Below are 72,089 nucleotides of genomic sequence, written 5' to 3' on the forward strand. Positions count from 1 at the left end.
TAGAATATCTCTTTGTTTGACCATTGGCTGATGGGGAAATGTTCAGGAAACCTGAAAACAGTTGTTTTACCAATTTTGTTTGATAATGACACACTTGAACTTTAACATGGCTAGTCTAAAAATGTATTCGTGTTAAATCAAGTGTTATTCCCCATTTTCACCTGGTGTTAACAACATCTTTGACCACTTGTTAATGAATTTTATTGGTCTGTAGTTGCATTTTATACTTACCACAAACAAGAGTTTGTTCCCTTCTTGAATGCTTATATTAATCAAGCTCCTTTAAAGGGATATTTCTCCCAAAAATGAAAAATCTGTCATTAATTACTCACCCTCATGCCGTTCCAAACCCGTAAGACGTTTGATCATCTTTGGAACACAAATTAAGATATTTTTGATGAAATGTGATAGATTCCTCTCCCTGCATAGACACCGGGGGGGGGATCATTTAATCACTAAACTACTGTTGTTTTGCATTAATAAGTGCAGCTACTAATATTACATGTTCATTTCTTGTTTACAGATTTGCCAGTAAAGCACTAAGCTTGAGTTGGGAAGCATGCAAAAAAAATTTTTATCAATTTTATTAACAACAGTAACATGCAAAATAAAATTTTTATATAGAAAATGTATATATTCTAATCTTATTAAATAACCCATTATTCCTCTATAGTGTTATATGAAACTGACCAACAGCTTCAGTGATGTGTGATTTATTTGCAAACTGAAGAAAAGTTTGTTTTTCAAAGCACTTTATGACTTTTCTTACTTCATACACAAAAAAGTGTAAAACACTGACAAAATCTGATTTCTTGATTATTTTATATTTTATAATATAATTCTAAATTTGAAGCAAAAAATTATAAATGAATGACTAATAAGCCGTAAGTGCTCCTCTCCTGCCATCTACTGGTTATAATTGGGATTTGACATATTTTTTCATTTTACATAAGTGTTTGTTTACCACAGAGTATATTTTGGTCATCCCATTAAAAATTACATTCAGTTTGGATCATTTTAGAGCTTTAAAGTCCTTGAAATTGAATTTCTGTTTTAAAAGGTTGTGCAAACCCTGAAATAAATAATGTAATAACATTAGACTATTTCTGCCACAACATCTTGGTTAAATTGGCGTTACTACTTCCGACTTTCTGACAGCGCTGTTTAACCAAAAACGTTTATAACACCGAATTTTGGGCAGAATTTGAATGATTTTCGCTCTTGCAGCAAGCTTATTCATTCTGCAGCGAATTCAGACGCTTCTTACTGGATCTGGCAGCACTGTGCAGTAACAGTGTCAAGAAATTGCGGTCTGACGCCGGTGTTGTGCCCAGTTCTGACCCCCGCCAGATTACTACCCCCCTAGTGCTGGTAGGTTTAGGGTTAGGTGTGGGGGAGGGGTTAGGATTAGGGGTGGGGTTAGGATTAGGCAATCAGGTAGCGATTTCAACGAGAGGGGGTAATAATTTGGCGGGGGTCGAAAATGGGCACAACACCGGTTTCACACTGAACGCGTAAGCAGGACGTAAGCAGCGCGTGCGCAGCACGTAAGCAGAGCAGAAGCAGCGCGCAGCTATTTTGCTTTCACACCGGCAGCGTTTGCAGCGCGCACCTGAACCGCGTCTTTTGTACAGACTTCGCTATAATGGGTAAATTGGCATTGCTTTATTTCCATGTAATTGAGGTCAAGAAGCTTATTTTATTACTAAATTATTTTTTTAAAACTTAGGTTTCATCTGTGTTTTTGTTGACTTTGTTTTGCATGTAGTGAGAGATGACAGAAGAAAGGCAATCGCGCTATATATGTTATTAAGAAGACTACGAAAAAGGACGCAGACTTTGGGTTCACTCTATGAAAGTTGCACTCTGAAAACTACCCGCCTGTGACACGTGCGTTTGTTTACAAGTGTCATCATGATGTCAGCATGACACCTGTTCTTATGGCAACATGTAGTTGTAATAATAAATATAGGCTATATATATATAGGCTAATATAATAATTACAATTAATCAGTAGGGTCAGAGAAAAAAAACAGTATAAATTAATTAAACTTGTTTTGGAAGTTGGGGAAAAAAATATTTTTTATCTTGTTAATTACATAATACTGTGTTTAACAACACGGTAGATATCATCAATGTACTTTTTGGGGTAAAACTGCTACTTTTTCCTGTGTATTTTGGCCATAATCAATACATTGCCACTGAAAGCGAGCGTAAGCGGCGCAGCAAAAATAGACTTGGGGCCGAAACGATCGCTGCACTGACGCTTCTGCTCTGCTCCTGCTACGCGCTGCCGCGCCGCCACTGCGGGCGGTGTGAATGCTCTCATTTGTTAACATGGGCGCCGAAAAAAATACGCGCTGCTTACGTCCTGCTTAGGCGTGCAGTGTGAAACCGGCGTTACGATGGATTACAGCCACAGTGCATTGTTCTTGATCAAAATTGACCTGATTAACATGAAAAATATCAATTTTAGCATAAAATTATGTAAGTGAGTTTCGTGTTTCACAACCACGGGGCAAAAGAAAAGAATCAATTAATAAACAAATAGGCTGCTGACATTAAAATATGTAACATATTTTAAAATACAGGAACAAAATCATTTTTAAAAAGTGAAGATCCTGAAAGCATTAAAGGAGATCCATTTAATTTAATATAGATTTACAGTAGTAACAAATGATGTTTTTTAAAATTATTTTTTTTTAAGTATGATGGTTTCATTATGAACTTGGTGATTATCTCTGTAATATAATATTATGTATATATGTATGCATTATAATATATAATACATGATATTTACCATCTAAATCTAACCATGTCATGTCAACAAATGGAAAAGTCAGTCATTATTAATTATCTTGTAAATTATTGTGCCTTTTAGCCCCAGTAGCAGGGGCGATTTGAACCCCAAACACTATACTCTTACATATTCTTTACATATATTGAAAAACTGTTGCTTTTATTATTTTAAAATAAATAATAATAATAAGATGTCCTTCGTCTGAAAATGTATTCAATTTATTGCTCAAACTTAAAAGGCCTGTTTACATTATTAAAACTAGAGGCATTTATTAACTTGAAGATTATTTGTTATCTTGTAAACTACCTATGTACAGCATGTTATATGCACGTGTGTGTGGGACAGAGCCGCATCACAGCATGTTGCCTATATCATAAATCAAAGCAAATGACACACAGTCGTCGGAGAACACCTGAAAAGTGTGACCGAATGAACGATACTCGTCTGTATTTGCAGTACACAAGCCGCGGTTCAGCTGCTCGCATGATCTGTGTCACTGCATGTGATGTTATATGGTTGTTATCATTTTAAGGATAAGCTAATAGAAAGATCTGACCGCAGACATATGCACTCTCTGCAGAGAAATCAGAAAAAGCCGCAGTCTGTCAGGATGATCAGGATGGACAAATCACATTTTTATTACAGGCTATGAATTTTATTAAATCCTTTTACAGAAAAGAAAGGGGGGATTTTAATCTGAATGTCAGGTACCAATTAATTCCATACATTATACCTTTCGGAAATAAATGACCCGAGTTGTAATTGCTGTTCAGTGGAGGATGTATTTCTTTATTAATTTATTACTTTAGAAATGTGTAATGCAGACATTGCAATCATTTATTGTAAGTACTGCTTGCTAACAGCACTACTTTTAACTTCAAACTACATAAATAAATAAATAAAATGTCTGCAGAGTCAGACTACCTCTGCAGGTGCTCTTGCTTTCCAAACGGCATGTCTGGAAGAAAAAAAAAGAGCTGAATCTTATAACTGCTGCGGTTTTTACCTCAGGCAATGAAAGCACACCTACCACCTACAAAACAATATAAATCATAAAATAAAAAAGTATATTTTCACATATTCCCTCAGCGTTTGCACATCCCCATACTTAGCCAGACGTACATAAACTAATCATGCATACATTTACTTTGTTTTCAGTGTTGGTCACTTGATGAAGCAATATGTGGCAAAACTCTTCTACAACAAGAATAACGCAATTAATTTCCGGCGGTTCCTCTTCAGAAAATGCATGTGACGTAATGGACAGCGGAGAGTGCAAGTGAGTTGTGCCAGGCTCTATTGAAGATAGATATTAATACCAAGTGTGAATGGAATACAAAAGACAGTTTTGTCAAAGCTGCAGCACCAGATATGAGAGCTAATGATGTAGATCAGTGACCATTTCTTCCAAAAATGTTTTGCTCTAGCAACATCTTATTATGAATGCTTTAAAGAAATCCCATTTGTCATTACACTTCCTGTTTGGCTGATTGCATTTGTAATCAAACACTCAAATGCATCCCTGCATGTGGTCTGTAGATGATACAACCCTTGAGGCCAGTGATTTATTTAATAACCAATTCATCCACCTCCGTAAATTAACATTGTTGTATTGCCTACAAAACCACTAGCGATTCCGAAAACAAACCTTTTGCATTTGTGTCAGACTGGCTTTCTGGTCTCTGTATACAGTCATTACTTTTGAAGGATTTTGTAGGTGTTGATATATGGAAAATAAGAGGGGGAAAAGCACGAAGCTTCATCCTCACACCTCCATACACACCTCTGCTATGCTCGAAAATGACTCATCCGTCTGTTTAGTCTGACTAGCGTTTTGTTCCTGACAAGAGAGATTCACACATGAGGACCACACTGTATCATATTTTCCCTAAAGGCAAAAACACATCCAGCCTTTGCATTAATACATACAAGGTCATTTTAGTCTCAAATTATTTATTTTATACGCTGCATTTTCTTTCGTTTGCATTATTTACATTGTCACTGTCTCACAAGCACATTCTGATCATGAATGAGAAACTCAAAGTATCACAATACCAAGAAAACACTGACATTCTTTATAAACACTTTGCTCTTTCTCTGTCATTTTGTTTTAAATGAAGCAGACATTTCATAGTTTGCTCAGTTGATGAGGGAAACCAAACTAACCTTAAAAACACCATAGCAAAACACAAAGCAAGATTGCAATTAAAAATTTCAAAGGTAAAACGCATATTTAATCTCAGTATTCTTACAGTGTAGGTCATGAAATGAATGCCTGAAAATGACTAGTCACTATGGAAACGTAAAAATGGGGGAAAAAGGACCAGGCTGATACACAATCAAGGGAGGGCAGACACTGACACTGTTCATTTAGAAATTAATGATGCAAACACATGAGGAAAAAAAAAAACCGGCTTGATAGCATGTTAGTATCAACCGAGACCTTGACGGAAAGTGAAAACCGCTTTCATTACGGCCAGTTTGAGTTGATACTCTAAATTGTGGTTTGTAACCCACATGTTAATTTTATTTTCCCTGCACTCCAAAATAGCAACGATTTGCTTGGTCAAGCTTCACCGGCTGCAAAGTAGCATAGAGTGTTATTTGCAAAAACCGATTTCGTTTTTGCTATTTCCAGCTATGCTCTGGAGACTAGACACTTCCTTGGAAAAAGCCATTATGGGAAGCTAATTGTGAACCGTAAATGTCAGGTATGACTAATGCATGACCTGCGCTGAGAGACTGCAAGTGTCCCATGTTGGCTTTCAACGCTCCGGTGGTTGCAGTGGAAATGCATTTGCTAAAGACTGCAACCAAACCAGCAGGTCTTAAGTGTGGGCTATGCATCACAGCCTCTGAAGAAGCAACAGAGGTTTGTGTTTAGCCATGCAGGCATTATTCTTCCCTGTTGTGCATTCTGCTATATACTAGGGTTGAGCGGATAAATGATACCATCCATAGCCGATGGCTGACAGACATCACGATGTTAAGCCAGCATCGTGATTCCTCCCCAGTCCCGCAATCCGCCGAATCTGAATTTGCATTTACGTCACGATTTGGTCAGTTAACTGCATGCGCGGCCATATTGGAGATATTCAGATGTAAACAACAGCATTGATTGTGCGGTTAATGTACTACTGAATACGTTGTTCTGCTAATTTACGCTTTCTAAAACGTGGAAAAAATGTGGAAGCTGCTAAATCATATAGAGAAGGACTTAGTAAGTAGGAAAGGGTGCAATATTTTGACAAACTAAAGTTAATAGATGGTAAAGATATGAATGGTATTAAGTTATTAACCTAGCAGTTCACCTTTCCTGACAGGAAATGATAAGAACAAACATGAATGTTGTCAAGATTCTTGCCTTGGAAATACTGGTTCAGTTTGGCCAACCACAAATGCCTTTTATTCCTCAGACAGTTTTTTTTGCACTCTTCTCCTTGATTTGTTATAACTTTTGGCAGTCTATAGTAGTTCAAATGTTTTTCCAATTAGTGCAGCTCAAAACATGAGCTAAATTTGCGAGTTCTGTTTGGTTCAGTGCTATTCATTTGATGACCCATCTTGAAAATACTCTGTTAATATGTGGGGAATTTAAATGGTTTGAATGCGCGCTTGCTTTTTACTTTCACTTTCAGCATTTGCAATCACACGTGCTCTGTGTATACTACAGAGCGGCTGTTAAAGATTAGATGTATGTCAGTGGTGCTCAGGATCTGCAAATCGTTCACCATCGTCCTATTAGTCACCTCTCCTTACTCTGTGGTAAATGAATTTTTTTTGTACTGTTGTAATGTTGCAACAGCTAGCAAGCTGCAAATCATGTCCCTTTAGTGGCTCCCCACCACCAATGTCATCGTGGTGTGTATGCAAAAACTTTAAAAAGTTCTGATATGACCGGTGTGAGAACTTATTTTATTCTCAGGTGCTTCATAGTGGAGTATTCAGAGCTTCATTTTGGTGCCGTATATTAGGCATTAAGGGTAATTAGTTCTTACGGCACAGATATGAACAGTGAATTAGCTGTAAAATCCTCAACCGTAGCCTCGTTTTTCATTTCTGCTCATTCTTGTCTAATAAAAGCTTGGTGATTCAGTGAATTCATTCTCACCGTCTTTCAGATTACAGCACTGGCCATGAGTAAATCTGTTAACCTTGACAAAAGCACCACACCAAAAGAAACCTGTCCTCCTTTACATTTTTTTCCCCTGATTTGTTGAAAAAAAATGCTTACATTTGTGACTCTGGACCACAAAACCAAAACCTGTACAGTAGGAAATTTACAAAATATCTTCATGGAACATGATCTTTACTTAACTAATGATTTTTGGCATAAAAGAAAAATCAATAATTTTGACCCATACAATGTATTGTTGGCTACTGCTACAAATATACTTGTGATACTTAAGACTGGTTTTATGGTCCAGGGTCACAATTTATTTTACAGGTTACACTTTTTACACATTCATGTAATCCAGTAGTATAATAATAGCAATAATGATACTTAACTCCAGGCAAAAGATACTTAACTCTCATAAAAGAAGTGCAAGTCCAACCTACTTACTGTTGCTCAGTACGTCCCTGTTGTACTTAAACTTTTACATGAAGACTGTAAAGCATGACCTTTACTAGTTTGCACTTTTAACAACGAACGTGATATCAGCCATTATGCTTTTGTGCCTACTCCTGGGGCAGGAAAATCTACTTAAGAAAAAAGCAAAGAAGGTTCTTAAGAAGATGCTCTGTAAGAATTTTCTCAAGAGTATCTGACAGACTTTGAGGATGGAGTTTAGCCTAACTTTAAGAGGTTACTTACAATGATTTTCTTCTAAAGTTGGAATAAAGAAAAAAATTAAAAAATGTTATACTTTGGAATGTTCTGTGAATCCAACCTCACACTGTAATATGTAAACTTGTGTAGAATCAGGGTATTTAATACTAGGATATTTCAAATCACCATGAGAAGCAATTAGGAGGTTACCAGTGTTGACACGCAATTTTCCAATTTTTCCTGATACTGTTAAGTTGCTTTGACATAATCTGTATTGTTGAAGGGGTCATCTGATGCCCATTTTCCACAAGTTGATATGATTCTTTAGGGTCTTAATGAAAAGTCTATAATATACGTTGGATAAAAAATTCTCAGTGGTAGTGTAAAACAACACCCTTTTCACCTTGCCAAATTCAGCTCTGCAAAAATCATCCTGTTCTGGTCGAGGTTGCTTTAAATGTTAATGATCTCTGCTCGCCCCGCCCCTCTCTTCTCTCTGTGGAGTGACGAGCCTGTTTACTTTAGCCACATTTAGCCACATTTAGCAGTTTTCCCTCGGAATTGGGCTACTTTACAACTGTTGCCACAGATTGTTTTTCATATCCGCGGGTTGAAGCGACCTCAAAAACGTGATATTTAGCTCCTGGAATGTGAATTTTACCAGACCCCACTCAAAGCGCAATTGGGTGGGTTTTGTTATGAAAACCTGACAACCCTGGAGGTTGTGTACAGTTGGCTAACTTACTTTAAAATGTGGTACATTTATTTTCTACCAGCTTCCAACTTCTGTACCATAGGAATTCCAGTCAAGCCCAGATTCACTACCTAGCCTCCGGAGAACCCGTAGTTTTCATGTTTTGCAGTTCTTATGCGGATGACTACACCAGAATCAGTCTCCATTGTTGTTGAAATAGACTAGTCGACCTTTAACTCAACATCCTGTGTGTGTTCGTTCTCATGCCTGCGAGCTTGGAGACATCCAATACATTATTAATCGATTCAATCTGAGTCCCTTTCACCTGAAAACAAAACCTGCCTTTTTGTTCAAATATCCATCTTAGGATTTGTGGAAAGCATATTGAACATTTTTGGACCATCTGTTTTGAGCTTTGCCAAGATTTTTCAAATCATAAGAGACATTAAGTGATGCATTTGGGGGTTGAAAGGACACATCGCTATACCATCCACATGTACAGTCGTTTCATTTATATTCAGTTCAGACATCTGGGAGTAAAAGAGAATCTGTTTAAAGTCAAGCAAATCCTTAGAGATATAAAATAAACACTTGTTTTCCTGATTTTCATCCGTGTTTACTTGTTATCTTTTATTTTATACCATCACATAACTCCTGCAGCCTATGATGGGTCAAAATGAAGATTTGCACTTCGGACAAAACAAAAGACAAAGAATTTACAACACAAAGCATAGAGCCCTAAACAAGTGGGAATGCCAGTGGAGCTGAATTTTGTAGTGGTGGACTGCATTGTCTTTGATAGTTATTTCTTGTCCGTTAGATCTGATCATAAGCATTTATGTTTGTGTATGAACTCCACATTCATTTATTATAACATACAAAGCTGTGTGATTTTGGACAACATTCTGTCCTTTATAATGGCGCTCACAGACTGCAGTTGGTATATTCAACAGTGCTGGTTTAATTGGGCCACACGCATATACAGGGTTTAACGGCGTAAGTAAGTAATGAGAGAGAGAAACGGAGAACGGCTTGACTTCTCTTTCAGGTTCAGAACGAAGCACAGTTGGAAAGGGAAAAACAAATCCAAGGGCACTTAGTCCCTTTTGATCCTCACATGTGTCCTTTGGAATATCTTCCCTTTGGGTTTGGTTGATTGGATTGCTTATTTGTCGGTAGTTTATATTCTTCACCTGAACTGCTCTCAGACTTAGTTAAGTTTTATCCAGTGTAGTGTGACACAGGGTGAAGCTTACATTTATATATTATGACTGAGGTGAGAAAGTCCCCAGTTCTCCTGGTTCATCCTCTTCTGGTTCATCCCTTTCTCTGATTTGGGCGGACAGGCAGTCCACGGGGAGGGATGCAAAATGAGACATTTAGAAAAAGACGTTCAGAGGCGGTTGTGTAGTTTGGTGGAGTTCTGTAGTCCTCTCCCGGCTGTGCTAAATGTGGCCTGGTTTGGACAGATACGCGATGAGGGCCACCACCACGCCCACGTAGACCCCCGTCCCAATGGTGATGGAGAGAGCGGCTAGGAACAAGGCTCGTCTAGATGCGATGCTAGCCAATGGGAAGTCTCCCTTGGTCACGGCTTTGCTGGTCTGGAACAAAGAAAGGGAGTGGTGAGAAAGAAGCAAGATCAAAGGATACATTGACCTGTTTTCCATTCAAGGGTAAATTGCATTGAACTATATAGTGCTTCCTTGATGATGCTGAGAGCTAAATGGAATATTATGCATGTTCTTACGTGCAGCGCTGAGACAAACATCATACGCTTTCACGACATTTTTAAAAATCCATTCGGCCCACTTTGAAGGGCAGTGTCACAAAGAAAGTACCTGAATGTATAAAAAATTAAAGCGGCCTTTTAGGAAGCAATGCAAATAGCCAAATTTATGATGGGCTGAATGCATTTAGAACAGAAAATAAAGCAAAATTCTGGACACATTCAGTTGTCCGTGGACCCTTAAAAAGCATTAAAATGTGTTCAATTCACTTTTCAAAAATGTAAGGCTGGGGCTGGATGATTATGAATTGATCAAAACCAAAGTTCAGAACCTCTAACTGACATATTTTCTTCCAAGGTTTTAATCCTGTTAATCACAATAAAACATTAAAAAACATAGATTCACATCTAGAACTACGAGGGCAAAAAAATATATAGCTGCAAGCAGCAATTACCAGGGTTCAAGCACTTATGAAAAATGACATTATTTAGCAAGCTTGTAGCCACCTAAATCAATTATTTAAAAAGCATTGTTGGTAAAACCAGGTCATTTAACATAGAAATATAATATTTCTTAATGGTTATAACTGTTGCAGTGCCAGCTGTGGTCCGATTTCCTTAAAACTTTGCATGCTTGTTTAGAATCATCTGTCACATGTGCTCAGCAGGTTTTGTAAAGTTTTGAGTTTTCCTTTAGACTTTATAGGATTTGGGGTATATTCGGACAGGCCCCTTTTCTAAACAACCCCATTATAGTTTCCCAAAGGGTATTTTTTTTTTTTTTTGATAATTATTGACCTAGATAGTCCAGAGAATTGTAATGCAGTGTTTTTTTCCAGATTGAGCAAAAAAACCTAGGACTAGTTCGCAGGTTTTTTACATCTTCTCCATCATTTAACAAATGATTTGATTGACAGCAGTGGTTCTACAGGCAAAGTTGTCCAGAATGAGGAGCTCTGTTATATGACATGAATATTGTGTGAATGTGCGAAAAATAACAGAGTTCTGTTATATGACATGAATATTGCGTGAATGTGCGAAAAATAGCAAAATGCACAATCGGTTACGACACTGAAAAATGTGCTATCGCCACCCAGTGGCCGATTAATTTCAAATTTCTCATAGACCTTTGGGGCTGTGAGTTAAACAGGCCCACCCAGTTTCATTCCGATCAACCTCCGTTAACCATGTCTAATAGGTGCTCAAAATTCATCGGCTAATGGCGACCATGTATCCTTGTAGACACTTGTGGTACTTTGGACCAAGACTGTGCACACCGATTTTCATGTTGATAGGATAAATGGTTGTGTAGGTATAGCCATTTTTATGTTTTTTTTTTTTGTTTCCACCAAATGGACAAGCTCCATGATTTTTCTTGTGTGACCTCAAATTGACCTCTTACGTATGTGGTCTGAGTTTGGTGAAGGTATCTCATTCCGTTCAGGAGTTATAGGCTTTTTTTTGCTAAAAGTGCCCCTGCCGCTTTCAAACTTTTCAGACTTTTATTTTTTTAATTGTTGATATTTGCTCTCCAGTGAATCTTTCTGCACTGGTTTGGTTCCGATCGGGCAAAAAACGTAGTTTCTAGTTCGCAAAATTAGGTTTTGCAAAACAATCCAAAATACCCCAGAATACCCCCAAATTTTGCTGATCTGTGACCATTCTAACAATTAAAATGTGGTTTCAGTGCTGCACGCTTGAATCCCCCCAAAAAATATTTAGATTGGGGCTGGGTGTTTTTTTTTGTTTGTTTTTTTTAATTATATCATTCGAGTTTAATGTTTTGCCACAATTTTATTTTTTTAGAAATCAAGGAATCACGACTTTAAATAGAATTATTACCAAATGTTAGAATTAGACACTTTGACAATATGCCAATGATAACAGTAAGAGAAAAGAATGATTCAACCTGAAATCTGCTGAAAGCTGCTGTTCACTGTTTTTACAAAACATTTATAGTTAATAATAGTCTACTGGTGTTATACCTTTCGGTTATTTTGAATTTGAATTACCTTGAATTTTGAGATTGTTTTTAAAGCATGTTCCTTGTATGATGTCTTAACATATATTATGCACAGTAAAGCAATCACTGATATTCATTATGGGCGGGAATTTGTGTAAAGACTGATATTGGATACCAGTCATGTCTAAAGTGAATGTAAACAGGTACGCCAAACAATTAGAAATGGTCAAATGATCGGATCTGTATATATATATGTGTGTGTGTGTGTGTGTGTGTGTGTTTTTGTGATAATTGTCATTTGCTTTGTCCCCTGCTTTCACCTTGTAAACTTTCTTTAAAAAACAAACCAGATTTCAGTCATGATGCAACTTCTCGAATTTTTTCTTTTTATAAACATCAGTGTCAGGAGGGATGAGATTCACAGAGATCTGAAGAAAATACAGTTTTGCTCATGATAGAGCTGTTGCAATTCTCTCGATGAATAGCAACACTGTTGCTTTGTAGAGTAAAACGCTAAGTCTTGTACTATTACCCCCTGAGTGTTTTAAAGAAATGACATGTGACTTTAAATGCCAGTGAATGGCCCTATCTAATGTTTGCTGTTTCCATTTAACCCCATGCTGGAAATATGCTGTGCTGAGAACTATTAAGCTCAAAAAGGGAACATCACACTGCCTTAATTTCTTTATTAGCGAGGCCTACAGAGCCCCATGTAATAGTTTAATCAATCCATTTCCCCTTTCAAATGAATAATTAAGCTCTTCTATGATGCTCATTTACCAAGAACATGGCTCAAGGGCTGCATGAATTTAACGGGGTGAATTTTTGTAGAACGTGCAGATAAGTAAACCGACTCTATTATGCACAACGTTGTATTATTTCCCCACAGCATGCTGTCCGCTACTTGTAAGCAAGCAAACATGCTTTGAACAGTTGCTTTGTGTGATTGTGTCATGACGCTTTGGAATCCGCTGTCTATTTTAGTATCCTCACGAGAAAGCAGAAAGAGTTGCCAGTCACACATGTCTGCCGCTGTGGGAGGCGTCTTGCTCTCTTTGTCACTGCATCTGACCCTGTAGTCCAGGGAAAACATTATTGATTTTCACTCCTACGCTTTGTGACAGTCAATAATGGGTTGTTTGGACACACCACTGCTGGTACACCAGCTGAGTTGCCATGTTAACACATTTTTGCACATTTGTTTCCTTCTTTAATTTGAAGATTAATACTTATTTACTCACACAAAGTAACGCTGGGATATATATTACATATTTGCAATGTCTTTGAATTTGCAAGTGTGTGTCATTATACTAGTTTTATGATCTTTCATATGAATTTTTTATATTATTTCTGTTTTTAATAGGGGTGGGTGATATGAACAAAATCTTATATCACGATATGAATTATTCTATTTCATGGCAACGTTTTTTTAAGAATGAGAGACAGTTTTGATACCATTGTAAACAGCCAGCGATTAAATAAGAATGAGAAACTAATTACAATCAATAAGACCAACATCTACAGTAGAACAAATAAATAAGAAATGTTACATGCATTGTATAATCAAACGTATAAAAACATTGCTTATTTTTCACTGTGTAAATACAGTTGAAGTCAAAATTTTATATGCATCTTGCAGAATCTGCTAAATCTTAGCAGAGGGATTATACACAATGCATGTTATTTTTTATTTATTACTGACCTGAATATTATATTTGACATAAGATGTTTACATATAGTCCACAAGTGAAAATAATAGTTGAATTTATAAAATATGACCCCGTTCAAAAATGTTCATACACCTGATTCTTAACTGTGGTGTTACCTGAATGATCCACAGCTGTGATTCTTTTGTTTAGTGATAGCTGTTCTCTTGTTTGTCCTGAACAGTTAAACTGCCCGCTGTTCTTTAGAAAAATCCATCAGGTCTCACAAATTCTGTTTTTTTTTCAGCATTTTTGTGTATTTCAACCCTTTCCAACAATGACTGTATGATTTTGAGATCTATCTTTTCACACTGAGGACAACTGAGGGACTCATATGCAACTATTACAGAAGGTTCAAACACTCACTGATGCTCCAGAAGGAAAAACGATGCATTAAGAGCGGGGGTGTAAACTTTTGAACAGAATGGAGATGTGTACATTTTTCCTGTTTTGCCTAAATATAATTTTGTTTTCATTTAGTAATGCCCTTCAGAAGCTACAGAAGATACTTACATTTCCCGGACGACAAAATAAGTTAAATTTACCCTGATCTTCAAATTCAAAAAGTTTTCACCCCCCCTTAACGCATAGTCTTTCCTTCTGAAGCATCAGTGAGTGTTTGAACCTTCTGTAATAGTTGCATATGAGTCCCTCAGTTGTCCTCAGTGTGAAAAGATGGATCTCCAAAGCATACAGTCGTTGCAAAGGGTTCAAATACACAAACATGCTGAAGAACTGAAGAATTTGTGGGACTGCTTAGGACAAACATGAACTATTATTTTCTCTTGTGGACTATGTAAATGTCTTTTATCTGAAATATTTTATTCAGGTCAGTACTAAATAAAAAATAACATTTTGAATGATCCCTCTTATTTTGGCAAAATAATTAACATTTTCCAGATTCTGCAAGGTGTATATAAATATTTGACATGAACTGTAAAGTGATTTAGTCAAGAGCAGTGGGAGATTTTCTCTCTTTTGTTGTTTGATTAACATGAATGACAGGAAGCATACTGTTACACGTGTTTTCTTTCTCAGCTGTTTGGTTTAACTTAAAACCTAAATTGCTGTGTTTAGGAGGATACTTGCAAAGATAGGCATTTTGACATATACAAGTGTGTGTATTTAGCCATTCAAGTCCAAAAAGCAGTAAATATAACTGTTCAATACTCCCGCGCTCTATGAGCACCGTCTTCACGTGTGCGCACCTCCCTGACAGCCTAGAGGGAAATGAGTTCTCTTTCCCTGTCGATTGCATTTCAATGGCTTAAAATCACTTGTCCTTAAAAATCGCAATGTGTACAAACACTTGCAAACAATACGTTTTCGTGACCAAATAGCACAGCAACGTCATGAGCGTGTAACCGCGATAGAGACGACAGTCCAAAACGTGTACCAATTTTTGTATTTTAACTACACTTTTAGAGTTTCGATATAGGGTATTTCATTATGCTGCTCTATCACTTTGATCTCTGTTCAGTTGTTAAATTGGTGTTTCTAAATTTAAAAAGGTTTAAAAGGTTTAATTTTGATTAAGTTAAGAACAGATGGTTCCTTTTAACTTATAAAATCACTGCTTTCAGCCATTTCAGATTAAATACATAAAGTCTGTGATCAAATGTCCCCCCAAAACTGAAAAATACAGAGAAAAATTCAGTATCACCCAGCCCTACATCCAAGGGCTTCTTGTGAATATAATGATGAACAGCTGTGGCGTGTGTCATGGCCTCTGTAGGACTAATATTGATATCAACATAATCAAAGTCGTTTGCAATTAAAAGTGCTTGATTAGACTAAGCCATTTTCTCAGTCTGTAGGAGTGAGACAGAGGTGGATGCTGAGAGGAAGGAGGAGTTGGAGGCAAATGGTTGGCGACATTCCTCATGAACATTCAACCCTATGCCGCGGGGAAGATGAGAAAATCCGTTCAGGATGTTCTCGGAGGAATATTCCCAGCCAGGAGACAGGACAAAAACATTCACATTTTCACCAGATCTCATTTCCATCCTCCTCACACACACACACGCACAAACTGAAGCTGCATTCTGGAGAACCTTCACTTGAACAACACCACCATCATCATAATTACTCTGGGAGAATTCACTTAGCTCCTGACAAAATAATTCACTCTGGCTGTGTCTGCTGCGGACTAAACTATAGATAAGAATAAAAAGGCTCATTCTGAAATAGAAAAATAGATGTGTTCTGTTCCGAATGAGAAAATGGAGCTGAAAACACAGTGCATCAGAGGGCTAGTCAAACCCATTTGATCAGTGCGTTGATGTTTACACTATTTGTTTTAGAGAAGTGCATGATAATTTTGCAGTCAGTTTGTTCGTATGATGGGTATTATAATGAGGCACCTGTTCTGTATTATTAGACGGAGCTGAAAGAGATCACAAACTCTGTCCTCTCGTGAGACTACAGGCTTGTTTGCGGGGCACAGATGAAAAAGTGTGGAAGAATTCATCTTGTCTGTGTCTTGCGTTATAGCAGATTCTTAGTAGGCTTAATGGTTAGGCTGTGGATTTGGTCGGTGGGTTTTGCACTTACCCCCTGAGAAAAGTAGAAAGCAGCAATGCCCAGAGGCCAGAAGCAACAGAGCATGGAGAAGATAGCGAGGCCCAGGTGATCACGAGGAGGGATGACGATGAAGTTGTCCTCGCTCTCACTGTCGCTGGAACAATCTGTCTATAACGAGAGAGAAGATTCTGTAAGATTTCTTTAGTTTGTTCACAAGTGATGTGTTTACAGTTTGGATTACAGGATCGTTTTGGGTTTAATATAAGTTATTAGGGCTAGGTAAAAAACATTGATTTCTCGATTTGAATCGATTCTCATTTTTATTAAACAATGTTGATTCTTAAATCCCAAGAATCGATTAGTCAAGTCTGTTTTCAGTTAATAAACAGAACATTGTAGCATTGCCTTCCATCCAATAAATCGCAATAAGATTTGTGCTTTGTTACTTTCGATGTTAAGCAAAGTCTCAGACTTTGTGCATAAAATCTATCCATTTTATTATAGTATTCAAGCAATTCATGTCGATTTGATGCTGTTTGATGTGGGGTGACAGATTGCTGCATACGCGCCTCAGTTCCAGAGAAGCGGCAGCACAAAGCTCACATGAACTGATCGTTGTCTGCTCTTTAATAGTTTCTGCATGAAATAAACATGAATGAATGCCTGAAGGTATGTTAAGAGAGAGTATAACTTGACAAAATCCATATCCTGTCTCATGTAATCGCTCAGTCTGTGTTTTAACTGCAGAAAGTTGTCAATATAACAGCTTGTAAGCTGTAAAATTGTCACATTACCTCAGAAAAAACATATTCGGTGACCATAAACTTATTAGTCATCAAGAAAAATGAACTCTGCAGAAAAGCATTTTGCTTAATATATGCACCATACAACATACGTGACCCTGAACCACAAAACCAGTCGCATGGGTATATTTATAGCAATAGGAAAAATTATATTGTATGTGTCAAAATAATTTTTTTACGCCAAAAATCATTAGGATATTAAGTAAAGATCATGTTCCATGAAGATATTTTGACTACTAATATTTTGACTAATTTATGATTAGTAACATGCATTGCTAAGAACTTCATTTGGACAATTTTAAGGCGATTTTATCAATATTTTGATTTTTTTTTCAGATTCCAGATATTCAAATAGTTGTATCTACTGTCATATCCTAACAAACCATACATCAATGGAAAGCTTATTTTATTATTATTTATTTAGCTTTTTATTCAGCTTTCAGATGATGTATAAATCCTGGTTTTGTGGTCCAGGGTCACATATGTTTTATTATTTTATACTCTTCTTTAATGTTTCATTTATGTTTAAATGAACAGTCACTATATAAATATTTCAAAGAATAAACAACAAACTGGGGTAGAAATATAATTATGTAATTGTAATTAAAGCATTTGTATCAGTTCATTTTAACCTTCAAAATTATAGTAATGTAATATCAACTGACTCATGAATATTTTCTATCATTAATTGAGAGATTTTTATTTTCCTTGAGAAAATTTGGCACATACTGTACTTGATATCCAAAATAACTGATGTTGAATCAAATCAAATCAAAAGCTTGTGAATCGAATTGTAAAATTTGTGTCAAAACTCAGCCTTGTTGAAAAGTCAAAAACTATAAAAACAATATTGTTAATGCTCACCAAACTACACTAAAAACAGTAATACTATGAAATATTATTAGAATTTTACATAACTGTTTTCTGTTTAATGTATTTTTACCTGTGATGGCAAAGCTGAATTTTTAGCATCATTACTCCAGTTTTCAGTGTCATATGATCCTTCAGAAATCATTCTAATATACTGATTTGGTGCTCAGGAAATATATCTTACTATCAGTGTTGAAAACATTTATGTGTCTGAATGACTTTTTCTGGAGACAGGATTTATTTGAAAATGTACAAGTCATTACTTTTGATCATTTTAATGCATCCTTGCTGAATAATAATCTAAATTTCTTTTAAAAAATTTCACACTAAACCTTTGAGTGCTAGTGTATATAAAAGTATGAAAAATAAAAAATATATAAAAATTATCTTTTCATTTTGAACACATCTGAAACCCCCTAGTAGTTCGCTGGCCCAGTTTTCACTCAATTTCTTCCTTTCTATTTTTTTTTATTTAGGACAAGTCAAAATTATTTTCTGTGATAATCAATGTTAAGCTACGCACATTGTTTACAGAGCTTGCACTGAATCTGTGCAGCATTTCCACAACATTTTGTGAATTTTTCATTGTTTGTCACTTCTCTCCTTTGATTCTAGTGATTCACTTGAGTAACTAAAAATAACGCGGCCTCGTGAAGAGTGTGCCAAGAGGAAAGCTGTTAGGAAAATATTTCTGTACTGATTCATAGCAATAAGCTGCAATCATCAGTGGTGAAGGATAGCTCTGTCACCGGGGTTTTATCTGTGAAAATAATAGGCCTACCTCTCTATAAAATAACATGAGATGCTAGATTGGATTTCTCTGTAAGGAGGGGGTGAAGTTGCTTGTGCACATGGATATTGTCATGTTTTCTGCTATACGGTCTTGTGTTCGGTTTTCAGAAACTGAGGAAACTGACATCTCCTTGTCATTCACACTAAAGAAATCTGACAAATATCTGTCCATATAACAAGTCGTCACACCTACACTTTTTCTCATAGCTTATAGCTGAACACCTTGATGTTACATAAGAGCATATAAATATTTCATTGGGCATTTGTTAGTTGGTTTGCTGTGTCTTGTGGACGAGCGGTTTAGTTCTTTGAGGTGAAACAATGCGGGGGAACTTGCGAATGAACTGCACCAGTTGATAGCATTGTTTATATGCATAGTTTTAGCATCGGATTCACTTTGCAAGGCTCGTGGCAAAGTGGCGCCCACAAAATCAGTTCTGAAAGCAATTTGTACAATGCAAATCTTTATGTTGTGGGCTGGTTTTGAGAGCTAGGTTTTGGAGGTTGCACCAGATGTGGCATACTGTTCTGAAACTGTCACTAAACTGTCAATAAACAACTGATAGTGACTACAGGGATGTACAATATTTTGGTATCATAACTATTCATTGTCAGGCAATGTTATTCATTGTTGTTTTTTTTAAGTATTAATTGATATTGTGTACACTGCCCTCCAAAAATTTGGAAACACCCCTGACAAAGTGTGGTTTTAGATGATATCAGCATAAATCCTAATCATTTTTTGGTGCAAATACATTAAAGTAACTTGACATTATCATTGAAGACCAGCAATAAGCAGATTCTCTATGGGGTTCAGGTCTGATTAGCCCAGGTAAGACGCCTCTGACATTGTCTGTGGTTCAGGAGTGGCTTAACAAACGGAATACGACAACTGTAGCCAAATTCCTTGACATGTCTATGTGTGGTGGCTCTTGATGCCTTGACCCCAGCCTCAGTCCATTCCTTGTGAAGTTCACCCAAATTCTTGAATCGATTTTGCTTGACAAGCCTCTCAAGGCTGCGGTTCTCTCGGTTAGTTGTGCATCTTTTTTTTCCACACTTTTTCCTTCCACTCAACTTTCTGTTAACATGCTTGGATACAGCACTCTGTGAACAGCCAGCTTCTTTGGCAATGAATGTTTGTGGCTTACCCTCCTTGTGAAGGGTGTCAATGATTGTCTTCTGGACAACTGTCAGATCAGCAGTCTTCCCCATGATTGTGCAGCCTAGTGAACCAAACTGAGAGACCATTTTCAAGGCTCAGGAAACCTTTGCAGGTGTTTTGAGTTGATTAGCGGATTGGCATGTCACCATATTCTAATTTGTTGAGATTTGGTGGGTTTTTGTTAAATGTGAGCCAAAGTCATCACAATGAAAAGAACCAAAGAGTTAAACTACTTCAGTCTGTGTGCACTGAATTTATTTAATACACAAGTTTCACAATTTGATTTGAATTACTGAAATAAATGAACTCTTCTACAAATTAGTTTTAATTAGTAATTAGTTTTAATTGTGGTATCTTACTATTGGTGATAAATTATAGAAAGTTATGCCAGGCAAACATGGTGTGAGGTCTGATAACCAGTGCACTAATTAGAAGCCTATACACTTGATAACCATACAGAAGTGTGTATGACCAGGTGAATCAAATGACATTACAAACTTTATTTTTATTTATTTTTTGGTTTGCTTGTCTCCTACATGCTTAAGAATGTTAAAAACATGTTTAAAAATGACAGGAAATGTCTTTCTGACAGTACTCGCATGGATTCAAATGCCTAATGGATTGAACTATCCAAAAAATGGAATCAAAACAGATAAACCAAAAACAATCTCATCATCTCTGCGTTCAGTTGAAAGGCATGAAATTTGTGCATTATGTTATTACTGATCTAAGCTGAATGTGAGTAATCTGGCAACTGTGTCAAATGGTTAAGCCCCAGAGCCAGAGTCCCACAGCTTGGCCCCCGATAAGCCCACCCTCTACCTCTCAGGTGCCTTTCCTGAAAGCGGGTGGGCGGGGGTTGACGGCAGATGCTGTCACTGCCTGCCAGTTTCCTGACAGGTAATGACAGATTAATGGATGGTTTCATCCTTTCAGGGTGGCAGGAGGCACAGGAAGAAAAGCGTGTAATTTATGTTACCAAAATGCCTCCCCCAGCATGAGCACGATGAGCCCTGTCCTTCTCCCCCTTTCTTTCTGTTCTTTCGCGATCCGTCGCTCAGCTAATAGAACTTCATCTCGTTTTCAAGGTGATCGATGTCAACACTTTCAAACTTATTATGTGTGTGTCATGAGTGAGGGCTCTGGATGAGTGCCCTCCTTTGGCACAGAGGAAATTGAATCCATATACATTTGTAATTAGCTGCTTAATCAAATCTATCCAAATTCCAGTTACTCTGTCCGACATGTTTTCATCGCAATGTAATAGGAGTAAAATTGTTTCATGTCAAAGTGAAATTATCCTCAGATGGCTTGCCCACAGACCTCCCATAGTCTGCTCACTGACCATCTGATGCATACTGCACAGAAAAATGGCAAGCGCTCACTGAAATTCACACTTTTGGTCTGATTGGCTGGGTGTTTTGTTGAGGTATGAATACTATTATAAGGGCCAGTTTTACTAAACAGGGCAAATTAGCATGAGAGTGCAATTCCAAAACAGTGCTAATGGGAGGGGAAATTTCTGCAGGTGATTTACTAACAATGCGCAAATGAAAGAACACAGACGCAACATCTCATTTACACATCGACAAACTAATATACCAGGCTCAGCACAAATTAGCATAGTCGCAAATAAAGAATAAAGAAATAAAGAAGCCACAGGGTTTGCTAGAAGTTTTGATAGACCTGGTATTGAGTGACTCCTAGTTAAGAGTTCCAAGTTGTCTTTTATTTCCTGAAGCAAATTAAAAATAACATTGGCAAACGATATGTTCAGATAATGTGTTCTCCTGGCATTCCAAATAAATTAATACATGTGGGGAAAAAAATCCATGCGTTCTCTGTTCTCTGCGGTGCCTCCTCCTAGCAATAATAACTGCAGCCATTTCAAGCACAAAATAATGCACGACATGCTTTTTTTGGGGTGTTAAATAATGGCGCAAATGCCAGTAAGTTGATGTGCGCAAACATTAGTAAAATGCGTTGCGTGATTCGTTTGAATACTCCCCTTGTTTCTTAAAGGAATAGTCATACCTGTCAACCCTCCCGTTTTCCCCTGTATTTTACCATTCTATCCCACTGTCATCCCCTTTAAATATTTTCCCGTATTTCTCCCTTATTTTTAATCCTTCTATAAAAAAAAATCCAACTGCTTTGTTTACTGCGGTTACCGAGAAAATGTCTATATTCCTGGCGAAAAGCGCCACTTGCTGGCAGAGAATTAATTTGCATTTTTTAATTAATTAATTAATTTTCAAAATTTTCAATAACTTGTTAATGTGAACGGGTGGATCGACAAGAAGATAATGAATTATAAAACTCTAAAGATATAGCCTGCACTAAGATATATTTATATGTTACTAAATTAATATAATTGTTTGATAATAATTGTTTAAATTAATATAATACATTGATATAATAAATAATAATAATATAATAATTTATTATTTTGACTCCCCCCCCCAATTCGGTTTCCCGTATTTTCGAACCCAATTGTTGACAGGTATGGGAATAGTTCACCCAAAAATAAATATGTTATCATCATTTACTCACCCCAGTGTCATTTCAAACCTGTATACGTTTCTTTCTTATGTTAAACACAAAAGAAGATATTCTGCAGAATTTTGAAGAACCAAACTGTTGTTGATTCCCACTGACTTCCATAGTATAGAGTCGATGGGGATTGTCAACTGTTTGATTACCAGCATTCTTCAAAATATCTTCTTTTATGTTCAACATAAGAAAGAAAATCATACAGGTTTGGAACGACATGAGGGTGAGTAAATGATGACAAAGTTTTCAGGGATTTTTTTATTTTTTGGAAAGTTTTTAATATGCTCGCCAAGGGTGCATTAATTTAATTACAACAGCAACAACAACCAGTAAAACTGTAATATTTTGAAATATATTTGCATTTAAAAATAACTGTTTCTATTTTAATATATTTAAAATGTAATTTATTTCTGTGATGGCAAAGCTAAATTTTCCTGCAGCCATTATGTAACACAACAGCATTTATGTGAAATGTCACTTTTAATCAATATAATGCATCCTTGCTGAAAAGTATTACTTCTTTTAAAATAAAATCTTACTCCCCACAAACATTTGAACGGTAGTGTGTTTATTTTTCTTACATTTTATTAAATTGCTAGGGGGCACTATAACTAAAAAAAAAACTCTAAATGTGTGATACCATTACAATTATTTTTAGCATCAGCAACATCTGTTCTTTCAAATTTGCCAATTTAGTTTCTTATCTCCCTTTTTTCTAAAGCACTTGGACATTTGGGGCTGTTGTGTCAGAATGCTGCCCAATTATTATTTTTTTTAATAAGTCCACTTGGAAAGTTGTGTTCAGAAGGTAACAGGTTTATATAACAAGCACTTTTGATAAAGAACTCTTGTATTTGCCAAAGTTTGCAGGGATAAGGCACCAGATTTTTGTTTTTGAGGTTTCAAATTAACTGGATGTCCATGAACAAAACCGTAAATCCTGTTTTGTTTTCTACATTCAAGCAGCATCAGCAACATCTGTTCTTTTAAATTTGGCAATTTAGTTTCTCATCTCTATTTTTCTTAAGCGCCTGGACATGTCAAATTGCTGCCCAATTATTTTTTTAATAAGTCTACCTCAAAACAGGAGGTAGCAGGTGTATATAACAAGCACTTTTGATAAAGAACTCTTGTATTTGGCAAAGTTTGCAAGGTTTCACTCTTAAAAAATATGGGTTCTTTATTGGCATCGAACATTCATGGAACCTTTCAAATGCAGAAAAGTTTCTTTATAGTGGAAAAAAGTTCTTTCGATTTTTAAAATGTTCTTCAAAATGGTTCTTTTAAAAACTGTTCAAAAGATTCTTTGGGGAACCAAACAGGGCTCTTGTGCTCCTAACCTAAAAAAATTTGGGAGCACAGTCAGAATTTCAGGAGCACTTTCTAATCAATAATTTTAAAAAATCTGATCTAAAAATTTGCCTACCCATTAAAGTGATTTACAGGGGAATTTTGTTTATACCTTTGTAATGGGATTTTTCTAACTTTATTAAAAGTATGCAATTAAAACAACAGAATAAGAACAAGTAGAACAAGAATAAGTTACCAATCAAATTAAATCAATATTAACAAAATTAATTTTACTACAGAGGTGGCACAGAAGAACACAAAAGTGGCTTGTAGGTGTATTTTCATATGTTTAATGAGGCTCAGAGATGGCATGAGTGCAATCAAATTCATAAACTCATGTTAAGATTAATGATTTAAATATAACATTTTGAATACTGAATCATTAAATTATTTAATTACTGAAAAAATGCTTTAAAAATTAAACTAAAACTGCCAGTAGGTGGTGGCAAGTCACTGATTTAATTACTGAATCATTCACTTGATTCGTTTGGATGGCTGATTCATTCAGGATTAAAGCAAGTGACTGTCTTTATGAGTGGGAAATTGAATCACTGACTCACTAGATTCTTTTAAAAATGCATGTTCATTCATAAACGAAACACCGCTGTGTTTGAATGGAGATGCGCAGCGGCTCAGTTGTGACTTGTTTGACTATTTTTGATGATGAAATAAAGCAAAATCAGGCAATAGTGTTATAGTCAGACAATATTAACTTCTTGTTTATTTAACTGTTGTATTAAATCAATATCTCATTTACAAACTCCATTACAAATTATTGAAAGCTGTCACTCATCTTAGTTCATCGCGATCTCACAAAGTTCCATTATAATCAATGAAGCTCTCTACACTGCACAATGAATCTCTTATTTACACCCTTTCTATACTTTGTTTATGAAAGGAACTCATTACTCAACTTTGCAAAGACATGCAGAAACCTTTGAAGCTCCCCTCAGCACAAACACAAATATGCTGATCGGGTCAGTCACACATGGTGCTCCTAAATATTTTTCATAGACGCACACAGTAATTTTCAGTCGCAAATGCTAGAGCAATGATCGCATTGTAAAGCCCTGCCAAAAATGGTTCTTCTGTGGAATCACTGCAAACACAGTGTAATGGCACCAAATTTTTGTTTGAGATTTCAAAGTAACTGGATATCCAAGAAACAAAACTCTATATTCTGTTTCGTTTTCTGAATTCAGGCAGTCTCCTCCTGTCCAAACAGATGGTTCTTGGCCAGACTTTTCACCGTGAGACTAAACTGAAATTAGTCCATGCTTGGTCTTTGCCCTTCATAAAGCAAAACTCAACTCGTGCTGTTTTATTCCGAATTGCACAAACATAGAATTTATGAATTCTTTCTATGCCGCAGCCTCCCTTCACATCTGTCTAACTCGGAGCAGTCTGTAGAGATAGCCGCACAAATGGAAATTGATGTTGAGGATGGAAAGTGAATGAGGCGATCTAAACAGCAACCGGTAAACTGATGGAAAGGTGCAGGGGAGGGAAGCAGGATGAGGTGGGTTGTGGAATAAAAGAGCTGTCAGGTGAAAAGCTCTCTGAGGCAATTATATCCCAACAAAGGGGCAAGTAACTGCATCAGCGACGTGGTCGGGAGGTCATTGTCCCGGCAGGTGTCATAGCGTCGCTGAAAACAGCCGCATACATTTTTAATGGGGCGACTCAGAGATTATAAGCAGTTGGCTCGTGGTGGAGAGTAGTTAAGTTGTGTCATGCCAGGTGCTGGCAGCATTTCAGGAGCAGGTCGTGAGGATATAATTCATCAGGGGGGTTTGATTAACATCCAGCGCACGCCAGACAAATAAAAAATACTGACTTAGTGAGCGGTTAATAAGCCAGGCTGATTTATAGACACTTACTTATGGCATGACCTGCGTTCAAGGACCACCGTGGGATTCTCAATCACAGAGCAAATAATCAGGCCGACATGAGGGCATGAAAATGGTGAAAAGAATAATAATTATGTGCCATATTACTCTGTTCCGTTCCAGAATCCAGCGATTTACCTGATGTTTGATGGCTGACTCTTGTTGATAGAGGCTTAAGGAATATTATTTTAAAAAGCTCAAGGCTGTAGTGGTAATTTATGGGTACTTCAGCTTGATACAGAAGCCTGGGATAAACTCTTGTAATTGATATTTGCAACCTTCTAACTGATATACATTAATACTATATTTTGCAATGTTTACTCTTGCTAACCTATCCATCAACAGTTATGATAAATTAATCTTCTGCGGGATACACAGCAAGCTCATTTATCTTCAGTCTGTGTAAATAGCCTTTGATCACCTGGGAACTCGGCGTACCCTCTCGCCCACAATGTAGCAGTAATGAGATTAAGAATGGGTTAGTGTTGACAGAGTTCTGTGGGTCTTAATAATTTAAAGACTAATTAATTGCCTGGTGCCAGAGCTTTTCATTTAGACTACAGAGGAGCGTAAGAGAAACACCATTAGTCGTTCAATGTAACGGTTGCGCTTGATTCTGACGCTGTGGCAACATAAGTACAACCGGATTTTAATGATGATCAGCTTTTTACTTTTTTATTTAATTTTTTTTTGGGGGACTCATACCCAGCTAAGCCTGGAAGTCATTAACTTATATTTACATTATGATGTTTTCAAAATAATACTTTGCCTTTTGATTCAGCTTGCTCCCCGAAGGCTGCTTTATCGCATGTCTTTTGGGAGCTTTATATAAAACCACATAAGCGGCTGATGTTTTGACTTGGCCCTGAAATTCATTCCAAGCCTGGCATCCGGCATGCTGGAAACTGCAGGTGCATCTAAGCTTCAGTGGAATATGATTAGAGATTGAAGAACTTATTCGTCATAAAGGACATATTTGTGAGGCCGTATTCCGACCGTGAGAGTTTGTTTGCGAGGCGGAAAGAGAGAAATTAAGACAGTTTGACAGTATACAACTGTACACAGAAAACCCAATGCAGCCTTTTTCACAGAGCAAAAGTTTTCTGTGCTTAGTAAATTGAATTTAAACATCTCCACAACTGCGACAGAAATGTATTGCTTTTGGTGGTAAACGGCTCTCGGAAGGGAAAAGTTTCAGTTCTGTTTTCTATAAGGGATCGAATTTGACAGTGAAAAGTTTTTTGCATGTTTTATCAGTCGTTTCCTATCATTTTAACAAAGATTGACCTATTAGACACATGTACAATCTCTGAAAACTTTGCTCAAATATAATGACTGCACTAACAACTGAAAGACAATTATTTGTTCGATGGAACAGTAACACAGATGGTGCGCGAAGGCAGATGTTATCAAATGGATGGCAAAAGAAACTAATGATATTATTGACTGGAAAGTTCAGTGCTACAGATTGCCAATCATCAAAGGCACTCCAGCTGTTAGATCATTAGCAAACTAGCTTCAGGGCATCTACAACTGATCATACTGAAAACATATACTTCATGATAGGTTATGATAGGTTGCTAGTATTAGGGCTCATTCTGATTATGGACTGATATTCAGTTTGTTGTTGTTGTTTTTTTAATTTACTTATTGGTTGATGTTGGGTTAATATCATACATTTTAATTTTTAATCTGACATATTAATTTTACTGTTATCTAACACTAACTTAAAGTTAAAAACTCTCAAATCAAATATCCATTATGTTCTGATGCCTATATTCGCTTGTAGAAATGAAAATGCTTAATTTACTTTTTAGTGTAATTTATCAGTCATCATTCATAAAATTATAATGAGCGTATCACACAGGCCCGGCTCCAGAATCAAATTGCTGGGAGTGCTTCTTAAATTAGTGAAGGTGCTCCAACCTTATTAACCCTAGGAATTATCTCCATATAATGGACTTGAATGGTGCCCCCAAGTTTGAACTTCCAAAATGCAGTTTAAATGCAGCTACAAATGGCTCTAAATTATCCTAGCCAAGGAAGAAGGGTCTTATCTAGCAAAATGATTGAAAAAATTTGTACAATTTATATACTTTTTAACCTCTACATCGCTGCAGAAGTGCCGACCCAGTGTTTACATGAAGATCAAACGCCCTTTACAAAAAAGGGTAAAACAGCGATTTAGGACGATTTTCATGTTGAAGAAGAAAACGAGGCATGAGTTTTTCGACACACCCTAACTGTATTGACCCGTATTACAAAGACTACGCATGCGCATCGCAGAGACGAGACAGATGAGCATTCGGGTATAAGTATATAAAGTATATAAATTGTCAATTTGTTTAGAAAATGACCGATCGCTTAGCTATATAAGACCCTTCTTCCTCGGCTCGTTTAGAGCCATTTGAAGCTGCATTTAAACTGCATTTTGGAAGTTCAAACTTGGGGGCATTATTGAAGTCCACTAAATGATGTTTTATTAACAAGGTTCGGGAGGAGCGCGTCAGATACCTAGCCTAATTACCACAAGAGGAGTTCACTCAAGTTAATCAACGCTACAATTTAAGTACAGCTGAACTTGCCTCTATCCATCTGATGGTTTATCAGCATCCCACCACCACCCCATCTCCTCACTCCTCACACGAGTTCTCACTACACCTAGGGGGGTTCTCTGGGTTCGGGCCATTCCCGAGCTCGGAGCCCTTCCCCGGACAGCACGCCAAATATGCATTACTATACTCCGGCTAATTATATGTAAGCGTGAACTCGTGAAATAGAGATAATGTTTTCCTCAAGAAACAATTTCTTACGACTGAAGAAAGAAAGACATGAATATCTTGCATGACAAGGGGGTGAGTAAATTATCTGTAAATTTTTGTTCTGAAAGTGAACTTCTTTAATGCATTTTTCCATTTTGCTATAAAGGTTTTTTTCATTAGTTTCATTACTTATTTTCTCATTTTTAGTTTAGTTTTTATTTTGTGAACACATTTCTATTTTATTTTATACTTGAATATATATTTAAACCTCTAGCGACACAAAATTAAAGCATGGTGAGATTATAAAAGCATGATCAGATGATAAAAGTATGCAAATATGGTAGGTAAATTTCCCTCTCAATCTCCCATGCATAGATCGTCCCTAATTCCTGATTATACCTTTCACAGTGCACTCAGGTGGTTGCGCCGGGATGAGAATGTAATGATTATGAAAACGATTATTTATTTTTGATGATTATTATTTTATTTCAGTTAGGTTTTCCTAACTATTGTTAGTTTAGTTTTAGTTTTTTAGTTTTTTTATTTCATTTCAATTTTTTACATTTCATATTGATTTTCTTTCTTTCTGTGCCTAATTGCCTATATTAATCTATTCAATGAAGTTCCCTGCACAACAATTGTTATAATCTGTTAGATTTATGACATTTTGCTGAACACAACACCTGTTTCGCTGTTACGTTCAAGAAATCAAAAAATATCTGTGGCATTGCTCAACGCTGCAAATACATGCTGAAATAGAAACCGATCTCCAGAGCACGAACCATAACGCACTGGATAGTTTGCCAAATCTGCAATTAAATGCTATTATTACAACTAAGGGTGCTATTGATTTTGTTTGAGGCTACTTAGCACCCCTATAGAACCGGGCCTGGTATCACAGCTCTCCATTAGTCACAACATGTGGCATAGTCTATGCAATTAATGTAACTAGGGATGCACCAATATTAAAGTGCCCCTATTATGTCATTTTTAAGGTTCCTGATATTGTTTTGGGAGTATCTACAACAGGTTTCCATGCATGCAAGGTCAAAAACATGCTTTTAATATCACTGCATTTTCCAACAATTCTCAAGTGATTCGTTCGAAGCAGTTCTAAGGTTCAATCTCTCTAAAAACCTCCTTTCCATGGGCCTATTCTCCTCTGATTAGTCAGATGGTCCAGTCTGTTGTGACTGGTCTACCACGTATAGCACGTGTCTGACAAACAATACACCCATTGCCATAGTTCTGTATTTTGAACGCTCGATAGAAAACACAAATATTTATTATTTATAATACTTACAGGTTGTGATTCATTGCAGCCAGCTGGTCCATATAAACTGGGTACTGAGCCATCTTTCAAGAACAAGCGTTTTGTGAATCACACGTTGAACTCCCTGAGATTAAAGACTCGATTAGGCTGTACGGAGTCGATTCTTTATTTTGGGAGACACTAACATTAACCTTTACAACTTTGCAGATAGTTTACATTCACATACAGCTACATTACACACTGCATGAAAGGCGATATTGTAAACGGCATAATAGAGGCATTTTAAAATTGGCTTGACACTGATAAGCGGATAATTATTTTCATGTTAAGGCCAATAATCTGTAAATGGTGGATATTAAAATTCTATATTGCTTTGTCTAAATAAAAAGCTAACTATTTACATTCAAGTGAATTTTGGCATCCTAACATTATAATGTACAGTATGAAAAATAGATATCCATTTTGAGATTTGCAAAATATTGCATATAGATTCCTGTACCATTTAAGTACATCTTATCAAAAGCAACATGCATAATGTGCATAAACATTCTATCAAAATCATCATCATCTTTTCATTTAAATGAGGCTCATTGAGAATTCTTAAGTTAATACGCCCTTATGAGAATCTTTTTTTAAAAATTGCAGTTTAGCCATTTCAACACTTCCCTATTCAAGGCGATGTGACAATTTGTTATTTAACACTTACTGGATAATTTGTCCTCCGTGAATTTTTTTTAAGAGGTGATTAAATCTCAGGAGAAGGAACTAAATTGGCTTTAAAGGCCTTAAATTGGGGTTTGAGAAGATAGAGTACTGATTTCATAACATTCTGTTACTTCTAAGCAACAATACTAGGACCATTAGTGGCTCTTTTTCACTAGAGGAGATCTTCCAAACAAGTTCTGCCGTCAATCCCCCCTCAAACAAGAAACTCTGACAGATGTGTGTGTGTGTATTTTCCAAGAGCGAGGAGGCACAGTTCACACTTTTCTGTTACACACAAGATATATTTCACAACACTCAGAATAAAGAACACGAATGGGAACAACAGAGGTGTCTCTAGAGGCAAACTCCCGAGTTCACTTTATCATTGCCACAGAGGAAGAACAGAGGGTTCTTAAAGCTATAGAATACAAATGAAGAAACACAAGCCTCAATGTCACAGGGATGTTACTAATGCACTGTAGAATTATCTCTCAAAGGATGCTCATGAATATCCTATTATGAGATGTAAAGACACCTTGTGAACCTTATGAATCATTAGCCATTCAGATGAATCGTTCTGATCTCACACTTGCTCACTGTAATGACTTTTATTTGACATAACTCAGCCCCAGATGGAATCTGGAGACTTGTTTATTCACATTTAAATCTGAGACATGAGAAATGTCACCCACCATATAATAAAAATACTAATACACTGATGTTAAAATTCTGTCTGATACTGGGTAATATTTATTTGAATTTTTATGGAAGATAACTGATAAAATAAACTAAAAATTAAACATTTAATTGCTGCAAGAGAATTTGGGATGCCTAAATTGACTTTTTAGTTTTTAGTATTGATTTTTTGTTTGTTTTTAATTGCTCAGTTTGGTTCTGTTAAAGGGTTAGTTCACCCAAAAATGAAAATTCTGTCATTAATTACTCACCTTCATGTCGTTCCAAACCCGTAAGACCTTCGTTCATCTTTGGAACACAAATTAGGATATTTTTGATGAAATCCAAGAGCTTTCTGACCCTACATAGACAGCAACACGTTCAAGGCCAAAAAAATTATTTAAATAATTCATGTGACATCAGTGGTTCAAATGTAATAATATGAAGCTACTTTTTGTGCACAAAGAAAATAAGAATAACTATATTCAACAATTTCTTGGCATGTATTTATTGCTGCTGATGTAGGAACCGGCATTCTAATGTAGAACGTCCATCCCTATTAGGTCATCGTCTGCATATTCTGGTTCAAATAAGTGAGGCTGGGCAAAAAATCTTCGGTAAGGCTGTCGAAATCTTCAGACATGTTACATATACAAAGTCTGTTTTATGTACAGCATGCGTCGTCTTCCGTTTGTTCAGGAGTCATACTCTCCTGAACCCATAGCGTAAACTGACACGGAAGAAAATAAATTGTTAAATAAAGTCATTATTTTTGTTTTCTTTGCGCACAAAAAGCATTTTCATAGCTTTATAACATTACAGTTGAACCACTGATGTCACATGGACTATTTTATGTCCTTACTACCTTTCTGTGCCTTGAAGTATGTGGTAGTTGCTTTCTCTGCAGGATTGCATCAAAAATATCTTAATTTGTGTTCTGAAGATGAACGGAGGTCTTACGGGTTTGGAACAACATAAGAAACTAAAGACAGAATTTTCATTTTTGGGTGCATTGTCCCTTTAATATTATATGCTCAAATTGTTTACATTTTAGGGAGGTAAATTCATTTTAATATTTTGTAATGTACTGTAACCCACAGCACATATCATGAAGATATACCACACCGAATGGGCCGCAGAGGTCCAGATGCCCACATGCAGAGAATGTCTTTAATATCATCTGACAACCGCAGTGCGCGCCGGTGCTGCTCAGCATGGAGCTACATCCATTGTGAGACGCTGAAAGGCCCAGAAACCTGGACATGATCTGAATACATATTCCTCTCACTGAGCTTCAAGGGTGACGGACCCCCATCCAGCACTATTACATCCCATCAGCGGCACTGAACGTTGCCCAGCCCCTCTCATTAGCTCTTGCCTATCTGTGAGAAATTGAAGTGGTAGTTGTCACAGATGATCCAACAGAGCCAGCAGATGTTGCTAGAGCATAAAGTGATGTTTTACAGCAATTTCAAACCCCAAATAGAAAATTAAACCTTTGGAGGACAGGCTTCTAAAATGTGAAGCCTTTCCAAATAGACTCTTATATTGTAGAGCAGGCTATAACTAGAAGCTGGTGTTCCCTGGGAGAATTGAGCTGCGATGCTTTAAGGCCACCTGTCAAGGACCTGATGGATTAATCCAGCCATACAAAACAAAACAAGTTCAGGCTCAGCATCTTCAAAGAAACCTTACCTCATATTCAACGTATTCCTCTTCCTCCACCTCGTAAGACACCGTCTGGATTTTCACCTCGTTTTCGTCCAGCAGTTTAGCCTGTGGGTCCTCCGTACTGGGGGTCTCCACCGCTACGTCCTTGTCTTTCTTCTCCATGAAGGTGGTCTCGCAGCACTCGCTTTTGTAATCCTTGCCCTTGCCGCTCACGTCGTCCTTGTAAAGGATGAAGTTAGGCTTGTAAAAGGCCTCCACCGCCAAGTGAAGTGAGGTGGCGTCCAGTAACTGGGCTTTAGCCTTGCCGTTTCCTCCCGTGACGGCAACCCCACCTCCGCCGCCACCACCACCACCTCCACCTCCACCGGTAACAAAGTAGTTTATAATGTTCTCCTGATACTGGTTGCTGTGGAAGTCGCCCCCATAGCCGTAGTCGGCCATCACCATATGCTTGCTGTTCTTATCCAGAAGAGGGTTCTGAAGCTCACTTAGGCTCTCCATTGTAGAAGAGCAGAGCGCCGGGACTTGGTGTTTAACAGCCGGATGGAGAATGAAGGGAAGGAGCGATGACCTTGGCTGGACTGATGTGACAGGTGCTAATGTGTTCAATAGGCCGTGAGCTGTAGGAGGAGTGAGAGGAGAGAAAAGTGAGGGAGCGCGAGGCAAAGACATGGACTATTGAGCACATGCAGAGGAAAGTTTAATAAGACCGAACTGGCAGAATAGACAGGTGCTGGACAGTAGGAAGGCAGTCATGCAGTTAACACAATGATGTCTGTGGCACAAAGAGTGGCTTAAGCTACAGTTGATCTGTGAAGACTCTTATTAGGGACTGTGACATAAATAATGCAGATTGAAGGGCTTTGCAACAGAGTAGTGAGTGACTGTACATGTCAGTCTGAGAGAGAGTGCATCTCTCTGCTTTTCTGCTGTTTCGTACACATTCAAAAACCATCATGTCTCATTCCCCTCCACTCAGCAGATAAAATGTGGTTATCAGGCAGATTTCAATTAACTTCATTCTGCTGCCCCATGACACTCGCTGATAACTCTGCTAGATGGCCATGCCTGAGAGTTCATATGCCATGAAGGTAAAGTAGACATCTTTGTTACAAAGGCAAACTCAAACATGGCTAATGACCCATCCTAAATGCCTAACTGGCTATCCAGAATTGAACTGAAAGGAACATAGGCAGACCTTTGGCTAAATGGCATGTCTGGTACACATTGTAGATTTTATTTATCATTTTATGTCATTTTCTTTTGTCTTTAATTGGAGGTCAATCTTGTGAATGGCTGTACAGAACAAACTGTACACTGAGGCAATAGTGCACACTATTGCCTCAGATTTCTCTCTTTCTAAAAGTAATAAATGATTTCACAGACATATCTCAGAAAACTAGCAGTTTTTTGACTATCAGTAGTTAAAGAATTACTTCACTTTAATGAAACTTTCCTGATAATTTATTCACCCCTATGTCATCCAATATGTTAATTTCTGTCTTTCTTCAGTTGAAAGGAAAAGAAGGTTTTTGAGAAAAACATTCCAGGATTTTTCTCTATATAGTGGACTTAAATGGTGCCCAACGGTTGAAGTTCTAAATTGCAATTTCAGTGCAGCTTCAAAGGGCTCTACACGATCCCAGCTGAGGAATAAGGGTCTTATCTAGTGAAACGATCAGTCATTTTCTACAAAAATATAAAAATTATGTACTTTTTAACCACAAATGCTTGTCTTGCACTAGCTCAACCTCAAGCATTGTGAAATCATGCATGCATGACATAGGCAGAAGTACTAACCTTATATGTACAAAGTTAACGCGCAAAGAAAGTCAAACGCCCTTTACAAGAAAAGGTAAAACAACGATGTCAGACGATTTTGAAGTTGGAGGAAAAAATTAATTCTTGATGTAAATTCTCAAATGATTCTTAAAATGTTTTTCAAAATTGATCTTTTAAGACTTCACTGAAAGGTTCTTTGGGGAACCAAAAATGGTTCTTCTATTTCATCACTACAAAATCACCCTTTTAGAACCTTTATGTGTAATTTCTTTTTGACTAAAGAAAAAAAGACTTGAACATCTTGAATGACATGGGGGTGACTAAATTATTAAGAAATGTTTCTTCCTTCCTAACTAATCCTTTATGAATGTATATAATGTAATTATTTGCGGCAGTAATCAGAAATATGACAAAAAGTCCAAAGTGTGCTATCACAGTTTGCTGTGAGAGTACTGTACCAGAAGCTTACGTAGTACTGCGATTTTAGTGGAAATATGTAGGCAGTTGCTGTTCATGGAGTTTGTTATTAATCATTTACATTTATGCATATGGAAGACGCCTTTATCCAAAATGACTTGCTATGCATTGAATGTATACAATACCCCATGCATTCCCTGGGAATCAAACCGATGAATGGTATACTGTCTGAGCTACAGCAATGCAAACCAGATGGTTTTCTTTTAATTTTTTTTTTACTTTTACGTGCACATTTGTGTTATGCAGCACATGAGCTATGGTGCATTCTAGCTTTCTATGACTACAATCATGATGAGGCAGTGTGTCCACCATCTGCTCACATGATTATGAAACGCATTTGTGCTGAAATAGATTGATGAATCAATAAATGATTAGCAATTAATTAGTCGATTAATTAGTGATCATACTTTTTTTTTTTTTTACGGAAACCTTTCTGCGTCTAAACGCTGTGTATTTCTCAAAGATTTTATATCACTAATCATTGATTAGTTTTTCCTCATTGCATCAGTCTGGCTTTGTAAACATGACTTGGTTTCGTGGTGGACTGATTAAAAAAAAACGTATGTCCCCTTATTCCGGCAAGCGGAGTAAAGTCACCCAATCAGATTAGCGCTTGCCAGATAGAGAAACTGCTTTCCAGTTTTGTGCGCAGTGCATATCAGACGGTCAGTGGGTGGGCTGTAGGTGTACCGTTTGATCCTGAGATTAATATTTATCAGTATCTTTAATGTCTGACTGATGTGAAGTTAAATAGTCTTGCAGGTTTATGATGCTCTTTAACTGAGCACATCAACTGTACCCAGATCTAAATCCTGTCATAACTCTCCTGTGATTGGAGAAAACAGCATGTGGCTGCAGTGGCTGGTGTGCCCTCTCTTACCTTCTCCTCATTAATCTGTGATTAAAATAGCAACACAATCAGATTGAAACCAGATTATTTCAGAGCTTTTGATTTGATTGTGCCAATGCCTCTGCGGATTGTCAAATGTTGGATCATGCGTCAAGGAATGCTGACTTCATGCTTCGCAGATTGTTTGAGCTCCCCCAATTCTCAATACACATTTCAACACAGTCAGCATCTACTGAGCACAGCCTCCCAGTGCAATAATACTACACCATCAGAGCTAACTAATGAAAAGAGGCTCTAGTCTCTAGAGATCAAATTATGAATTAGGGAATAGATTGATGATTAGTTATTCTAGAAGCCTTCTCAGTTTTAATGTCAATCTCTCTCTAACTCCCTCTCTCACACACTGCATTGATTTCTGGACAGTTTCGACCTGCGTCTTCAACAAAGTGGCTGGTGCAGATCCATTCCTCACATCCATTGGCTTCCTCTCCCATGCTAGTCATCATTTCTCATCCTGCCTAAATAAAACAAAGTCTATTTGTGGTGAAAGATACAAGTGGTAGAGAATGAATAGCGTGTGCATGGACTCCGTGGCTTGTTATGTAAGACTAAAGCAATTAAGTTGTATAACGTCAAAAAGAAATGAGACGGATAAGACGACAGCTACCGCATTTATTTATTTATTTATATAAAATATTTTTAAATTATGTTTTTATAATTTATGGTGTCTTTGCTCTCTAATTAAATTCATTCTTTTAGTCATTAATCATTTGATGGCATTATTTAGTATTGTTTTTTATAATTAAAATCAGGCCATGCTAAAATTGCTCAAACTGTGCATGTATGCCAGTATGAGCTGCATTAGCATGTCACAGCAGACCTAATTTCCATTTCTGCTACTCTGTGCTTGTACTCTGCACCACCCTGGCAATTGAAAACAGAAAAAAATCCCCCAGGTTCTAACCACCATTGGGACGTAGGAAATATGAAATTTCACATGGCCTTAAAGCATTTCTTGTTAAAGGGAGACAGGCCTTGGCCTATGAAACATGCAAGCATATGCTGTTGTTTGTAGCTGAGAGGCCAGAAACTGTATTTACAGCTATAGTTTTAGAATTGGTTTTGCACTGGTGAAAAATCATTCTGGAATTTTAATTTCAACTTTTTGTTTCATTCCTACGCAAAAGACTTCCACTCTGCTGTGAATCTGAAACAGCATATTTCCTTCAAATGAAAGCAGATGGTAATGAGTGTCCATTTGTTTTTCATTGATTTTTACACTAAATTAAATGTAATACAGAACCAGAAATGGTATTGTCGAAGGCAGCTAGCATTTTAATTTTGTGCCTCTTTACATAATTTCACATGACAATATTATTGTAGATGATGTTATAGTTATGTCTATTTTCAACTGAGCAAACTAAAGTATGTAGGCAGCTATAATTTGTCAGAATTGCTCTGTTGAAACATTTGAACAGTAGAATTGCCTGTGATTCATTTCATCATTTAGACTGAAGCAATTCAGCTTAGGATAAAAAGTGTCTTCTAAATGACAAATAACTGTCTTGCACAGAATTGAGTCAGAGAGTCCTTCAAATCGTATTAAAGATCAGTTAAGATTCACAAAAAACGTGCATTTCTCTTCTGCTTTCTTTTTTAACTTCATGGAAGTGTTTTGTATGAAACCTCATCACAGGAATATTAAAGCCCTTTCTGGAAACATTCCAATTGGAAACATCTTTTTTAAATGGTGATCATGGCAACCACTATTTAGCTATTCATAATGACTGTGATGATGTGTGTGTGCAGTTATACATTTGCATTTCTAGAAACACCTGTTAAGTGTGCAAATATCCTTTGTCAAGGTCAGGTGAGAGTGAGAATCTGAATAGCATCTGTACAGGCAGAAATAAAGTGTGATTGAAGAAAAAAAACACTGTTTACCTTTCAAGAGCAAGTAAAAGTGAAATGGCCGTGGTTAAATAACCTTATTAGAATCCAGTCAGCCCACAAAGATTCACAGCACTCAAAACGTGACATCAAACCAATATACACAAGACCTTTTATCTATTAAAACCAGTGAATAAATAAACAGACAATGCACAGAATTCTCCGCTCTTCTGTTTTTATCTCTAATAGGGTTAAGCGTGATTGTAAAAGTCACTAATGAGGAGGGTCACAACACAGGAGGTTTCCTCAGTAATTAGTATGAATATGCAAATATTTTCATTTTCATGCAAGAGAAATAAAACTAATGCATATGGGTGCAGTGACTCAGAATGACAGTGATTTAGAATGAAACAAACAACCGCTTTATAGACCTCGTTGTCTTACTTAATATGTCCATTGCAGAAAAAATGTTATAAAGCAGCAAATGTTCAATGCATAACAGCATTTCTTCTCCATCTTAAGGCATCCAAAAACAGAGAGATGCAACATGCTTTCATTCCTCATTGATTATAGCACCTTCCTCCTTGTGCTGAGGTGCAATCAAATCCCCCTGTCTTAGTCAATTAAGCCTTATGAGTCTCGGCCCTTCTGAATTCTAATAGGATAGAGGCTGAAAACACTTTAGCAGTGTTAATGTGTTGGGTAAAATGGATAATGGAAACTTTTGCTACTCATGTATGCACTTTAATCTCCCCGGTGCACAATGCTGGTACAAGGGAGGGCCGGAGAAAGAAACTAATGTGGACTTGTAATGCTAAGAGGTTATTTGTACTCTAGCTTTCATTTAATTTGCATATTTATAATTATCTCTTGTTGTTGTTTCACTTTTAGCTATACAGCCTGACTTGTGACTCATGCACCGTGTGGATGAAAGGTAAAGAGCCGGAAGATTAGAGAACAATTGCTTTTTCAGAGTGCCTTTCCCCTTTGACGACAGTGAATAATTACAGGGCATCTATTGCAGTACAGTATTACCATTTAGCTAAATGAGAGCTGAACGATCCATAATCCTACATTTCACAAAGATGAAAATTAATGCACAAAGATGAAAGCTAATGTAAATTAAAGCACATACACGCACACCCACATATGCCTGCATAATACATTGTTTCTTGTAAACTGTACTGGACAGTAGTGTACTACACAGAGTAGGTACTGTACACAAACTGCGTAAGCATCATGCATAAAACGATTTGTCATATCAATACTGTCTTTAATAATGATAATTAGGCAACATAAAATAAGTAAAAGCGCATGGTATATCTGTAACCAAACAACTTTTCACTCAAGAGCGCATAAAAAAGCTTTAAAATGCACTTTATAGGTATTCAAACTAATACTCTCGTTGAAGGCTTGCTTATAGCTAATTTAGACATTTGTAGGCTACAGTATAGCTCATAACAATAATGCATCAAGGTATTTACAATACAGAGAGAATCTCTGTTAATTCCAGAAGACAGTTGGAATGTAAGCGCCCATATTTCTGACCAATTTTAGCCTCTTATTTGTAAATGTCAGTGTCTTACCTTGCGACTCAGCAATCCAGGTGTCCGGCTCATTCGATTTGTCTCAGTGACAATTTGACAGTCGACTGGCTTTCCAAAGAAATGTCAAACGATTTGAATCCGAGTCTCGCATTGCAGAAGCCCGTGAGGCGCCGGTAAACTCGGTAAACAACAATACCTCTGATTTCTAAGGATGAACACGAGCACTGAAACAATGAACAGCCTGCTAAACGTTAGTGACTCAAGCAGTTCTCGAGCAACAGATATCCGCCTTGACAATATCTGATTTAAAAAGGCAGGTAAAATTCCTGACAGCAACACAGTAAAGCTTTAAAACACTCGTACTGTACACCGCACCTCATAGTAGTATGAGTCGGCGCGCATCTTTCAGCAGAGCTGTTCAGCTGTTCGGGACCGCGCGAACTTTCTTGTCAGAAGCTTTAAACACACAACAATATTTCTCTGTCTCCTTGATTTTACTGTATGAATTCATCAAGTCGCCTTAGTCAGATTATTGCTGTGCGAAGCTGTAAATTCCCGTTCCATAAAAGTCAATATGTTTCGTTCTGAGAGAACGAGGTAAAAATGCTGTCAGTGACGGAGCGAACGGACTTTCCGTTGTGCGTCCCTCCAGACAGGACGCGAAATATGTACCATGTGTCCTGCGTGCGTCGATGTGTTTCCGTTGACTCTCCTCTAGCTGATATAAAAGACAATACGGCAGGTTTGCGTGGGAAGATATCTTAGGGCTATAAAGCGAAGCCTATCGATTTCACATCTTGTGAGGAAAGCTCCGGTGGGGACATTGACGATAAATATTACAGCAAAGTATTTCTTTATTTTTTCCAGTAGTTAAAGATGTATGGAAAAGGAGTGTAGATGGACTGTAGCCTATAAAGGGACAACCCTTTAAGAGGAAGAGACATGATTGGATCGTTTTATGAAAAGGGAGTCTTTTGTGTCCCTGTGTAAACAATGACTATGAAAAGTATTTTTAAAATGTATTTATAGATAATTGCTTTTATAGATAGATTAGATTAACATTTAGGATCTAGTTGACCAGTTTTATTAAAGATGACAACATTCTGTCAGAATACAATGTGGCTTTTTATTATATTTTTCCTCTTGTTGTCAGTAGGGGTCAATCTCTAAATGGTTAAACCACGATTTTGTACAGTAAAGAAGATTGCTATTGAAAATAGGTATTTGTAAAATACCAGAACTGAATTATCTTAAAAAAAAACACACACACACACACACACACACACATTTTAGTTTCATTATCTTAGCACATGGCAAGTAATGACTAAATAAACAGTAAAACTGTCAACCCTATTACTTTATTAAAGGCATATCTACTACATGTTAAACATGCTGGGTTAAATACAATCCAGCGCTGGGTGAAAAATGGACAAACCCATCGAATTTAAATGTTTAACCCAACCTTGTGGGTACACTGTAAAAAACTATTTGTTGAGTCAACTTAAAATAATTTGTAACCTGGCTGCCTTAAAATTTTAAGTTCAGTCAACTCAAAAAAAGTTTATTCAACTTGAAATGTTAAATTATACTAAGTGACAACTTAGATATTTGAGTTGAATCAACTTAAAATTTTAAGGCAGCTGGGTTACTTACCTATCTGTTAAGTTTAGCAAACACAAATATCTAAGTTGTTACTTAGTACAACTAAACATTTCAAGTTGACTAAACTTATTTTAGTTGACTAAACTTAAAATTTTAAGGCAACAGGGTAACAAATTATTTTAAGCTGACTCAACAAATTGTGTGTTTTATTTTTTACAGTGTAGTTTTATTTAACTCAACTATTGTTTAAACATTGCCATATGGCTGGTTTAAAATAAACTCAAAAATAGGTTTAAAGAGTAAGGTAAATTAAAAATCTGACACATAATTACTAGAAGCATCAGCAATAATGATAAAAAAAGGTGAATATTTATTAATAAGCAATTTAAAAAAAGTGTATTATTTATGTATTATTTATTCAACTTATTAATAAATGTTCATGTATTGAAAATATTAAAGGGGTCATCGTTTTTTGCAAAGTTTATTTTACAAGTTGTTTGAACATTAATGTGTGTTGGCAGTGTATGTACACATCTACCGTGCCACACTGACAGAGGCCGCTCTCACGATAGTTGACTGACATGAGCGTCTTACCTCAGACCCTCCTTACATCAGCTGTAACAGTCCGACCTCCATTGTTTTGATGCCGAAGCAGGGATGTAATTTAGACAAGAATATCTCAGATTGAGCGATTGAGGTGTTGTGTTGCTGGATGTAATAATGAACATAATGGTCGTCTTTTACTCCCGACATCTGAGCCGCTGAAGATGCAGTGGATTACGTTTGTTTGTGAAAGGAATGCGCCTCTCGAACTACATAAATGCGTCTATGTTCGCGCAAATCATTCGTGATCCAGCTTCACCTACAGCAGAAGTGAGTATAAGGGGTTTTCAATGAATCTCTGCAATCACCATTCCTAATAACGTGCTAGTTAGCAAGTTTCGCGGCTAAACGCGCTAAATGCGGCTAACGCAAACAGGCTCGTCACTTCACAGAGAGTAGAGAGGGGTGGGGCGAGCAGAGCTCATTGGTATTTAAAGGAGAAATCCATCAGAATTGGTTAATTTTTGCAGAGCTCATTTTGACAAGGTAAAAATGTTGTTTTACACTACCATTGAGAAATTTAACCAAAGTATATTATAGACTTTTCATTAAGACCCTAAGTAATAATATCAACTTGTGGAAAATGGACATCCGATGACCCCTTTAATAAATGTTAATTTCCAACCTATTTGGGATTCATTTTAAGCAAGAAATATGGTCATTTTTTAAGCAATAGTTTAGTTAAATAAAACTACTTAAAAGGTTAGGTTAAGCATTTAACATTAGCCCAGTGCTGGGTTGTTTTTAACAAGCATTTTTTTTTTAGAGTGTACAACGTTTTTTATTCTGGCTTGATTTGTCTTCTTTATCTGATTCAGTATTAATCATTATAAAGAAATTTGCTTTAAAACCACCTTTTCAAAACCGATGCAGCACCCATTTCTTTGAATGACCCAATTATGTGTTAGATAAGGCTGAAGACATAAAAATCAGCGCTCTTAAAAGGTAATCTCACCGAAAAGGATCGATTCAGAGAGATTTTGAAACATCATTTCATTCAGAGAATTCTAAACAGAGAGCTTCTCTGGCTATTTTCAGCCATCTATATAATGTACATAATGTAGCAGGAAAATAAAGGAGGCTGTATTTCTATAAAAAGTATGAGTCAGATGGGAATACAGCAGGAGGGAAATGCTCCGATGTATCTGTGTCTGAGTGCAGAAATGATGTGCCTCAAAATCTCCTTTCATGTGCTCCGTCGGATCACAATTTAAATTCCTGTAACAGGGGGGAGGACGAAAAAAAGGAGTGACATGAAGATACCCGACTGAAAGGCTAGTCGATGTCAGCTCAGTGAATCATTTCTGGCGAGAATAAGAACAGAGTAGATCGCAGAGGGATTGTAATTAAAAGTGCAAAGGAGGATGTGTCTGTGGCACCGTGTATTATAAAACCTGACTGTTCTGATTCAGTGCTTCGAAGCCAGTCAGCCCTGGGTAAAAGCACGGCATTTTTAATAGACCACTGCCTTTTGTGGTGGCATGTGTCCACGCTTTGCTTTTCCCTTCACAAACAGGCTCAGAGCAAACAGCTGCTCTACATGCTTTAAAACCGAAATCAATCACAACGTCTCCCACAGCACATTCAACTTGCACAGAGCAAGGCAGAGCCTCATTTCACTCTTCCCTTCTGCCACTGTTTATGTTATCATTTATTTGAGATTTCAGACCTTCTCCCGGTGTCCATTTTGCTTGGAAAGGCGGTTGTACCTGCGGGCTTGACTTAAGCTTCCGATGAGCTCGAGATTCAATTTATTTCTGCTGAAATTACTTCAGTCCTTTTGCCACAGAACATTAGAGCTGCAAATGAATATCCTTGGGGTACATTCTATGTGGTCCATCTGCAAACGCCTATCAGACAGATAGAGAATCTTTGAGAAAAATGTGCAGCTATGGTCAGTTGTACCACAACAAACACTAATGTGAAGACTTTAGAAAAAGACACAATGAGTCAGCAATTGTAGAGGCCATTTCAGTTGGACAAACTCTTGAAGACCCGTCTAACTTAGGCCTGAACAAGACTGCTCTTGACATTCATATTGTATAACCTTCTGACAGGATGAAATGATTAGCCTTGGGCTTGGAAAAACTCAAGAGGGAATAGCAGAAAGTGAAAGGTTTGCAGTGACCTCATACAAACAAAAGAAAATGTGCTACTGTGCATTGTGACCATTTTGGGCAATGGAAAATCAATTATTGCATCAAGAAACACAAATGCGACGATTATAGAAAAACGTACGTGAATGGCAGTATAGTTGGCTGAGCATAAACTGTGCCTCATTTGACTGGGATATTATAATTGAAAAACTTCTGTTTATATATGCAGAAACATCACAACCTTCCTTCATATTCCCACAAACGGTTTTGTTTTTCTATTTTATTCCCTAAATGAAACATTTGAAAGATAAGCCACAAAGAATTTCATCAAAAGAAACATACCAAGGAACTGAAAGTCAACAAACACCTTAGACTTCCAACTCAGAATCCTTATTTGAAGCTGGCAAACACATGCATGTGCTAAAGGATAAAAAGACCTCATGGTTTAAGTGAGAGTGGTTTGAGGCTGTCACACCAGAAAATGTTTTCCTGCATATCTCCATTTCCCAGCTGTGACCAAACCGTTTTGGTCCACTGGTAGACTTGTGGTGCAGAAAAAAAAAAAAAAAAAAAACATGCACTTTTGCCATTTGACAAGTTGTTTTCATGACATTTAAAGGGATAAAATGACACACGTTGTTCCAAACCTGTATGAGTTTCATTATTCTGTGGAACACAAAAGAAGACATTCTGACCACACAATTAAAAGTCATAGAGGTCCAGTGCTGTTTTGGACCCCAATGACTTTCATTGTATGGGTAAAACATCTTAACATTCTACAAAATATCTCAGCAGTCAAACATGATACATACAGTCATAGTATTTTTTGTGGTGATCTATCCCTTTCAGATAAAAAGTAACTAATAAACCTTATTTTTTTTGTCTGAAATTTTTCAGATATTTACATAAAAAGATAATCTGGGATGTACAATTCATAAATTATTTGTTTCCTTATTGATAAACAGCAACCTAGTTTGTCCTCATGCTTCTATGTTTAGATTTTGATCCTGATACCTACTTGTATGAAAAACGTTCAGTTATTCATTCTTCATCCACATGCACTTGAGAAAATGTGCTATATATACAACATTAGCTGAGTAAATTACTTATTTCACAACTTTGATTTTGTGTGAAATGAACAGACAGTAGGCCTCTCAAAGATCCTGTGTGAAATAACGTGACAGTTCACATCAGATTACTGCGTGTTATTACCAACTCCTGTTCCTCATTTGCTCCCGAAAAACATCCATATTCATGACATGGCTAAAAATACAAGTACATAGCATCTCTGCCACTTACCCTGCCCCCTGCTCAGCAGAGGCTCCCAGCAGAAGAGGTGGTATGAGGTGGAATTTGATACGGGTCACCCTGCAGGTGAACCCGCAGTGGTAGGTGCTTTCGGGCGTAGCGAGAATTTTTCTTCAAAACAGATGTGTTGGTGAGGCAGATTAGAGGTTGCTTTCTGCGGATGAGGTGATGGACAGTGCCAGCTCAAAGGCAAGTTTCTGCTGGATGCGTTTGAGTACTGCCACATGGGAACGAGCCCTGTGCTTCCACTGTTTTCATGCAGACCTGCTCCTTTAACTAGAGTCCAAGGACCTCAGGTGCACTTAAATAATGGCTTTGAAACTATCATTTTTCATTTTGTCCACTGAAATAAATACATGTACGTACTGTTCTTGCAAAAAAGTGAATTTTAAAAACCCAGCACATTTTGAGGGACAGCCCGTGGTACTGGGAGATATTCTTCATCAGCAGTTCCAACTGTTTTTCTTTTATGCTGGTTGCTTGTGCCATGATGCTCTACCAACTGGCACAGAGTCATTCATACTGGAGGCTATTGGTAACACAACAACAGACTTCTTTTTGCAGTTTCCCCTCTCTGTATACTATTAATTATGGTATCTTTCAAATGTTCAGAAATTCTCAGCTGTTTTCATGTTAAATGCCATGCAATATACTTACAGTTGAGGTCAAAAGTTTACATACACCTTGCAGAATCTGCAAAAAGAGGTCATGCAAAATGCATGTTTTTTTTAATTTTATTTAGTACTGACCTGAAAAAGATATTTTACATTAAAAAATCGTTTGCATATAGTCCACAGGAGAAAATAAATGACCCTGTTTGAAAGTTTAAATACGCTTGATTTTTAATACTGTGTTGTTACCTGAATGGTCCACAGCTGTGGTTTGTTTATTTGTTTATTTATTGTTGAGTGATAGTTGTTCATGAGTCCTTTTTTTCTCCTTTGTTTTCTTTTGGGAACCAGTATCTTCTGTAGCTTCTGAATGGCAGTACTAAATGAAATAATATAATATTTAGGCAAAAAAAGAAAAATGTACACATCCTCATTCTGTTCAAAAGTTTACACCCCTGGCTCTTAATACATTGTTTTTCCCTCTGGAGTATCAGTGAGCATTTAAATATTCTGTAATAGTTGCATATGAGTCCCTCAGTTGCTCTCAGTGTCAAAAGATGGATCTCAAAATCATACGGTCATTGTTGGAAAGGGTTCAAATACACAAAAATGCTGAAAAACCACAGAATTTGTGGGAAAAAACACAGCTGTGGATCATTCAGGTAACAACACAGTAAGAATCAAGCGTATGTAAACTTTCGAATGGGGCCATTTTTATAAATTCAACTATTATTTTCTCTTGTGGACTATATGCAAACATCTTTTATGTGAAATATCTTAACCAGGTCAGTACTAAATAAAAATGATCCCTCTTATTTTGGTAAAATAATTAACATTTAGCAGATTCTGCAAGGTGTATCTAAACTTATGACCTCAACTGTATTGTCATTCTAATATAATACACTTATAAATTTCAAAATAGGTTTCAGATTTTAATTATACAACATATTTGGTCTGTTTTTATGCTGATCTGCTATATATAGCAATAACCTCTCTTTGGATGAACCAGATTGAAAATCATTGGTCAAGGTGGTTAAACACTTCAAAACTTACGCTACAGTTAATTTCACATCTTAATTTCACATCACCTGATCTGAATCTTGATGATGATGGACTTTGCATTTTACGCATAGTTAAATTAGCCTGTTCTGATCAGAGACCAGTTAATCATTCTGCTTAATCTAAGCACATCAAGCCATATCCAATTGCCCAGCATGTCTGTCATTAGAATGACTAAGAAAAATATTGCTTTTCTCTATTAATATATTACCAAGAAAATAATTTTTCTTTATTAATAATCAAAAGCTTTTTTTCTGTTAATTATCCTGTCAGTCTAATAGCAAAGTAAATTGAAAGTTCCTAAAGAAAAAGCTAATCATTGAGCAATTAAGTTTTCCAATTGCAGAAATGACAATCTTTCTATCATAAAGACAAGGGTGGATGGTTAAGACCTTTCCATTGCAGTAAAATAAAAATATGAATTTATCTGGAAGCAAGATTATAAAAATATATAAGCTGTAGAAATGGTTGTTTTAATAATTCATTACATCAATCTAAAACGAAAGAAACATGATTATTACAAAGTGCATATTGCGATAGGGAGTACTGTTATCAGTTATGTCTAAATTGCTTCTATATCTACAGTGACAATAGAACAATTTGAGGTACATTTGGCCAGACAGCATCAAGAAAAGCACATGGAAAAATGTAAAAGAGAAACATGAATGGGCTACAGAATGGCCAGACCACCATGTTTGTCAAGCTACAGAGGCAAGAAGTTAGAAGGAACTGAATCATCCAGCTTTCCATGTCTGTGAGCTTAAAGTCCACGTTTTGATTGAACAAAACAGCATATAATGCAAAGAGCCAATGTGTAGAACAAAGTGTTTTATTATAATTATGGGTCTTTTAAATGCCTGTCTCTTTCAAAGTTAATGCTTTGACTGCCGCATTAACTCTAAGCACTCATGAAAGGAATTAGACTTGAATGCCAATTCACACCCACTGAGCTTTATCAAGCCAAAACACAAATGAAGTCTCTTTGGTTTTATCGACCTATTTAAAAAGTGAGCTTTACTAAGATATTGAAAAGCCCATTACCATCTCTGTGTCAGTCTTCGTTTTGTGATGATCAGAGCTTTAAGCCACTGAATCACATCAAGATTACTAATAAAGAATATGTCAACCTCGTAACATTACATGGGGGGAAAAATCTTGTGGATGGAGAGAAGTTCAGTACTACAAATGAAGGACTAAATCAATATTTTAGCTTTGACAGTGTTAGACGTACTCTAGGTGTCATGGGGTTTTACCTGCCCAGACCTGCAGTCATGTTCAGCTTTATTTATTTCTGTCTGGCAAATCAAGTTTATCAATAGGAAGGGTAAAGAAACTTATCCAGTCTTGTGTTGTTGACATCAAAAGCAGTGCATCTGATCAGACTCAGTATTTTGCAGTGTTTTGGTTTGAATTTATGCGCAAGATCTCATAAAGACAACATACTTTAAATGCATGTTTACTTGTGTGGTTTGTGCAGGCTTATTATTATTGCAATTAATATATTTTAATAGATGTATTTGTGCCCCTGTGTTGGGTTACACCATTTATTTTTCTTTATTGCATGCAGGAAGAAAGCTATGGATTTATGTAGTCTATGTGTTTGGTTTGTTTTCTAACTTTTTTATGTGCTGTCTTTCTGAACAATTCTTATTGGACTGACCTTAATCATATTCTTGTAGCTGAGCTGAGCTCTGATGTTCTGGTGCTGCTGAATGCTGAATAAGTCTGTGTGTATGTTTTTTGAAGAGAAACAAGAAGCATCAAGGCCAGGAGCAATGATCTGGGAGTTGATACACTCACGGTGGTTGTCAGGACATTGAGATTGGGATACTGCCAAAGTCTTTGTCAAGGCCAACATGAAGGACTCTACATCTCCAGTGTTCCAATGACTTACAAAGGAAGGTGCCTCAGGCATGCTTTACATTATTTTAACTACAAAATCTAAAGCAGCTTACAAAATAAGATGCATTTCCAAGTACAGTCATACTGTGTGTGTGTGTGTGTGTATTAGGGGGTGGGCGATAAACCGGTAGACAAAATGAACCGGTATAAATTTGTCAACAGGTAGAGGCTTTTGACTATCGTCTCTATCACGGTTATGCTCACGTGACATTGGCGTGCTACGGGGTCATGAAAACTTCTAGTTTTCACACGTTTTTAAGCATTGCGGTTTAAAAACAAATGAGTCATGAGTCAATCAGCAGCGAAAGAAAACTCACTGAAAATCAGAGAAGCTTGCGCACATGAAGACGGTGCTCAAAGAGTGTGGGAGTATTGAGTTATTTTGTCGCTTTATAGGCCTTGAATGGTTAAATACACACACTTGTATGTGTCAAAATGCCTGTCTTTGCAAGTATCCTCGTAAGCATGATAATTTAGGTCTTAAGGGAAAGCAAACAGCTGAGAAAGAAAACACATGTGTAACAGTACCTGGATACGGTCTTAAAGTGACAGCAGTCTAATGTTTCTTTTGTTTGCCATTCATGTTAAACAACAAAATACAGTAAATTTCTCACTGCTCTTGACTAAATCAATTTTGTAACTTTAATAAGAAGATATCTATTTATTTTACACAGTGAAGAATATGCAGTGTTTTATACATTTGATTACTTTATACAATGTTTGTAGCATTTCTTATTTATTTGTTCTACTGTAGGATTTTTGTCCTATTTCTTGTAATTAGTTTCTTATACTTATTTAATCGCTGACTGTTTACTTGTCCACAATTAGTTTGAGTTTTTTTGTTTGTTAGTTTGTTTTAATTTAAGCTAGTATTAGTTTTTTTGATAGTGACACGTGTGAAATTTCTATGATATAAAAATGTTGATATCATAAAGACCATATTTAAAGCAAAAATAACTTTATCGTGATGTATATTGTTACTGTGAAATAAAATTACTCATACTGTGATATAAGATTTTGGTCATATTGCTCACTCCTGGTGAACAGTTGAGGTCAAAAGTTTACATCCCCCTTAATTTTACCAAAAACTTTTTGAATTTGAAGAGTAGGGTAAATTTAACTTATTTAATTTAACTTAACTTACTCTCTTCTGAGTATCTGAGGAACCATGTAAGTATCTTCTGTAGCCTCTGAAGGGCAGTACTAACTGAAAAAACTATGACATTCAGGCAAAATATAAAAAAATATGTAGTGTACAACGGGGCTAAAGGCACCCCCTAAGGAAAAAAAATGTGCTTTTCACTGTACCCGAAGAATATGATTGCAGAAAAATACATACATTTGTAATGAACATTTATGGAGCAACATATTTTGTGTGAAAATAAATCATGCAAGTTGTTTATTTTGTTAAAAAATCTCATAAATGTATGAGGTGGCCTTTTACCCCACGGGTCACATTTTGCACATGGGTCCCTCAGTTGTCCTCAGTGTGAAAAGATGGATCTCAAAATCATACATTCATTGTTGGAAAGGGTTCAAATACACAAAAAATGCTGAAAAACCAAAGAATTTGTTAAAGTTTTCTGAAGAACAGCAGGCAGTTCAACTGTTCAGGACAAACAAGGGACTCATTAACAACTATCACTAAAAAAAAAAAAAAAAAGACACCGCTGTGGATGATTCGGGTAACAACACAGTATTAAGAATCAGGAGGGTTGTAAACTTTGGAAGAGGGCCATTCTTTATAAATTGTGAAATATCTTTTAACATAACATTTTGCAGATTCCGAAAGGGGGGTATAAACTTTTGACCTCAACTGTATCTATCTATCTATCTATCTATTTATCTATCTATATACTTTATATAAATAGCTAAGACAGATAATAGTTAACATCAAGTTATTAGTTTGAGTGTTTAATCTGTGTGCAATGACAGGTAGCATATACCTGCATATTATTATCTTTTTTGTCCTTAAGTTATCCAATACAAGATATTAAACTCAGTGTCAAAAAAGATTTCAGCCTGAGCAACGTTAAATTAAACGTCAAAACATTCTAGTTATTGAGTTGCACTTGACTGACTCCCTTGATTATGCACTTGTTTGAGACCCTTTGAACTTTGAAATTACTTTTGAGATACAGTTCCATTTGACTGCTTATATCACAATGTGAAAAATGACATCTATTGTGATTAACAGCACAATGTGAGCAGGGTTTTCTGTAAAGATGTCTGTGTTGTTGTAAGATAGGAGATATTTTATTGGAGGCTTGTTTGTGCTCAGAAGATATCATCAAAACGCACACAAAGGGAGCAAACACTTGCAAGCTGTTTAGATCATAGCCGAGCAGACGCAAAACTGAAAATCTCTTTTTTAATTTCTTTATTTTACCTCATGCATCTGGACTTTGAATGTTAAGGGAATCTTTTAAATTCAAAGACTTTGAGTTTGATGTTGCAAGTCCGTTCGTATCAAGATACTCATAAATATGGGAGAGATGAACGTGTCATATTTATTTTACGTCAGACATTTTAGGTCAAAACAGCTTAGAGTTCGTCTTTTGCTTTTTTAATATATCTTAATGTAATTTGAAGCAGCCGACTCAAACTTTCTGGATGGCTTGCTAACCCACAGGCCAAAGAGTCACAATACTCCCAAGTTTTAGGGTCATATAATGTACGTTTTCTCAATCGATTCGAGGAGAATTTAATGGGCCAGACATTGATAGAATAGCCTGAGGTCTCACTATGCTGTTAGACCCACGAGGGGACAATGTCTCGTATTATTATACTTCTAAAACATCACTATCAATGATTGTGTGTTGCAGAAGGGAGTGGTATGCACACTAGCCCGATCGAATCAATAGTCATTTCCTCCATATTACACACTCTTCTCTCTGGGATTCAAATAACTCGCAGTAGCTGGGAGTTATAGATTTCTGCCCCATGGATTCATCCAGCATTGATGAGTTTGGTTGTTGGCTCATTACAGCTGTCAAAGAGTAATGTTTGCGCATAGCTTTCTCAGCTCCGTTCCTTAAAAAAAAAAAAGAAAGAAAGAAAAAAACACTGGGTAATCTGTTTCCGTGAGACTTTTTGCAACCCAGCTCATGTCAGTTCACATTCGCTGATGTGAAATGATGGTGAGATGTACTTGTCAGACACCTGCTCTCCAAACAGTGAGTCTTCCTAACAGTAAACACAGAGTACTGACAGAATTTTAAAGGAATATTCCAGGTTCACTACTAGTTAAGCATAATTTGCAACATTTGCATAATGTTGATTACTATGAACTTCAACTTCTTCCTGTTTTCATTTAAAAACAACAAAAACAAAAAGCAGGGTCCAGCTAGAGTACTGAAAGTGAATGGGTCCAATCCGTAAATTTGATTCAGTGGTATATTCACAAGACTGTGTTAACTTTAAAGTCTCTTTTAAAGCAAGTTAGTTAATTTAGCGGCAATATTTGCAATGCTATTGCTATTTTGGACATCCAAGATCAAGTCCTATCTACTTTAATGGGGAAATCCTGAAATCTCAAAAACTACTTGCCACACTCACATTTAAATAACATAAAATGAATTTCAAATCAACAACAAAATCTGACATTACCAGTTCTATAAATAATGTTTCTTATGCTTAAATATGAAAAGGCTTATATTTCATGTTGGTCCAACCAATTCACATATGCTGTTCTAAGCGTACGTCTCAGGACACTGACTGTTTCTATGCCAACCAGAGCTTCCAATGGCAGCTGTGATGACACATTGACTTTACCAATTATTAGAAGACAGAACTGATTCCTCCATATTTAATCTTTCTCCAATTCAAAGTACTGTGTGTGCATCATATTGGTATCTGAAGTCTTTCTTAAACATTTTAATTGGAAGAAAGAGTACTTGCCTATTCTGTATAAAGTTATATCTTGTATTGTACTGAACTTGCATTAAACCTCTAATATTGTATATGATATATGAATGAAAGTATAAGATTTTAATAGAATGTACTACATCTTGATGTAATGGCCATAGGCAATGTTAAAGGTTTTTGTGGACCTTGACCTTGAAGGTATTTGAGGACGGGTTTACACATACAGTAGAGAACAAAATTAGGGAACAATCTATAAATACTTGATTTCTTCTGAAGTATTGTTAATCTTCATCGCTCAAAATTTGAAAGAATATTGGCTGTAGGTACTGTTCAACTAACATGTTTGACAAAATAACCAGAGAATTTCAACAAAAGCTTTATTTTGTGGAAAACACTGATCAAAATTAGACCATTAGTAACCACTGTAGCACAAAAGAAGATTACAACTAAAATTTTGGAGGGTTACAGATGTCAGAAATTAGTAGGAAGTGTAGAGGCCCTTGTAGAGGCCCGCAGGACATCACTAGTTTCTCAGACTGCGCTGTGATCTTGGTTCACTCTTCTTCCACTCAGTTTGGTAACTGTTGTGGGTTTCTTAACCATAGCTTTGTTGCCAAGGATTTTGCAGAGATTCGGCCATTTCATTATTTCAGTGTTTTTAGCTTTATCTGTGTTGCGGTGTGATGGGCCATTGTCTTGCATGAAAATTGCAGGCTGATTGAGAGATGCTCGCAGGGAAGGTACTGCATGTTGCTGAAGGAGGTTCTGATAAACATTTGCATTCACCCTGTCTTGTAGCTGTTTAAGAGGCACAACTCCTGCTGCAAAATCACCCCCCAAACCATGACACTTCTTCCTCCACCTTTAACTGACTTCTTTACGCACTTAGGCTTCAGTCTTTCCTCAGTTTGACGTAAAACAAAATGTTTCCCATCAGTGAAATTTGGACCAGTTCTCCTCTTTCTACACAACATGCTCGTCAGTTGAGCTTAGACTTTTATTCTTTCTGCTGATGAGAGGCTTGGTCACTGTAGAGTGCACTTTCAGTCCGACTTCTCTTAAACGGGACCTTACACTGTTCACCACTGAATTGGCAAGCAATTCCAGCTGCAGTGTTGAACCGATTCCCCATTGAGAGTCTCTGCACTGTCCTGTCTTAACATGCATTTGTGTTAAACGGAAGAGCAGCTTTTTGGGGGGACTTGAATGAATTAGTGTCATTGTAAACCTGCAATATGGCTGACAGGGGTCACCTGTTTTGCCTTCATCTGGACAACCTCCTGTCGCAGGGTTTCAGTCACCTTTGAGTAGCCATATTACAATCTCAGTGAAAATTGGATCAGTGCTGCCAGTTAAATAGGGTTTGTCATATAATTAAGGAAATTAGTGTCAGGTGCCAGATTAACACCAACAACTTGGAGATATCTGTAAGTGTTCTCTAATTTTAATCAGAGTTCAAATATCTCTTTTAAATATTTTATACTGTGACTCTGAATACAGTTGTTTTATGAAATATGCTTAAAAAACTGCCCCTTTACTCCTGTTAGGATAACTTCTCCACAGTAGTTGGAGTCAGATTTTGTTTTCTCTTTATCACTAATGGATGCGACTGTTATAGACTGTTATATACTGAACTGCAAATGGAAAATGACCCACAGCTTTTATATCTGAGTACTTTGCCTCAAGTTTCACTCATACTCTCACCTTTGCTCAATCACTTCCTTTTCTTTGTTGTTATATTTCAGACAGACTGAAATCCATAAATGCGAAGGTTCAAAATAGCCTTCCTACTTACCTGTTTTTAGCAACAGGGTACGTAAAGAGGTCCTGGGAGAGACATTAAAAGCACAATATTTTCTTTCAGTTGCTCATTTAAATGTGTGCAGAGGCTGTTTTTCTGGTAAGCTATGACAGAAGTACGATAAGAAAGCGGGAAGCCTCTCTTTTTCACCCAGGAAGGGTCCTGCTTATTTGCTTTGCACTGATGGCTTCAGTAAAGCTGCAAATTATACATATGACTTTACGCTGGGAATAAGAGCAGAATAGAAAAAGTTAGATATTCAAAATCTAGTCCAGAGAGAAGAAAACATGGCTGTTCTTACCAGAAATAGCTATTTGTTCCTCCAAAAATATGATGAGATATAAAAAAACTATATGAATAAATCAATGACCTTTTCAGAAGATGATGTTTTGCATCTTTTGTGTACTTTTACCTAAAAGCAAATGGTAAGAATGGCAGAAATAATGAAACAAATTCTCTCTGATGATCAGCAAGCATTCAGTGTGCATTTAGAGAAAATATAAATAGCCTCCCTTAATACATTAGTCTGATTTAAATGATGAAATCATAATCATAGCTAATGGAGGACTGACTGAAATGTGCATGCTTCAGCGCAAGATGGTCACTTCATTCTTCCAAATTCCAGTTGTCATGGTGGTCACAGTGATCCTGCATATTTGCTGCTAAGCTGTTAATGCTGTTTTTCTCTTCTCCTCTCAGTCTGTTAACAGCTCTGTATTGATCCGTTCCTTTAATCCGTTCTGAGAAGAAGCAAACACAAGGAGATTACGGCTATGACCACAGCGCACAGCTACAGAGTGTTGAGGGATGTACACTTCATCTATTTCCGTAAGGCCAAAAAGAAAGGAACGAATTCACTGTTGCTTTTTTTTCTGACCAACTAAATCCTAAACAAATAATCAGGCTATCAGTTGCAATATGCAGGCTGTAGTTTATATGAAAGACAAACAGCAACATTCATAATTGGGATCAGTGCATTCTGGAAGCAACAACAACCACTTGTTGAGATTATTAAATCAGTGGAGCACTCGTTTATTCAATATTATACCCTCAGTGAATAATGCAAATGAACGAAATAAAGCACATAGTTCATAAACTCCGTCAGCTTGTATTCCATGCTAAAGGGAGAAATGTTTTTATGAGGGAATTTATCATCAGAGCCATGGAAGCACAGTGCGTCTGGATGAAAACGGAGGAGATTCATCAAATATAAGGGATCATTTACCTAAATGAGATCGCAACAACTCAGACCATTTCAGGATATAATACTTCATTTAATGTACCCACTTTTTCATCCCCAATACTTTAAGTAGAGGAGGTTGGTTGGTTGTAACAATTTTTGCTTTGAACATGTATTTCTCTTTATCTTAAATGTATAGTTTACCCAAAAATGAACCTCTGGAGGATGTTGATCATATCTTGTAGTTTTTGTTGTTACAGCTCATCCCATATTATAACCATTCCCTCTTTAGAACACATTGGTTTTACTAATTGCTTTGGCTTTGGCTTGTTTCCAACTCACCCAGAATCGTGTAGCCTGTCCTAGAGAGGGACAGAAATCTCTCATTCTCACCTTCTGCTTATGGTGACCACAAATTTCAAACGAATCAATTGAAGTCCATTGATTCAACCTGACAGGTACTTCAGGCACAAAGCTCAGGTTGTGCTGGTTCGCACCGCATGCAGGAGAAACCCGAAGCTCAGCTGCTAAATTTGGGACCTTAAATGTCAGCTCAAATGAAGTGTCTGCTGTTCCACTCCACTGTGAGTTTCAGAGGTTGAGAGGAGACGAGAAAATGAAGGGCCCGTGGCAGGAACAGAGCCCTTAACCATCATTCAGACAGATGGATGTGAGTGACCTGCCTTGAGAAGTCAGGTCACAGAAACACCCCGATACTAAAGCTCAAATCAGTCAGAGCCTTGTCTGAAGTTATTGAGAGCTAATTGAGATTGTTCCATCTGCTGTTGATGTTTGGATACAGAGAGTTTTTTAATTTGGTAGATGCTTGAGAATGCCACAGCTGTGGTTATTTTCAATGTTAGTTAAACAATTTTGCATGGTTTGAGAATTCACGGTGTCTTTGGGTTTCAAATTTGAAGTCCTGCGGCTGAAGTGCGATAAATAGATATGTTGCATGTAAAGTGCCTGTTCAATTCAAGCTGTTTTCTTTGTGTAGGACTTGAGCGATGTCAAGATATTTTTCACTTCCACTATGTGTTAGTAAAGATTTTTCCTTGAGAGCTGAATATTTTGTAAATCTTGTGGGGAAACCATATTAGGGTCATTCCACAAAATCTGTGCCTTTTGCATCTTTTAGAATAGTGACCCTGGTCCACAAAACCAGTCTTAAGTAGCACAGGTATATTTGTAGCAATAGACAAAAATACATTGCATGGGTCAAAATTATTGATTTTTCTTTTATGCCAAAAATCATTATGATATTAAGTAAAGATCATGCTCCATGAAGATATTTTGTACATTTCCTACCGTAAACACATCAAAACTTAATTTTTGGCTAGTGATATGCATTTTTTTAAAACTACATTTGGACTATTTTAAATGTGATTTTCTCAATATTCTGATTTTTCTTTTTTGCACCCCTCAGATTCCAGAATTGTGTCTCGGCTAAATATTGTCCTATCCTAACAAACCATACATCAATAGAAAGCTAATTTATTCAGCTACATTTCATCTCAGTTTAAAAAAAAATGATTCTTATGACTTTTTGGTTTTTGGCCTGTCCTCGCTATGATTTTTCTTTTTCAGCAAGACTTTTAATTTGCAAAATGAAGGCAAAATGATATTAAAATTACATTTGCATATTGTTGAAAGTAAAGTCTCATTTTTAAGCACACATGGTAGAAAAATAGTCATAAAATAATTTATAACATAGCCTGAGATGGCACAATACAATTTCTTGTCATTTTAAGGTGTCTTCATTTCATGGATATTTAAAAAAATATATTGATTAAGCTTACTTTATTTTTCAAATTTTCCAAGTGGAAAAGGCACCGATTTGTCTTCATGATATTTAAAAAATATATTGATTAAGCTTACTTTATTTTTCAAAATTTTCAAGTGGAAAAGGCACCAATTTATTGGAATGACCCATTAATTTAATCTTTTTTTTAAGCTGTGTCATTATTTCAGGCATAGTCTAGATATGCTTTACACTTTCAGCATAAGAACTTAGCAATAACCAGTGTTGGGGAAAGTTACTTTTAAAAGTAATGCATTACAATTTTGCGTTACTCCCTGAAAAAGTAACTAAAAGTTACGTTACTTCGTTACTTTTTATGGAAAGTAATGTGTTACTTTTTAAATCTGGGCAGGGCTTGCTTTTTTGTTTTTAATATAAAACAATTCTAATGTAAAAGCCGTTTTACACCAAAAGTGAAATGAATTTACCTCAGGCTGAAAGAAAAGTACATTTATCCAGGAGATCACTCTTCAGCTATAAAAAAATGAAGCACAAATGTTAGTTATCTTAAGTAATTTTTGCTTATTAGTATGGCTGAACTGCATCATCGAAGTCAGCAGCAAAGCACTGGTTAATAAAATACGGAATCTGTTTTTTTGTGAGTGAGATGAATTATTGCATGGTTATATTTAGTCTAGAATACAGTAACATCATGTTTACTCCCAATTTCCTGACAGGAGACTTGTCAATCAATAAATGGGGAAAAAAGTAACTGCAGTTACTTTTTTGAAAAAATAACTCAGATATTTTCTTAGAGAATTCAAAAGTAATGTGTTACTTTACTAGTTACTTAAAAAAAGTAATATTATTACGTAACTCAAGTTACTTGTAACACTGGCAATAACATTGAGGGTAAAGAAATATTCTTTACTTCAGTTCAGTAGTTCAACCAGCAGCATTTGTGTCAATGTTAGCACAAAAAATATATATATATATTTTGACTTCTCTTCTCCTTAGAGCTCCAGTATCTGACTTTGTGGTTAAAAATGAACAAAATTAATTGTTGTGCAAGTACATAAGACAGTAAAGTTTTAAACTGTCTCCTTACTCTACTCCAATTTGCAGCGGTAATCTTATAATAATGATTTATAATTTGATAAATCCAATTTGATAAATGTCAGTTAAGCATCAATCAGGCTTGATCTTGTTTACGTCATCTTGTTTACGTCAAGTCCGTAAACAAAGAAAAACCGGTTACAATGTGTCGTGTGTGGGTGGAGTGTTTGTATAGTTTGTTCTTACAACAGTTGCTTTAAACTTGTGTAAGACCTCAAAAGCTGCTACTAAAGTACTAAACGACAATCATTGTTGACGTCTGAGGGAATCATCTGGAACTACAGAGAACCTGTAGTCAAAAAGAGAAAGCGATAGAGTCCGTGCTAAAATGAGAGTAAATATCAGCATGGCTTTTGAGAAGTGGCTACAACTCGGAGAGCTAAAGGGATTAAAGACTGAGGCAGAGATGTTTCTTTTTCAGCTGAACAGGTAAGACTTTTCAGTGGCTCAGTATGTAGCTAGCGATCATGAGAGCACTTGTTTGCTTGATTTAGATTGGTATTGAGTTTCCTTTGTTGTTTTTTCTCATTTTGTGGTAAATTGCACTTATTTTCTGCTAGCTATGAAAGCAGTTCTGCTCTGTGATCTGTGTGATCAGATCTGACGGAGTAATTGTTAGATCTCAACTTCAGTAAAGTGATTTATTTTGAAACATTTGTTTTCATTTGGTCAGATCAAAAGTGACATACTTAAGACATACTTCTTACAGTTGATCACAGAGTCATCTGCACAGTGGAGCACTTCCGGAGCACAACCCACATAAAAAAAAGGACTTAGCAAGTAACTTGCAATTGTATGTTTCGAACAAAGATGGCGATAGAGAGGCAAAAGTTCTATAGTGGAGGTTATAGTAAACCATGTACAATGCAAGTAAATGGGTCAAATTTTTTAATTTAAAAGCAGAAATGTGTAGACTTGCTGTACATTAAAGCTGCAGTCAGTAACTTGTGGTGCTCTAGCGGTTAATAAACAGAAGTTGCGTCTTGTGGAAGAACATTGTAGCCGGAGCTACTTCTCTCTGTTTATGTTTAAGACGAGTCACGCAGGTATTGGGCTACTTCGCAGCAGTTCCTACTAGAACCAGTCTTATTATAGGTGTACCGTAGTGATTTAGGATAAGCCAAAAACACGTTTTGGAAAATTGATTCATGATGTACTCGCTTATTATATAAATTTTGTACATTTTGAACACAAATAAGTGAAGGACTGCAGCTTTAATTTTCTTGTATATTATTTGAACTGTTTTTAAGATGTTGGATTGTAGGGTTTTCATGTCGAAAAGATCATATTTATGAGTTGAATTCATATGAACGTCATCACAAAGTCGTAATTATGAGTTTAAGCCTTTTAAGTTGAAGCATGCCAGTACAAAAAAAAAAAATGCTGGACACAATAAATGCAGTATATGCACTAATAATAAATTAGTTAAATCTGTATTTAAGTTGCATGTACAAAATCCCATAGTATTGTACAATTACGATATATAACAATTCAATCACCTTCACTAATTAAGTGCAAAAAAACAACAACAATGAAGTGTTCATTTACACTAAGGGAAAATAGCCCGCCTTGTTGGCAGAGGCTATTTATACTAACTCCGCCCACCATCGTGTGATTGGGTAGTCGACACTACAAAAGACGACTGTCAAACATTAGCTCCAGTGGTGTAGAAGTTAAAGCCCATGCCATAGTCTTTTTGACGCAATCGACCCGAGTTCGAATCCACCTTTTGCCGAATTTTTTTTCTGACTTTTCAAATGTCATATCACATTAGAAAGGCATTTATTTTCAATAAAAGAGTGGAAATAATCAAAAAGTTAGGGTAGGTGTAGGGAGGCATCCATAGTAGTGGCATCCATTTAATAATTTAAATGAACATTATAATTTACACTCTGTATGTTATTATTGCATACTGTTTTATAATGTACTACAATACTGAGGTGCAGATAATTGCCACTATTTGCAATTAGTTATATAAATAGCAGAAAATCCTGCTATTTTAACATAGTGTAAATAGAATCATTAGCTATTTGCACTTACTGTAAATAGCATATAGCTACAAATACTGCTATTTTCACTTAGTATAAATAGAATCCATTATTTGCGCTTAGTGTAAATAGCATCTAATTGCTATTTACACTTCCTCTTTTGCTATTTACACTTAGTGCAAATAAAGCCACTTCTTTATTCCTGATTTTGTATATTTTATGAATTTTACGTAAAAACTACATTGCTATCTTGCTTTTCTTGTGATTTGAATGCACCTGACGTCATTTTTTTGTAGTTGAGCTCATAAAAACACAATCTTTGTGCTACAAGTCTGTTTTTGCATTAGCTGTATGTTGTTAGGTCAAATTGTATAGAATATAGAATATAGTAACCATTTTCTTTACGTAAAGCCATTTTAACATTGATTATGCCTTCGATAGTAATTAGTAAAAAAAAAACAACAAAAAAAAAAACTATCTCACGACCAATTCATACGTATTTTACAAGATGGATAATTATTTTGAATTCATACGACCTCACTTGTTTTTGTACGATTTATTGACATCCCAGTGACAGGTAGGGTTAGGGGTGGGGTTAGGGGTGGGTTATTCGTACAAATTCATGCTTATTTTATGAGGTGGCTAATTTGTTTGAATTCGTACAAACTCACTTTGATTTGTCTACATCCCAGTGACAGGTTTAGGGGTGTTTTAATATTGTTTATGCCTTGTGGTTGTGTTATTGATACTATTAGCCCTATTTACCTGTACTGTAAGTGCTTCATTATAACCCAGAATTTCATAATTTAGGTTAGCTTTGAATATTCTTTCAGTTCCAAAACATAACGCTCTTGAATATCAACTTGCAATATATGCCCCTGGTTTAGCTTAAGGGACCCCCCTCAAACAATCTCCATCGACAGTAAAACAGATGTACTTTGGGACCCCCCCCCCTTTTCCTTTTTGCATCACAGCCATTCTCATTCAGTACATCAGCACCATCTTCAGTTTTGCTACAACATCCCCAATGTCCTATATGCTGCTAGAGCGCAGATACTAGAAATTTTACTTTGCCCACAAATCATTTTTAATGAATCCCTCCGCTCCTCTTGCAAAACACTCTCCTGCTTCCAACCTCAGTTACTTACAAAGGATGGAAGAGGATAAAATAGAGCCGTGCAGCTTCTGTGCTTTGTGCAACAAGCTATTTTTGGTCACAAAGAAATAATCTTTAAGAAAAAACATCTCTAAGGAAGCAGAAACAGATTGCATTTGACTAAGTTTGTTTTACTTGTCAGAATTTAAATCAGTCTTGCCAAGAAAAGTGAAATTTATTAGTTAACAGATTTATCTGTGTTGATTTATCTGTAATCACTGGTAATGTAATTAACACTCTGCACTCTGCCTAAAGTATTATTAGTTGGCAGAAATTACTCAGAATAGTGCACTTTGTATCTTTTTATGTAATGCTTCTATTATAATTTTAATTACATTATATTTGTATGTGTTCTGTTTTTTTAATTATATCAGTTTATACTTTTATAAATTAATCAGTGACTCAAACATTTACAAGTTTCCATTTTGTTAAAGCATTTTTTTCTCAACTGTTCTAGGGATCTGTGACAAAGCAAAAGATCCAAAATAAGTAGGGAGAAAAATATAATAATTTAAAAATATATAATCATATGTGATGTGTCCACAAAGAGTTCTAAGAATGGCCTTTTACTGATTTCACCATAAATTATATAGCAATTTGAATGCTATGTTACAACCAATTCGTACGTTTTTTACAAGGTGGCTACTTTGTTCGAATTTGTACGACCACACTTGTTGACACCCCAGTGACGGGTAGGTTTAGGGGTGGGGTTAGGGATAGGTTATTTGTACAAATTCATACGTATTTTATGAGGTGGCTAATTTGTTTAAATGTGTACAACCTCACTTGTACAATTTTGTGCAATTTGTTGACACACCAGTGACGGGTAGGCTTAGGAGTGGGGTTAGAGGTAGGTTATTCGTACAAATTCATACGTATTTAATGGGGTGGCTAATTCGTTCAAATTCATGTGACCTCACTTGTACGATCTTGTACAATTTGTCTACATGCCAATGACGGGTAGGTTTAGGGGCGGGGTTAGGGATAGGTTATTCATACAAATTCATACGTATTTTACGAGGTGGCTAATTCATTCAAAGTCGTACGACCTCACTTGTACAATTTTGTACGATTTGCTGACACCCCCAGTAATGGGTAAGATTAGGGGCGGGGTTAGAGCGTAGGTTATTCATACAAATTCATACATATTTTACAAGTTGGCTAATTCATTCAAATTCGTATGACCTCCTTGTACGATTTTGTATGATTTGTTGACACCCCAGTGACGGGAAGGCTTAGGTGCAGTGTTAGGGATAGGTTATTTCTACAAATTCATACGGATTTTATAAGGTGGCTAATTTGTTTGAATTTGTACAACCTCACTTGTAAGATTTTGTACAGTTTGTTGACACCCCAATAAATGGTAATTTTAGGGGCGGGGTTAATGGGTAGGTTATTCATATAAATTCAAACATATTTTACGAGGTGGGTAATTAGTTTGAATTTGTACGACCTCACTTGTAAGAGTTTGTACGGTTTGTTGACACTCCAGTGATGGGTAGGCTTAGGGGCGGGGTTAGGGGTAGGTTATTCGTACAAATTCATAAGAATTGGGGAACTTATAAAATACGTATGTTTTAGCAAAAATTTTATGAATTTGTACGTGTGAGGGTGTACAAATTCACACAGTTTTCGCTAAAACATACGTATTTTATAAGCATCCATATTTTACGAATTAGCCACTTTGAAAAATATCTACGAATTGCCATGAGATCGAGTTGAGTAATTCATAGCTTTAACTTCAAACTTGGTCAGTAAAAATATATGAAGTATAATGTGAGTATAATGATAAATTAAATGTTTTCACCCTTTATGTTCCAGTAACTGTTTGCAGTTTTTTTTTTTTTTTCTGTAGGAATTACACGTTTTTTTCAGTGTACAGTAGCTGACTGTTCGGTTATTATTTATGTAAATACAATAACAAAACAATATACACAGTAATACTTTGTACAGTACCAATATCATATTAGTAAAATCTAAATATGACAGTAAATATTTAAAAAATAGCAAAAAGTCTCTGCTGGCTTTTCTCATACTGTGCTTATTTGAACATTGGGTATTCTAAGTTATCATTCAGGCATGAATTATCTGAATTCAAGTATACAGCATCCATTGGAGTGGAACATTCTCCACCATTTCATTACCCTACTTTGGTGCTTCACGCGCATAAACCTTCCTCATAGCCATGCGAAGCACTCTGCTGCAAATTTGGAGCAAATAAGAGCACAAACCAACCGTGAAAAGGCTGGAAGAACGAGAGAGACGCAGAAAATGTCCTGTATTAGGGAGATCTCGCAGCATTGATGGATAAGGCGTTCATTTAAAAGTCATTTTGAAGTCTTCATCATGCACAATGGCTCTTTGCGCTGCTTTGCAGCTTGTTATTAATTCTGAACGCAGGCTAAGGCACATTCATCTTCAGGTGCGGAGAGGGAGGGCCACTCATTTATACAGGGGAAAGAGTTAAGCATAGTCTCCACTGGGAGATGAAACACCTACCTGCCCTGATGTCATCATTCACCAATGCCTAATAGCTCAGAAAAGGGGTCATTATTAATCAGGGACGACCTTTCATCTTGGTTCTCTGCATGATGTATTGCATGAATGTAGACACTGGCTGCTTAATAAGAGCTTTTGGATATTAGGACTATCATTTTTTTGTACTTCTTGTTACTATAGATACAAAACACAACCTTTTGTGGTATGTACTGAGGCACGGGAGAGAAAATGTCTTTTGCTCGGTAATTGCCAATAAATGATTTAAAGACTCTGACCTTCATCTAAACTGCACTATCATCTCAGAACAGGTCAGTTTTTTCCTTCTTGCAGCACTTCCTCACCTCTCTTCCTTCAAGCGTCTAGACTTAAAACATGTAGTCTGCACATTACTAGGGAAAATGATCTCTTGTTCTCTGTATTCTTCTCCATTCCCTCTCTTCGCATTGGCTTGGTCTGAGCAGAATTCTTTATTATTGTTGCATTAGGGCTGAAAAGATGGAAGCCGTGAGATGGGTTTTTCTGGTCGTCTTCTCCAGATCACAGTGTAAGGTGCTAATGGATTCCACAGCAGCTCAGACTGCTCTGTGAGTGGGCAGGAACTCTGTTACTATAAATCCATTGCCTTCAAGCCTTTGATCTCCCAGCAGTGCATGAAACACTTTTGAATTACAGAGTCTTTTGTCTGCACAACTGTGTGGCATCAACAAGTCTCATTTGATCTACACTTCCAGAGCATTATATGAATATCGCACTGAAATATGAATTTTAAAAATAGTGTTTGTCTTTTACAGTACCCTTGAAATCAGTGACATCTCTGCGGTGGCATCTCTGCTGAATTTAAGTAGTGTCTTGAATGCAGAGATGGCAAGAGTACACACATCCTTCACTCACGTAGAGGTACAGATTCTCATGTTTAAAAATACTCTGGTAAAAGTAGAAGTACTGACTACAGTTTTTTTTACGTAAGCTAAAGTAAAGAAGTATGGGCTCAGACATGTACTTACTGTAAGTAAAAAGTACCCATTACTACTAACTGTTTTAGTGTCACGCTGGTACCTGGACCTTACATCATATTGACACATTAATACAAAATAACTTACATTTAAAATTTGTTAGCTAATGATTGTATCAAGGCTAAACAATCACCATAGAACAGGGCCGGACTAGGACAAAATTTTAGGCCGGGAAATCTCACACTCATCCACGCCATCCCGCCACACGCCATACACCCACAACAAATTCTGAAACCATGGACAACCCTTTTTTTTTTTTTGTATGGCCATCACATTTAAATAAATATTTAAAACCTTAGGCTGTGGCTGTGCAGAATAAGAAAAAGGCTCTCTCTTGAACTCCACCTTCACTTGCATTTTCCTTTTCAGTCCCTTCAATTTTAATGATTTCTGCATCTCACTTTGTGTGTTTGCTTTTTCACTAATTTTCTTGTAGCTGTCACTTTTCCCATCAGCCGTTTACAAATAAATCCTAATCTAATCATGACAAACTATACATTGTTGGAAAGGTCTAAGACTCCGAAATAGATATTTTACCATATTTTTGTGTAACAAATTATGTAGTAAAAGTAATAGATTAATGTATGTCAAGAGTGCAATTTAAAAAAATCTACATCATAACATGAGTTCTGACCTTTGTCACAAAAGACTTTCTTCCTTGCCTTTTTCCTTACCACGTTTTAGAAATCATAAGAAATTATATATCAGTTCAAAAATTAAAATCTCAAAATTCATCTTTTGAAAGGCATTTTAAAATCAGACATTGCATTAGCACGGAAAATGTACATTAAAATCATATTACAAAATGTTTTCATTCATAAATTATAAAAAATATAAGTCTGGATAGTGCATATTTATGCCTGCGTTCAAAAATGGGAGTGACACTTTAAGGGTTCTAAAAAAAATTCTAATACTGAACATGTTATTACATTATCATTATTTTTTATTTTTTTATTTTTTTTGGTGGATTGATTACAATCTGTTTTAATTTAACTACAACCGTACTACACATCTCATGGTTAGACTATGGTCATTGTAGCAAAACCATGGTTCATTTGTGGTTACCATGGTTTAACTATGGTAACCATGGATTTTGGTTTAAATTTTCATAAGGGTTGTGTTGTTATCTGCCATAGCTCCCTATGAACATATTACAAAATGATGACAAAACGACAGTAGATAATAATGATGTCCATTAGCAAAGAGTATTTTGAGTGATGATAGTAATTTAGTTTAGTTTTGTTTATAGTACTACTGCTGTAGTTTTTTTCTTTGTTTATTTAGTTAAGCATTAGACTGCTAGCAACTCTTAGCAGCCTGTTTACAGATGAAACTGACCTGCACTTGAAGTCCTGAACAGGTCAGTAGTTTTGCCTCTATGATATCGAAATTGTCAAGGGTGTAAATGATTGTACGTCACATGTTTTTTTTTTTTTGACATATGCACGATATTCAAATCATACGATAGAATTCCTCATGCCGGACAAATTTGCCTCTAGAACCACGTTTGTTAAATGATTGAGATGATGTCAAAAACGTACATTTGCGAACTAGTCCAAGGTTCGGTTCAATTCAATTCAATTCAAATTTATTTGTATAGCGCTTTTCACGATACATATCGTTGCAAAGCAGCTTTACACCAAATTGACATTTTTACAATATATGTAGTAGTAGCTTGATGTACATATGGCAGAGATGTGTGGTAAAGATCAATTAATGACGTAATCAAACAGACAAAGAACACTATAAATTAGTAGCAGAATTCGGTAATGCTGTATGTTTTCAGGGTTGGCATCATCTGAAGTCCTCTGTGGGGTTGGCATCATCTCTTCTTAAGTGTTCTGGATCCACACTGGAGCTTGTGAATTCCTAGTTACCATGGGATGTCAATCCCATGGCAGAAACAGAGAACAAATAGGAACATAATTAGCGTAGCTGCTGTTCAAACTAAGAAAAGGAAGGTTTGTTAAACCAGAGCTAAAAGATTAATAATGAACATTTGATCAGATATAGCTGCAGGAAAAAAGGATTTGGCTCAATTTGGAAAAAACACTCCAGTACAATTTTCTGGACTCTATAGGTCAATAATTATCAAAAATTGTACCCTTTGGGAGACTATAACAGGGTCGTTTAGAAAAGGGGACTGTCCAAATTTACCCAAAATCCTATAAAGCCTGAAGGAAAACTCAAAACTTCACGAAACCTGGTGAGCACATGAAACAGGTGATTCTAAACAAGCATGCAAAGCTTTAAGGAGATCAAACCATAGCTGCTGCTATAACCGTTAAAGACTCCAATACACTGTTTTTCTATGGTAAAAGACTTTGATTTGCCAAAAGTGCTCTTTGTAATCATTGATTTAGGTGGGTACAGCCATGCTAAATAATATGTAATGTCTTTTTCCTTATATTCCTAATTTCCTTAACTGCTTGAACCCCAGTAATTGCTGTAAAGCCACAATAGAACATTTTTTTTAAAATGAATTCTATTTCAATTTTTTTTTTTTAAGTTAATTTCTACAAGAATATCAATAAGTATATTAGAAAGATTTCTGAAGGATCATGTGACATTGAAGACTGGAGTAATGCCTGACAAAAATTCAGCTTTGCCATCACGGGAATGGCATTTTAAAGTATTATTAAAAAAGAAAATAGATATTTTAAGGTTTTTTAATCTAATTGATGCAGCCTTGGTGAGGATAACTGGCTTCTTTTAAAAACAAATATTTTAAAAACTTACATAACATATTGTGCACTTGAGGAACATCATTACATATTTCAAGTGCCTCGGAGTCTTTCCTTAATGAGGTTACTGAACGAACCATTGACACGATTTAGAGGTCTGGCAGTAATGCAGTTCCTCAGAGGACTGTCCTGTTTGAGCGGGTGCCTGGAGGTTCTCCGGAGGGTTCTGCTACTGTGGCAGTCCAAGGAGCCAAAATTGTGCTTTTAAAGGGATAGTTCTCCCAATAATGAAAATTACCGTATGATTTACTCATACTCGAGCCATCCTTGGTGCATATGACTTTCTTCTTTCAGAGTAATACAATCAGAGTTATATTAAAAAATGTTCTGGCTTTTCCAAGCTTTACAATGGACACCTAAGTACTGGAAGGCTATTCTCCAAACTAGAGATTACAGTTCGTAAAGTTTAAAATATGGATATTTTTCTTACAAAAAAGCATTGTTTCGCTTCATTAAAGGAACACTCCACTTTTTTTGAAAATAGGCTCATTTTCCGAGTCCCCTAGAGTTAAACAGTTGAGTTTTACCATTTTTGAATCCATTCAGCCGATCTCCGGGTCTGGCGTTAGCACTTTTAGCATAGCTTAGCATAGATCATTAAATCAGATTAGGCCGTTAGCATCTCGGTCAAAGAGTTTCAATATTTTTCCTATTTAAAACTTGACTATTCTGTAGTTACATTGTGTACTAAGACCGATAGAAAATGAAAAGTCTTAGTACACGATGTAACTACAGAAGAGTCAAGTTTTAAATAGGGAAAAATATCGAAACTCTTTGATCATTTTTGAGTGAGATGCTAATGGTCTAATCAGATTCAATAATCTATGCTAAGCTATGCTAAATGTCCTAACGCCAGACCCGGAGATCGGCTGAATTCGAAAACAGTAAAACTCAACTGTTTAACTCTAGGGGACTTAGAAAATGAGCATATTTTCCAAAAAAGTGGAGTGTTCCTTTAACCCCCTATTATCCCCCAGGAGCTATTTGAAGTACTTTTTATGGTGGATGGATGCACTTTTTTGGCCTTCAAAATCTCAACACCCATTCACTGAAATTATAAAGCTCGCAAGAGCCAGGACATTTTTTTTTTTTTTTATATATATAACTGATTGCATTCATCTGAAAGAAGAAAGTCATATACACCCACAGTAAGATGTCTTGAGAGTGAGTAAATCATGGAGTAATTTTCATTTTTGGGTGAACTATAGGTATGAGTGTTGCAGAGGTAGATGTAGCGACGCATTCTTGCATCTAATGTGCCATTTTTAACCTACATGCGTCAAATGGATGATTTGGTCATTGTGTGGAATTTACAGTACATGCAGGTCTTACTTTTTTGTTAATTGTACTAAAAGTGTTAAATTGTCACCTCTAGTTATTTGTTTGAACTTTTAGATCCAGAAATTTGCAGTGGAACTCATGAGTAGCAGGAGTTTTAGTAGCAGTTTTGATTTTATAAAAAAAGAATCAAAACAACAAGAATGATCGCATGTTCAAGTGCATGTTGTGGAGAGATCCAAGATTTGTCTATTTTGAGAAGCCTTTAAAGTTTCATGTAGCTCTAATTGTCTAAATGAATACTTTGAGACACGTGTACATCAAGCACTATCTGGAATTGAAAAACAGACATATTTAATCTTCAGGCTTTGTAAGCCTCTGATAACACAGAAGAGACAAAGCAGACATCCTATTCTCATGGAAATGAGAACATGAAGAGCCTCCTCTGAGGTTCTGCATAAAATCAAGTGTTTGTTTCTTATTTTCCTCACAGCTGTTGACTTAAAAAAAAAAAAAAAAGTAAGGTGTATACTTTACTACCTAATACTAGAGATATATTTAAATATATTACACACACACACACACACACACACACATGTATCATATATATATATATATATATATATATATATATATATATAATCTCATGCTTTCTTACCTGCTGTTTTTTCTTGTGTGTTTATTTTTGTTATTGAGAGGAAAGAACACTGCACATTAGTCGTTATTAGGCTTTGCCCAACAAATTCATTACAGAAAAGCCCTGTTTTCCCGTCTTGTTGTGTTTCCTCTGTGTTGTTAGAGATAGAGATCCTGTTTGTTCCCCTTTTCAAAGCATCTATCCTTTTAGCTGGTCAACTACAGCGGGACAAATGAAGGGCATCCAGTGGTCTGGCAGAGCTTTGATCAGCTCTGTTTTTTCTAGGTTTTTTCCCCCAGACATATACGCACAGATACTATTTTTAAAAGAAATTATTTTACTCGCGTTTTGATCAATACCCTCAACAGCTATTGTGTAATGTAAAGAATCAGAGAAATCAAGCACATATCATGTATTGATTATTCCCTAAATAATAGGAACAAAATTGCTATCTTGCTATGGATCCCACATATTGAGTCTGTACTTCAACTCATTCAACTAGAGATTGACTCTTGATGTTGAATCATGATATGTCAAAGAGTATTGATTCAGACACATACCGCAAATCTCCCTCTGCACTTCAGTCGCTGCCCAGGGGGCAAAAACAGAAGGTGCGAAGGATCTCTCGTATAGGATCACAAATGAAACTTGTCAGATAAATGAAAAGCTGCAAATCTCTCCCTCTCTGTGCTTCACTCTGCTCCGCATTTCTCTTCTTTTTAAATGAGACCGTATCCCTCATTTGACATTTCTCATTTTGAGGAGACTCGTGAAGTGTATCTTGACCTCTGTCTTATCCCTTCTGAAGGTTTCTGCTTAACCCTAAGGTCATGCAACCCTCCACTCCACAACACCATATGCATGTTCGTCCAGCACAACCCATGAGGACTTTCTTAAGCACATATCTATGTGTGTTGCTTCATTTGAAGTTAGAATGGCAGTAATAATCTCTAAGCATGAGGAAAACCCAGATGAGTTGTGTCCTACTGATTGCAATCAAATACATTCTTGACCCCTGGCCTTGAGATAGCCACTCTCATAATGAACTCCTCTTGTCTTTTAATGTTGAAATCCCACCCAGTACCACATCTCAATATTATTAGTTATGGGACAATTCACAGCCAGAATTACACAAACAGAGTTAGGGTTAGGTATTTTATTTTATTTTATTTTATTTTATTTTATTTTATTTATTTTTTTTACCTTGTTTGCATGATTTTGCTTTAAAAACTAAAATGAGATTTTAAGATGATTAAATAATTTTAATGATGTTTTTTTAATGAAAATATTTTAAATTGAATTGAATTGAATTGAATTAATATTAAATTAAATTAAATTTAATTTAATTATACCATTAAAATTAAAATGAGATTTTAAGATGATACAATATTTTTAATGATATGGTTAAATGGTTATTTAATGAAAAGATTTTTAATTTTATTTAATTTTATTTTGTTTTACCTCAACATTCTTGTTTGCATGATTTCTTTTTAAAAAACTAAAATGAGATTTTAAGAAATAACAAAATATTTTTAATGAAACAGTTAAATGGTTATTTAATGAAAATATATTTTATTATTTTATTTTATTTTATTTATTTTATTTTATTTTACCTCAACATTCTTGTTTGCATGATTTTGCTGTAAAAACTAAAATGAGATTTTAAGATGATAAAATATTTTTAATGAAATGGTTAAATGGTTATTTAATGAAAATATATATATTTTTTATTTATTTTATTTTATTTACCACAACATTCTGGTTTGCATGATTTAGCTTTAAAAACTAAAATGAGATTTTAAGATGATAAACTATTTATTTTAAATTTAATTTAATTTAATTTAATTTTATTTTATTTTATTTTATTTTATTTTATTTTATTGATAAAATATTTTCAATGAAATGGTTAAATGGTTATTTAATAAAAATATTTTTAATTTCCTCAACATTCTTGTTTGCATGATTTCGTTTTAAAAACTAAAAAGAGATTTTAACATGATAAAATATTTTTAATGAAATGGTTAAATGGTTATTTAATGAAAATATATATATTTTTTATTTATTTTATTTTATTTACCACAACATTCTGGTTTGCATGATTTAGCTTTAAAAACTAAAATGAGATTTTAAGATGATAAACTATTTATTTTAAATTTAATTTAATTTAATTTTATTTTATTTATTTTATTTTATTGATAAAATATTTTCAATGAAATGGTTAAATGGTTATTTAATAAAAATATTTTTAATTTCCTCAACATTCTTGTTTGCATGATTTCGTTTTAAAAACTAAAAAGAGATTTTAACATGATAAAATATTTTTAATGAAATGGTTAAATGGTTATTTAATGAAAATATTTTAAATTTTATTTATTTATTTTTTTGTTTTGTTTTGTTTTACCTCTACATTCTTGTTTGCATGATTTCGTTTTAAAAAACTAAAATGAGATTTTAAGATGATAAAATATTTTTAATGAAATGGTTAAATGATTATTTAATGAAAATTTATTTTATTTTATTTTATTTTACCTCAACATTCTTGTTTGCATGATTTAGCTTTAAAAACTAAAATTAGATTTTAAGATAAAATATTTTTAATGAAATGGTTAAATGGTTATTTAATGAAAATATTTATTTTATTATTTAAT

General features: G+C 36.0%; 1 protein-coding gene across 1 annotated transcript; it reads right to left on the reverse strand.

Annotated features, from left to right (window-relative positions):
* Nucleotides 1–3,530: 3,530 nt before the first annotated feature.
* syndig1l (synapse differentiation inducing 1-like) lies at nucleotides 3,531–40,087 on the reverse strand. The gene is made up of 4 exons (XM_051138117.1): nucleotides 39,280–40,087; nucleotides 32,719–33,314; nucleotides 16,217–16,354; nucleotides 3,531–9,869 (listed from the first exon to the last, which is right to left on the reverse strand). The coding sequence occupies exons 2-4, from the start codon at nucleotides 33,193–33,195 to the stop codon at nucleotides 9,711–9,713; spliced, it is 774 nt and encodes a 257-aa protein (XP_050994074.1). The 5' UTR covers nucleotides 33,196–33,314; nucleotides 39,280–40,087; the 3' UTR covers nucleotides 3,531–9,710.
* Nucleotides 40,088–72,089: the final 32,002 nt, after the last annotated feature.

The sequence above is a fragment of the Labeo rohita genome, chromosome 20 (assembly GCF_022985175.1).
Source record: "Labeo rohita strain BAU-BD-2019 chromosome 20, IGBB_LRoh.1.0, whole genome shotgun sequence".
NCBI classification, from domain to species: domain Eukaryota; kingdom Metazoa; phylum Chordata; class Actinopteri; order Cypriniformes; family Cyprinidae; genus Labeo; species Labeo rohita.

Bases quoted from the DNA above. Each gene is read 5' to 3' on its own strand.
- syndig1l (XM_051138117.1), bottom strand. From the start codon at position 33,195: ATGGAGAGCCTAAGTGAGCTTCAGAACCCTCTTCTGGATAAGAACAGC. The intron at 16,355-32,718 runs GTAAGGTTTCTT...CTCTCGTTATAG, and splicing joins AGGAATACGTTGAATATGAG to ACAGATTGTTCCAGCGACAG. The intron at 9,870-16,216 runs GTAAGTGCAAAA...TCTTTGTTCCAG, and splicing joins CTTTCTACTTTTCTCAGGGG to ACCAGCAAAGCCGTGACCAA.